Raw genomic sequence first — 71,381 nt, 5'->3', positions numbered from 1 at the left:
TGGACTGTTCCCATGCCCTTACTTCCAATGGAAAAAGGTGCTGTTATGAAGTGCCCTTTATGCTGCCCCTACATGACAGTGTCCCAAATGTTGCCCTTTCCAAAGAAGACAATTAGATTCTGTGCCCAACAGTCTACCCTAATGTTCCCAGTAGGGCATGCTTTCCCAAAGTGAGGCTGTGACAACACTTGGCACAGCCACAGTCTGTCACTGTCCAAGCCCCCTCTGGATCTGTGGAGGCAGACTATGTTAATTGAAAATACTCGTAATATAATAACGATAAGTCATGCTGAGCAATTTTAAATGACTGTTCTGCCAAACAAAGTGTGCAGTTTGGGTCACCTTCTGATCTAAAAAGTCAGTGCTGGATCTGTTCAATACTAGTCATTTCAGTGAATCCCCATTTAAGTCATGGTTATCTTTCCCTTTTGTCTTAAAGCTCAGAATTTAGCCTATCAGTTAATAAATGTGTGTGGAAAAGTTATTTTGAAGTAATTTTTGATTTTGTTCAAGATGTGAAGACAAAAACATTATTAGCCCACATCAAGTGCAATTAACCATGGCCTTCTTCAGTGTTTTGAATTGTATCCTACAATTTTCAATTGCTGCCACGTTCTTTTTTGGGCTATTATTCTCAATCTCCTGTTGAGAATATCGACCATAGGCTAGCCTGCCAGAACGGTTTCAGACAGCTCATCAAATTACGCTAATTATCAGTAGGCCTAAATGCATATATATATATATATGTTAAGTAGATTTGGTAGGTCTACAATTTACGCATTTTAACGGTCGTAATTGTTTGACAAGTTGTCTCCCTTGCCATGTTAATTGCGGCAACATTGCCCTTTTAGGGAACAAAAAAACTCAAAAAATCAATTTACGCTGCTGAAACAACACACCTCTGCTGCTTTACGTAATACTTTTTGCGACATAACTCCTCTTTTCGACGATCGCCTGATCTGGGCTGCACAGTCTAAGCTTATTGAGGTCTAGCTTGAATTAGCGTTGCCTGTTAGTGGAACGGGACGTTAGTGGAACGGCTTGAGGCTTAAGTCTAAATTGATGTTTACCCAAGTGAGACTTATTCGTGTTAGCGCGACTTGCGTTAGCGACGTTGATGGAACACCCCCCTGGTTTGCTTCAGGGAAAATGTATTTTTAAGAAGCTTCCCAATGGAAACCTCGACAAGACTAAGGTTGTTTGTACCTTGTGCTATGCGGAATTAGTTTACTGTAGGAGTTCTTCCAGTCTCAAATACCACCTAAACGCAAAGCTTCCCTTAGCTTATGCGGAAGATGCCGGGCCGATTTTCCACTAAATAAATGTCAAGCTTATTTACGTTTTTGGGGGCATATTTTCAGTTAGAAGATGGTACTGTTTGAATCGCGATTCAATCTTCTACTGCCGGTAACGTCGTAGAATAATCTTCAAAGGCGATTCTTTATTCATGAATGAATGCAATATGAGTAGGCTAAATGCCTTAAAATATCATGAGAAGGGAACAACTTAAAAGCACGTTTACGTCATAGAGATTAGGTCAATTTTTACACCGGTCTGCCAAATTTATTCGTTTTGATTCAACGATGAGGATGCCTTTTGCAGGGGAAATGAGAAGATCTATTTCATTCTACACTTCACTCGTATTTTCAGTTGTAAATGAGCAGCAAAAAAAAAATGCTTTTAAATCTATGTAATCTTTATAAATAATAAGTATGCATTTTTATATAAAATATACAGAAATATCAGTTTTAAAAATGTCATTCAAAAACGGACCCCTGTGCAAACGACGCAAGCAAGCACACCCTACAGTTAGCATTGTATTGCTCATGTTTGAGGCTATAGATAACACATCGGCACATCAGTCTTCACAGAAGATGAAACATGAGACTCAATAATACAAATGTCTTAAAGATTTTATAAATACAGCGATCCATTCTTGACGTCTTTGAGGTTTCTGGGTTCACAGGGTGACAGGGATTTCATGTGTAACCCATGCAGCTAAAGATTATTCTGACCTCAGTTTTGTTCAAGAGGCACTGGCTGACCAAATCCAACAGCAGCTCAAGCTTTCTCAAAACATTAACTTAATAAACACGTAACAGCCTTGTAATACCTGTTACAAGCGTGTAAAACCCACAAAACAGCAAAAAAGTCAACAAATACCTAACGCTATGAAACTGACAAGATTATGTTGGAAACAAAGAACACCAATACTCTCAAATTGAGTTAAGAGTGAAACAGTAAAATTATGCAGATTCCCTAAATAGTGTCCACAAGAGGACACTAGTCACAGTCACTAACTGATGATTGGACAAAGCGTGAGAACTGCCTATTGAACAGCAGTCATTCAGTTGTTAAGGAATAATTTTAAAAGATATTTAACAGCCTGTTCCAAAAATGTACTCACACACAGGCACACACATGCAATGATCATTTGAAGGACATACCAGAAAAACAATCAGTGATTCATACTGGTTTATTGACACAAGGAGTGTATGCACTCACTTGTACACACACAAAACATGCAAACAAATAAACAAACAATATCCTTGTAGTTGCATTTCAGCACAAAAAGCATAGGTTGAATTCTGCAGATTCAAATACACAATGCATATTACAAAGTTTACTATTGTATTCAGATATACAGCAACATCACAGTATTTCTGGTACATCAATACCAGAAATACCGTGCAACAGTATCATTAATAATGACAACAAATTATATGCAATACTATGATTTTTACTACCGCATATACTGTACACAATCTTCTGAAATCTCCTCACTGACTCCCCTCAGGAGACAGGATTTATTATTCTTAGCTCTTTGGTCTTTGATTAAAATATAAGTCTCTCACTGACCTTCACACCCCCAGTCACACTGCTGTCTTGGAGGATACAGGCAGTCATAAATATAGATGTCAGTACAGTGACAAGCCGCAATCAATTCGCTGTGAAATGGGCCTATGCACTGTTCTACCCTTAGAAAAAAACACCTCCAAAAAACACCTTAGCATGGCAAACACACACTTGCACAGATACACGCATGTAAGACCACAAATTAACATTTCATCCTTCTTGTAAATGTTAGTGGTCACAGCATGTGTTAATGGTCATATGATTAATTGATACTGTAAAATGCTCTGCTGTGGCACCTCATAAAAAGGTAACATTCCACCGTTATTAATGTTTGCCTTAAAACGCTTAAGTCACCCTTTAAAGACATCCTTTATACTTTTAGCATAACATCTATTATATGGGAAGACATTATAAAACATCAGTAGGCTAGCCTGATGCGGCACATGTTGATTAAAGATGGCTTGGAAAACTGTCTACTTGCTACAACAACCTTTTTTTACCCAAAGTAGAATGTGAGAAACCAGAAAGGTCAGTCAGATAGCATTGCATCACAGAAGCATTGGTAATGAGGCATATCCAACACTAAACAAACAAAAGCAACTTGGACACTTTGGTTCTTTGATTCATGATCTCTCTATTGGTTTATCCTTAAACAAGTATCAGCATTAATTTGTCTTGACTGAGCAGTAGATTTATGTGGAGGCAAAAACTGTTGTGTCGATTATTATTGGACAGAGCCCAAGTTATAACTGTAAGTGAGCCAGAGAGTTGCACGGTTATCAGATGTCAGAACAAAGCACATTCAGTGATACAAATCAGGGAGAATGTCCAATGTCCTTTTTAAGCAGATGCAGCAAGTTGCTTAAGTCAAAGCTCATCAAAAAAACTGCACATTGCAATGCATCCTTGCAAGTGCATCAGCATTTCAACTATAAAGGAGACCCAAGGGTTGAAAAATAACTCAGTTTGTACATACTGGTATTGTACTATTTATTTTTACATTTGATGACACACAAATCTAAACCATATCACCTACCATTTTTGTAAATTAAATTGAGCAAATTTGTCTCGTACATCAATCCAACAATTAGTCAATTGTTAATGTTAATGTGACCTATTTTATTGGAATAAAAACATGTATTTTTTGATTATTTTTTATAATTGGTCATATACCCAAAACGACAGTTCAGGAAGTTTGTTGATCAAAGGTCATATTGGGACATGGTGGAGCACATTCAGATCCACCTGTTTTCATTCTTTCTGAGTGTTTGTATATAAAACGTTGGTGCTCAGGGCAGTATCTGACTGGGCACGACTACCAAACAAATGATGTTAGGTACAGCTCCCGTGTCTCAGTGGTGTTGCAAAAACAAGAGGCCCCCTACTAGTAGAATTTCATAACATGTGTTATGTGATATGGTTGTGATATGGTTGTGATGGGTAATTGTGTCCATAACCTTCTTGGTCTAAAAGATTGTTTAAGTACACACTTGACTTGTTGTCCAACCAAGACGGTTCTAGTACTGTACCCTACATGGCCTTTCTGTTCAATTGAGATAATGTCAATTTCAACAGTCTGACACCTCATGGAGAAACAATAAATAAATCATAGTCTGTGTTCATCTGAAAGAAAGATTTGATCCAAAGAGTGGCAAACTTTTTTTTTAAACCCCAGGACTCACTACAAAATTAGGTTAGATTATAAAAACACATTTACTTAGAAAGAGGTGCCATCTTTCTAGAAAAAGACAACCAACCTGACCAGACAAACACGTTTTAAGCACTCTTCTTCCAATGCATGTACAATAGATTTTTTTCACCAGTCATATTTGTCTGTGTGCCATTGTTATGCTTGAAGTGCATGGCTACAGACTAGAGAATAATACAATAATATTAACGAATATATAATAATTCTCAAATACATTAAACCCAGTTTCCTGGCCTTCAGACTTCACGGCATTTCACCAATAGAGAGTTGCACTGTCCCTTTGGGTTGGCTCACTCTTCTGAACTATGCCTAGGCATGTCAATTGACCTGAGAATGCCTTAGCATTCTACATGTTTGGCATGTTGTACATTCAAAGCCATAAAAAGCACTTTGGAGGGGCCCAGGCAATGGTTTGGAGCAAACCACAATGCCCCTTATTATAGGCCTTCATTACAATATCCTGGTCCGATGCAGGCCTATAGCCTTTCTTAGAAAGTCAATTTCCCTATTAGACATAATACCATAACACCAGTATGGTTTTATTTGTGTTCTACAAATGCGTTAATTAGTCGATGGCGTGTATGGCAACTAAAATAGGGCACGTGCACGACAGGGCTTGGGCACTCGAGGCATGGGTTTCTCTGAAAGACGAGGATAAATCTCAATGACAATTCGATCCAGATTGGGTCGTCCTTCAAAATTGTAGATAACCCTGTGACGTCAGGATTAAGAGGGATTAAAGATTCGTTGACGGCGGAGAGACCTTACATAATTAAATAAAGAGGTAGCGAATTAGGATGTTACTCCTTCGACGCGCAACTACCCCTTGGCTAATGGGGACACGATCTACAAACTGGCAGCGACGCGTGTGCATGGTTAGAATCTCGGTGGAGCACTGGACTATAGGTTCAAGAACGAGCAAAAGGGAACTGTTCATGTTTGACTGATAATAAAACGGTGATTCTGAAACACTTTCGGAAAGAGTTTTGAGGGGTACCATCCGGATCTAACATGACGCACGTCTCCCAAGGTGTATTGGATTCCTTTCCTGTAATACAAACTGACTGACTTCATTTGAGTATTCATGAGCAACCGAGACGGATGGAAAGGATACTGCATAAGACTTTGAATCATTGAACAATGAAACGAAGATTTCTTCATCGTTTTTTTTTTGTCTTGCAAGCTTACCAAACAGTGATGAGCTTTCTTGCCGATAACTCTCCAAGTAGCCCTGCCATCTACCACCTAACGTTATAATATGTATCTTAACCGCGTCGACGTTGATTTAAAGCTCTATGCCATGTGAAAGTAATAAAGACCACTTTTCGGTTACAAAAATGTAACTGATATTTATTAAAATTCCATTGCAAAGACGAGCGAGACTTACCCGCGGAAATGCGTCGGTTATGCACCTTTCTCGTGCAGGTGAGTGCAGCCTTGTGCGCAGTAATTTCGTAATATGCTGAATTGTAATATTGTGAAAAGATTAATTAGATAACTATTCTAGTGTTAGACACAAAGTTGACACATTAACCAAGCAATATATTGTATGTTTCTACAGTCTATACAATAGCCTTTTTTGTTTTTAAACGTTTTTCTGACCTGGGCAGATCTAATTTAAATAGGCAGTAGTTTATCTAAAACTTTAATTTATGCTGTTGTATTCTTTGGTTGAGCGGAGGTGACAGTAAGGCTTGACAGAGGGGATATGTGATTGAGTTCTGTAAATTGGCATTAATGCAATCTCATGATGTTATGATTAAAGTACCTAAAACACGCTGTTAGACGTTATCGCCCATTCCTAAGTAAACGGCAGTAGGCCACCACATTTGTAACAGGCAAGGATCTATGGTCCAAGTAGGCAAATTCTCCTTCATGCGCTTTCTATTTACAGCATGCTCCCATTGTTTTAATTTAAGACCAGGGCACTAACAACACTCCCATAGGCACAACAAACACTACATGCCTGTCGAGGTCCATAAGCACTCTTAAAATACTTTAACCTTAAATAGAATTGCAATTTCCACTAAGAGCATTGTGTTTAACCTACAACATATCTGCTAATCTGTAATTTCCTGGAAGAGTTGCGAAGATACTCTTTACAGATACCTGGAAAATGCATGAATGAAATGTATCTAAACAACAAGGATCAACCTGGTTTGTTGAAAGAGACTTTTTGAGACACTGTACAAGGAGAGAATAACTCATGTATTTACTTTAAATTGTGCAACACCTTTATCATTTCTAAGTAAGAAAAGTCTCCTTGAATCTACATGGGATTTTATAGTATTACACTTAGTATTCCATTATTACTATGACAGATGAAAGTGTAACTAAACCCTGTTTAAATTGTATTTTTAATTTTAAAATAAACATACTGGAAAAAGGATATGTCACAACTAGCTTTTTACATTTTACATTTAGATGTTACTTATTTAGCAGATTCTTCCATCCAAAGTGAAAATACAGCAGATTATCAAGAGCCAGAGGTGCACAGTTCTTACAATATTTATGGTTAGTGCAAGGAACTGTTTGTACTTTGACCAGACACAGTTCAACAATAACATCATCTCAACTTCATTCTGATGATTGGACAGTGCAGCAATAGCAACACAGGAGTTTACAAGAAAGTGCTCGAACAAGATCTCAAATACAACATACAGAAGATGCCTGTTTCGCAAGTATCACAAGAAGACATTTACAGAGTGGTGTGTAAGAGCAGTAACTGCAGAAAACAGCAAATATGACCTACAATAGTTGACTATTCCAATTTGTAGACAGGCAGCAGCATCCATGTGAAAGGTCCTCAAATGTACTGGAACAACAATGTACATTCAATCATATTTTTCCCCCCAAAACATGACCCATTTGAGTATTTTCCTATGACAGGTCCAATTTAAAGGCTGTGTTTGATAAAAGAACACAATGATTTGATTTAAAATTCAATTTTTGTATTGCTCCACAGTTGTGTTGGCCTACTTTACTGTTTCATTACTTACAGTTGCTCTTCTCTTGTTTAAATCCACAGTAGACTACAAGAATAGTGATGTAGAGACAAGGCAGAAAAGGCGTTTAGAGGTCACCTAACAGTTTTAAAAGCATTTGCCATGTTCAATGAAGCAAGCATGCAGTCTTGCACGTTTAATATTTTTACTTCTCCGTCAAGTGAAAGTAACAGACATGGGTTGTCTGCCAAAATGGCTATGTTGTCCTGTCCCAGCCATGGTCCAAAACGATTTTAATATTGATATGAGGAAGCATGCAACCTGGCCAAAATACAAGTATCCTGTGTAACACATGGAAAAGTCTGGTTAAAACACACTTTCTCTGTTCTCAGGTTTCTACCCTGATAAGCGTTCTCCTACCATGGACTTCAGCGGAATTGACTTGTGAAGTTCTGCTCATGCCACCAGGAAACATAACATGTAAGCAAGCCTGACTAATTCTGTAGGCCAAGGCGATTTAATTGCCAGAGCGCAAAACTATACGTGTAAAATTAAATGCCAAATTTAATGAATACATTGTTTATACACGTACAGCCTCTAGCAATGTGCCCCTTCTTCACATTTGAAGAAGTGGACCTTCAGTAGATGAAGGCGTACATTGATTACTGAAACTTGATTATTCCTTAGTCAACAGGATGTCAGGTCGAATGACTAGTTAATCTTAGAACCCCAGTTCCCAGTATGTTGTGTTAAATATAATGGTCGGCTACAACCATAGCAACTTACCAATGCAGAGATGTGCCCCAGACAGAATAACAGGAGCAAAAAGAAATGTGCTGTTAATTATGACCAAGCTTATACACCAATAGACACAAACAACAACAGAAATGTATGGAAAAAGCCATGTGTTTAGTAACTATGATATAATAATAAATAAAAAAATATTTGTAATGCACTTTATATTTAGTATGTGCTACAGGTTAAAAACAAGAAAGGGCGCAAAATAAAACATGTAAAACAAAAAAATAAATAGGACAGATAAAAGAGGTTAAGAATCAGCCAAAGGCTCTGTTAAAAAGGTGGGGTTTTAGGCCACGTTTAAAAGCATACACAGTCACATTACTGTGAAGACACTGATGGGTGAGGAGGGAGACCTTGTACTCAATCCTGAATGAGACAGGAAGCCAGTGGAGTGACCTGAGGATGGGGTAGATGTGGTCATGCTTGCGCACCCTCATCAGGATCCTAGCAGCACTGTTCTGGATATACTGCAGTTTCTGGAGGCTTTTTGTATTGTAACAGTCTAATAGCTACCTATAGCTATGTAGGGATCTGTCCCAGAGAGCTTAACTGCCCAAAATACTTTTGTTTACCATTACAAAGTTCGATCCCCAAGTTATCATCCCACAAGACCTCCTTGTGCATCACTTTATAGTGATTAGTTTAGCTCCATTTAGCAAAATTCACAACCAACTCAGTCACACCAGCCCCTTAAACTTACTCCCACACACCACCGTGACTTCAGCTGGTTGAGCTGAGCGCAACCGTGTATCCAGGTCACGGCAACACTGTCACAGATGTCATTGTATTGCTACTCAGTCCACTTCCTCCATCACTTGCACGCCCCGAGGTTTGATCTTGGGTCCTCTGACTCACACCTGCAACTGGCCACCTCTTATGAAAACCACTTTAGCTATGCCACCACAAAAGCTAACAATTTAGTTGTGAGGGCAATGCCCTAAACTGCTCCCAAAAGGAATGGAGTGGTATTATGAGACTAAAGTGGCATTATCAAAGTGCCTAAGAGTGAGTTTCATAAAGTCCACTTGGTTACACATATGCATACTAGGTAACCTTGTCTACTCCACATGAACAGATGTTCAACAGATACAGTTCATCAGATACAGATAATGGCATCTGTGCAAACCCCCACTAAAGCTGCTGAAGATCATAATCCAGACACACTGCCCAGTAACCATAATACACTGAAAAGGGTGTAAGAAAACACCTGAACTAGAAACAAACAACCACAAATGGAAAACAAACATGAATGGAAATGCCCTTTTCTGTTTGTTTACAAATCAACAAAACATTTAATTAATTTATTTTAGGGAATGTTGTAATGACATAGGATTCCTTTTTTGACAGATTTTGTTTTGGTTGAACTGGAGAAAACAATGTGATAGTATAGCGATAGTGAGAGATATCTCTTTATCAGCATATATAGGATAAAGAGAATCCCATTACACAGCCCCACTCTCTCACCTCGCCCAATAGGAGAAACACTTAACAGTGTCCTCAAGCTTCACTATTATGTTCTCAATGAAGACGCTTGACTCCTTTTCCCACCGGGGCATCCCCCTTCTGACACCAATGTCCTTGGCTCTATAGCCACTCTCCTTCAAGTCAGCATTTGTATCACAAAGCAGGGGATATTGACAAACATTTTGACCAAAGACTGATTTAGGGGGACTTTTGAATGAACTGACACACAATTTCAAATTTCTATCACATATTACCCTGATGTTTATACCTACTGATACATAGGCGTACTATAATTATAATTATTTAAATAATACTCTGTATCAGTGTGTCAACACCTTAAAGTATAAACAGGGAAAATGGGGATTTAACCAGATTTATTACAATTGCAATGTAATACAAAGTCATTATTGGTGCTGCAGACGTAATTACATTTTGCTGGGCAGCTAAATCCTACCTCCGAGGATGTTCGTCTAGTTGAGTCATTATAACAATAATAACAGGGCCCACAGGCCTGTCTTGAATCATATTCTCTTTCGTTGCCTTCGTATTGCTTAAAGGGATAATCTGTCGCCACATTTAGTCTTTTACCCTTTCCTGTTTGCCCTTTATAGAAGAGAAGGATGTAATGGGATTCGTGTGCCTTTACTGAAACGTTATAGGTATTGAAGCTATTGATCCCATCGTTTTCTCTTGATTGCAGTGCATTCTCTGGCATCCTGGAATCAGAGTCAATTCTCCAACAATTTCACAGGTCAGTTGAGTATTGGTTCGAGAAGGAGAAGAGAAGAGTGAGAACGCAGTATTTGCACAAACGCATAATGGATTCCACCCCTCAGCAATCTGTTATTGATCTGTTTTCAGATTAAAAGTTGATGATGATTTTAGACAGGTCCACACAGTAGTTTATATCACTATCTTACAGCATGCAAATATGATTCAGGCCAAATGATGCTTGTGGCTGTTCCAGTCCGCCATACTGTAGCCGTCAGCAGCCCCACCAGCATTCTTTCGGACAAAAAGATGTCTGAAGGAGAAATTGAATGTCACCTAGTCTATATAAGTAGTGCTTTAAGTAGAGCGGCATGTCAACTATGTTAAGACCCAGACTCATCGTCATATCCATACCAAGGCACGGACCTGTACTGTGACACCTCCATCGACGGCATCGGCACCTGCTGGCCCAGGAGTAATGCTGGACAGATGGTGTCACGACCCTGCCCCGAGATATTCTACGGGGTCAGATACAACACCACCAGTAAGTTCCACCTTGTCCGGCTCAGTTGTAGACTGCTTTGACTACGACGTGGGGGGTGGAAGGGGGGCAAGAACATTTGTCATAACACCACAGGCCTAGGAGGGCTCCTAAATGCAGCTTTCACTTTGTCCTCAAGCTTTTGCCCTTCATGTTTGTGCTGACACACAGTTCAGACTGGTGAAATTGACAAAGAGTTTTCACAATGTCTCACAGTTTTGTATTGTCAACCCAGCCAATCAGAAATGAAAAAAATAAAATATATATATACAGTATACCATTTTAAATTATTGGTCTTGCATCAAGAGGTTGGGGAGAATCTGTAACTATCGCAATAACCCAGCTGCCTTAGACACCAATAGTTCTCCCTCTAAAGAAGTAATATATTCATGTAGTCCAAACAAGCTTCCAACCTAACCTGTACTTTCCTTCACTGACTGTGATATCGACATCATCAATGTTCATTTCAATAGACAGTCACAACAGGAAGAAAACTTCTGCATTACAAACGTCATAGTAAAAGAAGGCTTGTATCATGGTTTAGGGGACCAAACAAATTAACTTTATCCACACTGTTAATTATGTATAATCCTTGTCCTGCCAGTCCCATTTGTGTCAGTTGAGAGTGGGGGGATGATAAAGTGAATTTGAACTATTTTTGATTGAGTATTTCTGATTGACTTCAACACGCTGTCAGACAAGTGCTCTACAAAATGATAGACTTCTAGGGGGCATTCTCCTGAACATTCAATCAGCAGATGTTACGCGACAGGTGCCCCCTGGCAATGCGCACCCCTCCGTGACTCAGCCTGGCATAACTGCTTTTGTCCTCCTACCCCTCCTCCACTGTGCCCGACTCAAGCCTGTGTGTGCCAGGCTGGCCCCTTACTCTTGGTGGTTCCCAGAGGGGTGCGTGAGCAAATTTGTGTATGTGTGTGATAGAGACCTCCTTCCACTGTACTATGGAGGGATTCCTGTCCTGTCTGGCGGTGGTGGGTGGGAGCGGAGGGGAGCTCAGAGCATGCCGGGTTGTGAGCGGCTGAGCTTTCTGACCCCTCCGTGACACCTCAGCCCCCTAGGGATAACTTTTATTAAATGAGAGCTGATCAGTTTGTGGGTCACTTGCTGGTTGCATGTACTGTATGTACAAACACTTTTGTGTTCATCTCTCTTCCTTGTCTGTCATGGTGTGTCTGTGAGCATGAGGGTGAGCGAACAAAAAGGAGATAGGATTGTGAGCAAACACATGCAAGCAATTCTCCTAGGCCCTAAGTGGAAATAGAAAGTAGATTATTCTTGTTTCTCCCAACAGGCACAAATCTTGTTTTTCAAGCCTTTTAATCCATATGTTGCTAATAACGTACACAATTGTAATTGGAGTAATACGACAGAACAGTGCAGTGTCTGTAAATGTAGGATGTCATTCTGAAATCACCCTGGTTGGACTAAACGGACAGGCTACTCAAGCACAAGCAAAGAATGTTGCCAATTGTAGATGTTTACAACTGCAGGCAAGACTATCAGATAATAAAATTAAGACAATGAAAAAAAAAGATCCCGGTTAATTTCAGCTTTTATGTTCCAAATGTTTCTTTAACTGAAACATTTCCCTTTTTGTTGCCCTAACTGATATCGGAAGAGCATTTGTATTAGCAAAATGCTATATAGACAGTACCCTGGCCACTTTGGTGCTGCTTGCTAGTAGCTGGTTGGATCCTATTTTGTCTTCAGAACTGATTAACTTATTTGTGGCATAGATTCAACAAGGTGCTGGAAACATTCCTCAGAGATTTTAGTCCAAATTGACATGACAGCCTCAGGCAGGTGCTGCAGATTTGTCAGCTGCATATCCATGATGCAAATCTCCCCTTTACACAACATTCCAAAGGGGATCTATTGGATTGAGATCTGGTGACTGTGGAGGTCATTTCAGTACAGTGAACTCAATGGGAGATTGTGCCTTCTCCTCGCTGGGGCCACGACTCTGGAACAAACTCCCGGAGATCATTAGGGCCTTAGATTCCCTCGCTGCTTTTAAATCACACCTCAAAACCCACTTATTTATCGCTGCCTTCACCTAAAGTCCTGGTACTGTTTTTGTTTCTTTTCTGTGTTGTTTTTAGAATCCATTGTTTTAAATCACTCTGTCCTAAATTAAATACATAATATGTATTTACTGTTTTTAAATACATATTATTCAATCTCATTATAATTGTATTAATTATTTTAAGCCAGGCGGCTGTGGCTCAGGGGGTAGAGAGGGTTGTCTGTTAATCGCAAGGTTGGCGGTTCAATCCCCGACTCCTCCTAGGTCATGTGCTGAAGTATCCTTGAGCAAGACTCTGAACTCCCGATGGGCAGGCCGGCGGCTTGCATGGTAGCTCGCTGCTGTCGGTATGTGTGATTGAGCGTATGAATGGGTGAATGAGAGGCAAACATTGTAAAGCGCTTTGAGTGCCGCTAAGGTAGAAAAGCGCTATATAAATGCAGTCCATTTAAATTTATTATCTTTTGGTATTTTATATTATCCTATTTTCGGCACTTTATAAGCAATTCTATTACTTTGTACTATTGTTGTTGTGATTATCTATATCTTATTAAAGCACCTTGAGACCTCTTTGTATTTTAAAGTGTGCTATACAAATAAAATCCATTATTATTATTATTGCCATGTTCCAGAAACCAGTTTGAGATGATTTGACCTTTGTGATGGATCGTTAGCAGGCTGGAAGTAACCATCGAAGATGGGTTGCTGTGGTAATAAAGGGGTGGACATGGTATGAGGAGACCAACAGACTCAACAAGCTGATGAGGAAGGCCAGCTCTGTGGTTGGTCTAAAACTGGACAGTCTGGAGGCAGTGATGGATTGGAGGATGAGAGACAAACTCAAGGCGATCCTGGGCAACACCTCCCATCTCCTCTGCAGGCTGAGAGATATACTGTCAGATCACCTCTCATGCTAAAGACTGGATTTGCTTTTGCAAGAGGGTTCTCACACCTCTCACTAGGGTCGGGTATCATTTGGGTTTTAATGATACCGGTGCCAAATTGATACTTTTAAAACGGTTCTGGTGCCTAAACGGTGCCTGAACCTATACAAAATAATTAAAAAGAGCCATAAAACGAATGGTGGATAACTCTAAAGAACGGCTTTTTAATTGAAAAAATCAAAATCTCTTGTCTGCCATGTTCTTGTCCTGTCTGCCGCCTTTCCGTGTTCCGAATGTTCTCAGTCAGGAAATAATTTTTTGATTATTCTGACACCACATGAATGCAGTAAGCTATAATTTAACTAGCAATCATGTGCTGTGATGATGCTTCTTACATCCGTTTCGGAGCGACAGAGGGCAAATATTTCAATCGACAGCTCAGGCATTTAAGTGGCACCAAAATGAGGCACCGAAATCTGCGTTCTGATTTGGTCCAGTACATACCAGTCATATAGGTACCGGTGCCATACTAGCACCGGGTTTTAGTTTCCAATCCTACCTCTCACACCAGTTTGTGACTTACTGTTGCATTGGTAGTCATATTTTGATATTCAAGGGTCAAGATGTGGTCTGATTAGCTGTTCATACAGATAATAGTAGGGTCTAAAGGGTCATGTGGAGCGTTGTTTTCTAGATTCTTCTTCTGCTGAGGTTCTTCTCCTCAGCTTACTTTCTCTCAATAACAATCACAAAAAGTCATCATCATGGTAGAGAAGGTACGATTTTAAACATTCATTTTGTGACATGCTTGCCTGGTAATTCATTTAATTCATTTGCAATATTATTAAATATTCATTTAATTTAACTTTACTTTGACCATTATTGCTCTAATTTAACCCCTTGAGTCAAATAACTGCAATTCCATCATATTTGGTTAATATGAATATACTTTACAGTTTACCCCACTTTCATTGGATCAAGGGGCATAGTTTTGTTTATTTAGCCAATAAAAAGACCCTACACCTCTGTGATGAGCTGTGGCAGATGCAGAGCCTTCAGCCACAGGCTCGTACCCACATGCAAGACGGCGTGTTTCAAGAGTTCTTTAGTGCCAACAGCCATCAGGCTGTACAATAGCGCCTGAGACCCCTTCCCCACCCCCTGGCCCCCCTTTAATGCCAGCGATATTGTTGCTGTCTCGTTTAGTTTATTTTGTATATTTTAAATATGTTTATATTGTTGTGGCTTACTGTTGCTACTGTTGTTGTCGTTGTGCATATGTTTAATTTTGTTGCTATTTTTATATGTTGTTCATCTGCTTATATGATGATTTTGTTTATGTGTTTATTATTTGTCCATAGGATTTTAATTTATTTGTATTCATGACTGTATTACCTCTATCTTTCTTTCTGCTGCTAAAACACCCAACCTTCCCCACGCAAGGATTAATAAAGCCCTATCTCATTCCTCTCTCTTTCTCTCAATTCTCTGGTTGGCTGTGGGGTGTAAACAATGTTCATTTGGTAATATGGAGTCCAAAGTGTGCCAAGAAAATATACCCCACACCATTGTACCACCAGCCTGAACCATTGATACAAGACAGGATGGATTCACACTTTCTTGTTTACGCCAAATTCTGACCCTCCATCTGAATGTCTCAGAAATCGTAAACTCACCAGACCAGGCAATGTTTCTTTTCTCCAGTTTTCTATTGTACACTTTTGGTGAGCCCATGCGAATTGTAGCCCAAGTTTCCTGTTCTTAGCCGACAGGAGGGGCACCCGGTGTGGTCGTCTGCTGTAGCCCATCTTCAAGGTTCGACGTGCTGTGCATTCAGAGATGATCTTCTCCATACCTCGGTTGTTATGTTTGGTTATTTAAGTTACTGTTACCTTTCTATCAGCTTAAACCAATCTGACCATTCTCCTCTGATCAAGGCTTTTTGCTCAGAAAACTGCTAGTTGTGCATGAAAATTCCAGTAGATTAGCAGTTTCTGAAATACTAAAACTACCACCAACAACCGTGCCACATTCACAGTCACTTAAATCAGATTTCTTACCCATCCTGATGCAGATCGTCTTGACCATGTCCCCAGTTATTGCCACATGATTGGCTGAATAGATATTTGCATTGAAGAGCAGATGAAGAGGTGTACCCAATAAATTGGTCAGTGAGCTCTACAGTGTATTGTTTTTTTATTTATTGTATAAATAGTTTTAATTAACAATTTTGGGTGCTAAAATATTTTAAGTTCTTATTCAGCTCTTATTTATTTTGGTAGGTAGTTTGGAACACATCCAATTGATCTAGGACACAACTGCAAACTGCATCTAGGACACAACTGCAAATTGACCCATTAAGAGTCAATTTGCAGTTAAGATTACATGAACTGCAATCATCAATGTGAATGTTGAAGATGTGATCAACGCAAGTACGTTTGGGAGATGTATAATTCACTTGGGTATAATTAACTGATTTGTCATGCTTTAGTCCCATGTTGCCTTTGTGGGTTTTTTATAGACAAACTCTCTTGAACCAGAGACTATGCAACCTAAGATAATCCTTGTTGTCTGTATTCCATACTGTACGGACAGTCTTTGGCTTATCTACTGTACATTGTTGTGGGGAATTAGAATGGAAAAAAGGGAGATGGGAAAATCAGGGGAACCATTTAATCCCTGGAGCTATGCCAGTATTCTGTGAGCTTTTCCTTGAACCTGACAGGAACAGTTTTTCCCAGGGCCTGTGTTTCTTCTAGGAAGATTAAACACCTGGCATATGGCTGTTACTGTTTCTAACACCCATTCAGGAATAACACATGTTGCCACAAAGCAAAGATTACAGGCTTTTTGTGTCCATTCTTCTCAAACAATGAAACTCAATGCCTGCCAACAAAGATACCGACAGACAAATCTGTATGTCATCCACATAATGCCTGGTAAATAACCAGACTCATAACAGCTCCAGGACAAATTTAGGTCTGAGGCAAGAGAAGTTCTTCAACATCATAACCTGACCTGGGACACCAATGTAAGCCTTTAGCTGTAAACGAATCATCGTCATTGCATTTTCTGGCAAAATCCCCCCCACTACTTTATTCTTAATTTAGTGTTTGAGAAAAAACTAAGATACATGGTTGTTATGAAAGCTATTTAGTTAGGGTTAGGCTAATGTACTTATATTGGCCAAGTCATGCAGAACCAATTTTCCATATTACCAAGGCCATTACAAAATGGTCATCACACATTACATGACCCCTTTCTCTCGCTCCTTTTCTCTCTACAGACAATGTGTACAGAAAATGCCAAGCCAATGGGACATGGGCTTTGAAAGGGAATTATTCCATGTGCAAGGCCATACTACATGAAGAGGTAAGAGATGGCCTGACAGATTGACAGTACACTTCCCAGCTACACACAACATACTGTTCTTGTCCCCAGAAAGAGTTTGACAATCTAATCATATTATTTTGCACTTGTGCGCACTTGCATGTGTTATACAGTTTTTGCTGACAGCAAGACAATTTGAGTTCTCTTGCACACTTTGTTGTTGTTGGTGTGCATGCTGAAAGCAAGACCACTTGAGACCCCTATTAGATGTGCAAGCCTCAAAGGGGTTATTGTTATTGTTAAAATCTATTTTTAGGATTTGCATCATACACTGCATGTTCAGACTGAAACCATTAGGAACAGTTTCTTGTCTTTTCTGGAGTTGTACAGAAAAGGTTTAGTTGTAATTATGGGGATTGGCAGAGGAAATAGCCCAAATAATGTTAACTAGTATTGGTAACCTCTCTCTCTCACTCTCTTAATTTCTCAATATACTTTTATTCTCACCATTTTCTTTCTGTAGATACCCCTACTATTTCTGAAAAATACCAGTACTGTTACTTAAGAATGTACTGTTAAAGGTCTTAAAGTAATCTCTGCATTGTAACCAATCACATCTCTAGAGCGATCTTTGCTAGTGTTTTGTATCATCAGATTGAAGTTTCTATAATAATGCACTAATAATGCATTACTTTTGTCTTGGGTAGAGAAATGGTGTAGATGGTCTGTGTCTGCATTCCTCTCATTATATACATTACAAAAGCAAGGTGATTTACGGTCCTTTGAAGGGACACTCACTTTCAAGGACAACGTAGTACATAAAATATACATATTTGAAGGATGGAATTGCAGATGACAAAGCTTAGGTTGCATTTCTGTAGTAGTCCACGTTCAGCATTTGGCTAGAGTCTCGAGCTAGATTTTCGAGTCATCCTGCCCACACACTTTGTATGGCTTCAGGCTTGGGTAGGCCAGTCGTATATGTTATCCTTTATCATCAGGAAGTCTCCCCAGAGCAAAATCATGTCTAATATTAAAGCTCAGCAACCATCAAATTGCAATATGCAGCACAAGAAATGAGGACACATGGATCTTATAATGATGACGGTACTTATTGTTATGCAGTGTGCTTACTTTCAAATGAAATGTGTTACCATGGTGTAATGTTTATACTGGCTAGACATGTATAGCCTATTATATGAAAATGTTATACTGTTTTAAAGTTCCAATATACACTCTACACATGAAGATGCATGCACATGTGAAGATGCATGCACACCCAAACCCCATGAGTGTAAACAAAAGACAAATGTTGTTGTCAAGCGCCTCCAGCTTTGTACAACAGAAACCAAAATAGTTACAGTTCTGGAAAACTGGAGCACCAGTTACAACGACTGGGATAGATTAGTTCCCGGTAGTGGCTGAATTAATGGTGCCCACGTTAAATCTGAGCATAGCCACTGGGTCACATAAATCCACTTATGTGACAGATTACTGTCGGAAGCATGGGGGAAAATCCAATCACCATGAATGACTGAGTCAAAGAAATAGATCTTCGTCCCTCTCTGTTTTGGTTGTCTTAAGGATCGTTTCCACATTTTACTGCTGATGCTGCTAGCATCACCAATTAGATACTAAAAAGATGTGTATGGTTGGGGTGGTGCGTGCATGTGTGTACATGTTAGTGTGTCACTGAACAAGAATATGTTAAACCCCATCCAGATTGAATTCAAATGCTGAAAGTAGGCTTTATATTGTGTACAGGGTAAGATCTGAAATAGACTAGATAGGATTTCAATTATTTTCTTAGAGCCAATGTGTCGTTTGTGACTTGAGGCGTGACACAGATATCAATAAAACTGAAATACAATAGAAGTCTTATGTTTTATTCACTTTCTACTCTTTTTGGATTTATCTAGAAAAAAGGCAAGATGCACTACCAAATAGCTGTGATCATCAACTTCCTGGGCCACTGTATCTCGCTGGTGGCTCTTCTTGTGGCCTTTTTCCTCTTCCTGTGTTTGAGGTAAGACCGGAGTCTGTGTTCCTTCAATACCTATCTGTTACTAAAACGAAATTCACCCTTGATGGGATGAAAAGGCATCAGTATATAACCGACTCCTTCTTCAAAGTGCCTTTTCTCCTTGTTCAAAACTATTCTGTCAGTACAACATCCCGTATCTCCAAGCCACACATTTTGAGGTTTAAAAACTCGCAAACTGGGACACATTTTCCCACAAACGTGGCCATTACAATAATAGCACTGTCTATAAAGCTCTAAAAACCGAACCAGTCTTGTGGTGGGACAGCAGGGGGTGAAATGGGTTTTTCGAAAAAGCAAATACACAGCACTAAGTAGGCAAAAACTTTTTCACGCTTTTGACAACACCCGCTTCAATATGGATGCCCTGGAGTACACACAAGATCGCACTCAAACTGTGAAAAGACCTATGTCATTTTTGTGTCTATTTAGTATCTGTATTTTGTGGAAGTCAGCAGGTTTGGATGGAGGGATCAAGAGAGATGGATAGATCATTTTTGAATGATAACTGAGCAGTCAGCTTTAAGTGCTTTTGAAATACCACGTTTGTGTAAGCATTGTTACAGAAACGGATGTTCCAAGGACAAGGGACAGAATGAAGCAAAGAAAAAATGATATTCATATTATTTTTGGCGGCAATTCATTTTAATTCAATTTGCTGTTGGCAGTTCATCAAGAGAGGAACCGTGAGGGAAGTGTGAGATGAGGTAGGGGACAAAGACTGGGCTCAAGATGCGTTTAGCATCCTTAATCAACACTACTGCTGCAACACAGCTGCTGGCTCTCTGCCAGAGGGAGTGAGGTCATACCCTGTACGGTAATGAATATGGGTGTGTAAGTGCTGCTTGCTGGCCTCCTGGCGTGGAGCAGCAGGCTTTACATTGCCGACTCAGTGGAGCCCTTGTATTCTGTGGGAGCCTCTGGTTATATTGGGTACTACTGGTTTTAGGGTCCTTCTGCCTCATCTAGTTGTTCACTGAAAATGTCTGCAGGCATTTGTGTACCCTTTGTGAGGTTGTATCAGTGAATGCTCTGTTCACATGGCCCTTTATAGTTCTCATGTTTGTGCCTGGGCCGAGGCAAGTTCCACTCATAAGTAACACTAAACCTTTTTTTGTTTCTAAATAGAGACAAATATGATGCCTTTGGAAAGTCCTTGATTATGCGTGCCTATGCAGTCACCACAAAGACACTGCAAGTGATACCTATTCAATATTGATGCTCGCTGACAAATAAATCACACTCCAGTGGATCAAGGAGTCACATTCTCGGTTCAGCAGTTACCGGGTCATAATCAAATGCGGTTGCTAAGCTCCAAAAGCCAGGTTCAGGTAGCCAGTAGATATTCCCTACATGTCTCTGTCTCTGGTTTAGGTTCAATGCTTTATATGGTCAGAGTATTTGGTTGTACCTAAAGGGCAATTTGTGGGCAACATTTGAAAAACAAGTACCTGTCGCACAAATCCTGACACGGTGTGAAGTAAGTATGGAGGAAAATACAGCTATGGCTTATTCATCTACAGCAGTTTAACATAACAAAGGGAAAGTTAATATTCACCTATACAGCTGTGGAAACAATTGAGAAACCACTGCACCTTTATATATATTTTCTTTTTTAAAGAAGGACTTAAAAAAAAGAAAGATACAGGTGCAGTGGTTTCTCAATTGTTTCCAGAGCTGTAGGTGAGGGGAGGTAACTGTAGTTATTGTCCATCTTAAATAAGACATTACATTGCAGATCAAGAGGTCGCAGGTTCAAATTCACCCTGTACGTCCCTTTGGATAAAGGTGTCTGCTAAGTGAATGTATTACATTCATGCATGTACAGAATTGCACACAACTGACAAGATTCTAAATTTCTTTCATGATAGGTCCTACATCACACATGTAAATGGCACAAATATATATTACAAAACAATCTTGCCTGGCTCTCATCTGGTTCTCATGTACTTTAATAATATGGATGACCGGGCAGTTCTTGTTTTGGCAGCTTTCCCATGTTTATATCTGTATAGTGCATAAACGTATTGTTTAGTGTGGGTGAGGATTAAGTGAAAGTACAATTGAATTACTACAGGTAGTTACAGCATTATACACAACCAACGAAAGTTCAAAAAAAAAAAATATATTAGCTGCTTTCCAATAACACAAATGTGATGCATAGCAAATGTGATAAAATGCTTATTTTTTAAGACAGTATATTTTCTGTTACAATCTGTTTGACAGGAGTATCCGTTGCCTCAGAAACATCATCCATTGGAACCTAGTATCAGCCTTTATTCTGAGGAATGCCACCTGGTTTGTCGTCCAAATGACCATGAACCCTGAGGTGCACGAAAGCAACGTAGTGAGTATTTGGATCTTGAACTCAATAAAATGGTCTTATAGACAGCTCTGCTTCACTGGGAAAAATCACATTGGTTATGGCACAGGAAAGACTAACATGGAACCTAACAACTATTTAAGTAGCTGCAAAATATCGGACCCTCTTAGTATAACATTGAATGCAATACAGACTGACTATATCTTAAAAGAACAACGTGTCAGTTAATTTCTTGATTAATCAGTGTATTTGTCTGTTTTTCTAGATTTGGTGCCGCCTGGTCACAGCCTCTTTTAATTACTTCCATTCAACCAACTTCTTCTGGATGTTTGGCGAGGGCTGCTACCTCCACACGGCTATCGTGCTCACCTACTCCACGGACAAGCTACGAAAGTGGATGTTCATATGCATCGGCTGGTGTAAGCAATGAAACATTTTATATTTTCGAATAAAAAATATTGTCATTGCTAAAAACATTATTATGACCAGTAACATGTTTTCATTTTATTAATCTGTCAATACATTTATTCTGAATGTCCCACTTATGCTGACGCAATAATATTTTTTAACCATTATAGCTATACTATATACGAATACATATACAACAAGGTACATTTGATTACTACCGTAAACGTTTATCACTGGACTGAAGTGCAGAAAACATGGGGGTGAACAGATGTCAAGGATTTTTTGGTCTCTGTCAATATCATTTGGCACCTAAAAATGGCAGTTTGACTTTCTTGATTTACCCTTACAATGGAGGACAACAGAACATCACAGCTCATTATCGTCAAACAATGTTCAGCTTTTTATATGTTTGTGAAAGACGGTTTAAGGCGACAGATCTTGCCTCAATAGATCAAACCCCTCTAGTGGCAATTGGTTTGACAGATCTTGGCATAGTATAGCACATGAAAAAGGGAAAAGCAGATCATAATAACTGATATTTCAGCGTGAAAATCCCTAATGTGCTATGTTTTTGTTCAAACACTTCAAATGTAGAAGGTATTTATAATGCACTTTTCGTTGCAGGTATCCCTTTCCCAATTATTGTTGCATGGGCCATTGGGAAGCTGTATTACGACAATGAGAAGTAAGGTTTTTGATGAAGATAGTGAATTTATCAATATGCATTTTTTTCACCTCCTGTAGTTTTACAAGAGTTCCAGATTTCCCAGTATTGAAGGACATACTTTATGCTATTAAAGAGATGAATGTTCATTTATAACCTAATATACATTTACATTAAACAGGGCCATTAATTACACATCCATTCTAGGATTTAACAGTTTAATTTATATTTTGTGGTCTCTTACGACCTTGAAGCGGGTGACGTGTGTGGTATAATCAACTAAACTGAACATTTTGTCAAAGAGAACTATATTATACATTTAAGGTCAACGTGTAACATTAAGGGAATGTATTACCAATGTCCAAATGTTGACATCATATGAGTATACTTTCTATTCACTATTTTGTTACTGAGGTTCAATTAGGGCAAACATTGATTGAGCACCTAAAGCATAAAAAAATAAAACTGAAAGGCTAGTAGAAAGATGTTGAAGGACACGTTTGTGAACACTTTACTATCTGCAGAGTGACTGAGTGGTTGTTCTTTCAAATCTCAGGTGCTGGTTTGGTAAGCGATCCGGTGTATACACAGACTACATCTACCAAGGCCCGATGATCCTTGTATTAGTGGTGAGAATTCAGAAATAGTTTCTCTGACATCAGAAATAGGGTTTCATTTAGGTCAAAAATTCATGGTAGGCTACGACACCTGCCTTGTTTGGTTGAAAGAAGGTAGGTATTATGGAGACACAAATAAAACCCACCGTGTGATAAAGGATGAGGACAACACACAGTATCCCCTCATGCCATATTGGACCAAAGTAGCCTACTTCAAAACTTTTGATGGGAAAAAGACTATGACAAACAACTAAGAATAGACCAAATCCAAAAATGGCTGTCACAGTTAACACCGATACAAATGCAGTATCCATATTTGGATAGAATGCAATCCTATTTATCTTCATATCAATGGCATACCGATTTTACACCTACCCTCACAAATATAGGATGCTTGTTTATGAACATTCTAAGCAAATTGCATGAATTTGTTCGGATTGTTGCAGATTGCGTCTGCAACAATCAAAGATCAAATGTGCAAAGAACATGCCTCACAGCCCTATCAGAATCAGAATGGGTTTTATTCGCCATGAAAGTTTGCACAGACAAGGAATTTGCTATTACTGTAATAATGTCTTTACACTGTCTTATTTTCATATCATCTCACAACATTATCCATGATTCTTCTGCAGATCAATTTCATTTTCCTGTTCAACATAGTAAGGATCCTCATGACCAAACTACGAGCATCCACCACATCTGAGACCATGCAATACAGGTACAGTAATAGGTTTGACACCCACGTGTAAGAAATCTAACTATAAAGACAGGAACCAGTGTGTGTGTGTCTGTGTGTGTGTGCGCTTGTGTGTCTGTGGCTTGAGTATTTTGATAACCGGGCACTGTGTAAGCGGCTGGTGAATTGCTCAGGACCCAAGGGCGCACAGTGTCAAGTCTGACATTATGGATCGGATGAGTGGTTTGCATCAAATAAATGCCATGTTGAAGTGCGCTAAGCAATGGAGCCATGGCTCTTGTGAGAATGTGCACTGCATTTGTAACCAAAGGGCACTGCACTAGTTGTAACTTATAAAAAAGGTTGCACCTCTAACCTATACTGACTACTGAAGTAAAACATTTCAAATTGAATAATTTACTGTAGTCACAAGATGGAAAATAAAGTGGAACTTAATGTGTGAAATACAGTTCCATTCCTAGACAAAAATAATGTTTCAAATCTTCAATCTTGTTAACGCTTTCCTTTTTGCAGAAAAGCTGTGAAGGCAACTCTGGTGCTTCTACCTCTATTGGGAATAACATACATGTTATTCTTTGTCAACCCGGGAGAAGATGAAATATCCCAGATCGTGTTCATTTATTTCAACTCATTTTTAGAGTCCTTTCAGGTAGGCCCCTCGCCCAAACTTTCAGTGCACATAATCTCTGTGGTGTACTCCAACAATAGAATACCAGCAAGTCACCAAGAATGGCTGTTTTGATCTAAATATAAGCAAAAAGTGTAGCTTGTGTTTTCCACTGGGTATATATAAATGAAAAGCTAGTAGATATAATGAACAAACCACAGAAAAAGTTATTCTCAGGAAACTGTAAGATTGAAAGTAACTTGGTAAATAAGACAGGTTTGTTTTCTCAGTAGTAAATGGTGTTGAATGGCCTACATTTATGGCCCCATTGCTGTCTCCCTCTGCTTCTCTTGCAGGGCTTTTTTGTGTCTGTGTTTTACTGCTTCCTAAACAGTGAGGTAAGAAGATTCACAACATCTATTGATCCTCCATTTTATGTTCCTCAGCAATGAGACCTTATATTTATCTGTACTATACCTCAGATTAAGACATATACATTCAGAGTTACTAAGAATTTAGAAAGGGATGCTGGCAGGAATCCTAAGGCCTGTGACGTGCCCTTAAGCGTGGGTCATAAGATTATTTAATACTTTAATTTATGGGTTTCTACTTCGTTCTACTTCACAATGAACTATAGGTTTTGGATTGGTTCTGTGGCATGACGGCAAGGTTTTAGCAAATTTCTGACTCAGGAATGTTATACAGGCAATTTTAATCAACAACCTGTGTAAGCTATCTGACAATATTTCACTGAACACAGTTGCATTGATGTAGTAAATCCTTTGATGTGGCTGTAGGAGGCAAACCATATTTACTGAAAATTGTATGACAACAATGCATATTAACAATGAATAATATGAATAATTCATCAATAATGAATACAGACTGCAAAATGGGACCCCCGCCAAGCCTAGTTGGTGAGAGAGGGTTCTCTCCTCAAGAGAACAGGAGAAAAAAAGTCAGATCTAATCATTTGAATTTCAGACGGCTTTTCACACTTGTTTATTGGAGATTATTGGTGAATAGAATCGTTGGATGATTGATCCTAGGTGCGGTCAGCAGTCCGGAAGCGTTGGCACCGTTGGCAGGAGCAGCATTCTATCCGTGCCAGGATGACTCGAGCTATGTCCATTCCTACATCCCCGTCTCGGGTCAGCTTCCATAGTATGAAGCAGTCCACCTCTCTCTGAGGAGAAGACAGCCTCAGGTCATTGATCTGCTCCAGCCAACACCTGCTTTAGAACCATAGTAGTTATGCCATTAAATGACAAGCAGGTTGGCTTGAGCACATTCAGAGCATCTGGGCTAGGTAGAGACTACCCTGTATTATGAACCAAGGTACTCAGGAAGAATGTAGACTTACAAGAGGATATTAAAGGGAAGTGGACAGCAAGGTGTGGTTAAGAAGGACACAATGTAACGCCTTTGGATATAGACATCTGTGACGTATGGATGGGAAGATCTGACCAATTGGATTACTGATCATGGAGCAAGTATAGGCCCAGAACTACTGGGAACGGGTAATGTAGGTGCCTATGTAGTACATGCAATACGGTAAGGTATGGCCTTAATTTTCTTGTCTGGGAACAGTATCTGTTTGTGTTTAGCTTATCGTTCTGGTTTCACTGAGTGCATCTTGGGCTTTCGCTAGGAATTTTCTTTAATGTTGACGTGCGTTTGTGTGCTAAATAAACTTTGTGCATTTGGCCAGATTTCAGACAGGCCTGATTTCCCAGTGTGTGTGTGTCTTATAAAACAGTGTGTAGCTTATAAAATAACTAATAGTCATTTGCATTAAATTGTTGTTTTTCTGGCGCTGAGATTTGATGGCTCTGTTGGACTGTGCTCATTGTTTCACAACATGTTCTAAAAATGTTGCTGATTCTAATTATGCAAGTACCTTATGAAATCTATTAGAATATTTAATAGTCGAATAGTGTTCATCCTGTCAAGTTCTGTGTGTTAGTGGTGATTTTATACAGGCCATGTACGGAAGCTACGAATGCATTCTCTTATTTAATTTTTGTATTTAAAGTGACAGCTGCTAATGTGTATGGCTATGTACATTTTTGTACATTTGAACGGTAGTAGACCTGTTCTCCCAGTAGACTCGTTTTGTGTCGCCACCGTAGATTCAAATGCTACCCAGTTATGTCATTCTGGAGCCATGCCTGTGTCGAGTTTGTCTCGATATTGTCACTTATCCTGAGAGATTTTGACTGCTATTAAATTGAATTACCGGTATGTTTTGTCTAAACTTGCTGTATTGCCGTTAGACAACAATAAGAGTTCGAAGTTGGATTCAGCTGAACTATATTCTTTCATTGTCCTTTTAGATTTCAGACTCGGTTGTTTACAGTTGTGCAATACTTGTGTAAGATGCTTTTGCCTCTACTGCTTTTTGTCTGCAATATTCAGTAAAGTTGTTGTAAATTCCTTCATTTAACAATGAAGTTGTAGGGGGTTAAATATTGGCCAAACAACCAAAAATAATTCCCCTATGGTTTAAAGGAAGATGGAAACTGAACAGTGTATTAGCATGAACCAAATAATGCCAATACCAGTAATTACAGTTACTTGACTCTATAGGTTAAATCAGAGCAAGAATGGTAAAAGTAAGGTCAAATTAAATAAACATTTACAGTAATAACATTGCAAATGAATGAAATCAATTACAAGGCATACATGATTATTGTAAACCAGATAGAAAGCAAGATGTGAGGAAGGAGTAGGACAAGCCAGAGCTGAGGAGAAGGTCTCAGGAGATCAAGAATCCACAGAATAATGCTTCACAATTCCCTTTATATACAAGAACAACCAATCACACCACTTCTTGACCCTTACTTATCAACATGACTAGCAATGCGACAGTAAGTTACACAATGGGGTGTGAGACCCATCAAGTAGAGACCCCGTCCAGCAACTCCATATTTTAGCATATGAGAGGTGGGGCAAGATGACACCCAGCCTTACAAAGTCGATTACATTCCATCCCCCAATTGATTAAATATATTTGCAATGTCTGGCCTAACTATAATGATGTTATCATGGGGACATTTAAACATAGACGTGTATTTTAATCTTTATATGCTATGTAACTAAGTACATTTATTTAACTATTTAGAGTCTTGATAGTATCTTGATAAGCACTGCATGGTACCTTTTCAAAAGGGTACTATCTTTTTCTAAGGAATATTTCAATACTGAACCAAACCAAACACAATATTCAGTCATCCTTTAACATTCATGCTTCATTATCAATGCATTTTAGGAAACCACATTCCTGCAAAGACAAAATGTTCGGTTATTTCTGTGTTATAGCTAGAATCCTCCTTTAGAAGGGCACTCATCTTTATTTCATACAATCCGTTGTCTGAACTCTTCTTAACAATCCTTACACCAGCTAGAACACTGCAATCATCAAATGCAGGCCTATTACAGGTCACCAGAAGCAGTCATAAGAAGATTGGTGATTCGGCCTTTGTCAATTACGCCCCAAAACTATGGAACAAATTATCCATAAATATTAGGGAAGCAAACATGCTAGACATTTTTAAAAGACAGCTTAAAACCTACCTTTTTACCGAAGCATTTAAGTAATTTTATCTCAGAAGGGTTTTACTACTTTTATTAGTTATATTATTGTTTTTATAGATTTGCTATTTTAATTATTACTTTTATCACTTGTATTATTTTTTTTATTGATTTTATGTAAAGCACCTTGAGCTACAATTCTTGTATGAAATGTGCTATATAAATAAAGTCTTACTTACTTACTTAACAATGTATTTATTATCAAATGAATTGTCAACTGAAATGTAAAATAAGATGTATATTTATTCAAAGTTTTATAAAATGTCCAGACCGAGATGTTAGATTTTGTAATATAATACACATGCTACACTCACTGTACACTATCCTGTACAAAACCGATTTATTATCTCAACTATTTAAATTGACTGTGATCATTTATAGTGTTCATAATCCAATGATACTGTGCTGTACTTCCAAAATAAATGAAAACTGACTGTACTTTTGTTTCTTATTTAGTTGTTCAGCATGTGTACATCACGTCTCTGTCAAGTCATTGTACACTCGTACACCGCTGAATACTAATTTGCTCAGTAAACAAGAGGAAGTGCTGCATAATTATATTTCACCACGAAATAGTAATGGATAGGGTGAAAATTAACAAGATGGCATTCCTGCATAAGATCATTCTCTCTCAGGATGTCATATATTTTTAACACAATAAAGGATGAGATAGTTCTGTTATATTTAAATTTTTTGGAGTCAACGTGATTACTGTTGGAGCTGTGATGTATATTATTACTGCAACACATGTATGTAATATTGAGTCAGGTTATCAGAATCTGTCATTACACTTATATGTACTGAGCCTGTGGATTTCCACTTAACCCTCCAAACACCTTTAACGTTTGGGTCACTATGACCCAGGGTCCAATTTAACCCAATTAAGCCATTGAATATAAGTGAATATAAGTAATTTGGCACAATGTTACAGCCATAAGTGTAGAATATAAACAAATAGTCACAACTGTTTGGTTAACTCTCTAGCGCTCCCCCAAAAGTAAAGTTATAAACTTCCAAATGCCACTAACTACAGACATTTGTTAACAAAGTCAGGGAGTTTGTGGTTCTGTAATATTACCATAAAGACTGAACTGGAAAGAAACTTGTGAAATTGAATTTTGTATTTTGTGCTGCTTCAATCAAGATTTCAAGACTGATTACAAAATATTTGAGTCACTGCTCTTTCCAACGTCAATAAAATCCAAACATGCATTCATTCAAATGAATGACAGAAAAGAGCTGGTCTGACGCTTTTCTCTCACCTTTGGCCTTCCTTATACAGGACCTCACAGGGACTGGTACAGCCCCTAGCAGTGTTATCTCAAGTCATACTTACCAACCTACTGACCCCTGCAACTGTATTTCGTTTTGTGGTAGCTACACTGAAAATTATGTTTAAATGTTTTTCTCCAAATGTTGTCCTGTTTCTCCAAATGTTGTCCTGTTTTTTTTTAGGAAACTTCATAGCAGGCATTTACTTACTTATCATTTTCTTAGTTTTTTATGATTATTATCGTTATGGCCCAGTACAATAGGTGGGTTTTAAGATAAATGTGTGGGGATTTACGCGGTTGCAACCGCTTACAAAATTTAATGTAATAGCACCCTCTAGTGACAGTATTGTATAATGCATACATCAACCGACTAATGCGCAAAACAATCTGCACTTAGAAGAAGTACTTTGAAGAAGAATCGAAAGATTGTCTTCTAACTAATAGGTCTCACTACACTTTTAGTGTGACTAAATAGGAAAAAACTTACATTGTTCCTTCTTGCCACCGAATAATTAAATTATGAATAGTTGTTTGAGTCTCTATCAGTTTCAATATGTCCTGCAATAATATGTTTGCATAATACATGTACGATGTACATACAACCCTTACAGTGGACAGTGATGGAGCAGAGGTACAGTATTTTTCAGGACATAATAGTTCAATCGTTTTGCTCATTTCCTCAGCAATATATGTCAAGGCCACAGCCGTGCCCCCCCCCCCCCCCCCCCCCCCCCCCCCCCCCCCGGTTTCAGTTTTTTGCCCTGCCCTAGTGTTTCCCTGTCATTGTCTTCACCTGTTCTCGTTAGCGTTATTGTGTCCACCTGTGTGTCGCTCCCAGGCACCCCCTCGTCCGCGCTCCCAGGCGCCCCCTCGTCCGCGCTCCCAGGCGCCCCCTCGTCCGCGCTCCCAGGCGCCTCCTGTCCCCTGTGCCCGTCCCCTGTGCCCGTCCTGCTCCCTGGACCTGCTCCGGCCTCCGGGCCGCCGGCCCTCTGCCCTGCCTCCGGGTCGACCCCCGGACCTGCCCCGGCCCTCTGCCCAGCCTCCGGGCCGGTCCCCGGACCTGCGCCGGCCCTCTGCCCTGCCTCCGGGTCGACCCCCGGACCTGCTCCGGCCTTGTGGGACGTCCGGTAACGTCCCTTGAGAGGGGGGTACTGTCACGGCCACAGCCGTGCCCCCCCGGTTTCAGTTTTTTGCCCTGCCCTAGTGTTTCCCTGTCATTGTCTTCACCTGTTCTCGTTAGCGTTATTGTGTCCACCTGTGTGTCGTTTGGTTCTGTGTATTTAGGTTTCTGTTTTGTGTCCAGTCTTTGTCTTGTCCTTACAATACCTGTCCCTGTGAGTGCCCTATCTGTTCCCCGTTTTTGAGAATTAAAACCCTTGTTTCGACCATGCCTCGCATCTCTCGTGCATTTGGGTCCTACCCCTCCTCACACCCTGACAGAAGGACAAGACCACAAATGGACCCAGCAGAGAGTTCCCTGAACCCTTTCCTAGGGACCCGACTTGCCCTTGGTGGACCCCGAAGCCGGGGAGTCTCGGCCGCCTGCCGCCGGTACCCAGACTCGGCCCTGCCCTGTACCCCAGCCTCGTTCTTGCCCTGTGGCCCAGCCTCGGTCCTGCCCTGTACCCCAGCCTCGTTCTTGCCCTGTGCCCCAGCCTCGGTCCTGCCCTGTGCCCCAGCCTCGTTCCTGCCCTGTGCCCCAGCCTCGGTCCTGCCCTGTGCCCCAGCCTCGGTCCTGCCCTGTGCCCCAGCCTCGTTCCTGCCCTGTGCCCCGGCCACCGCCTCCTCCGCCAGAGGACATCTGGCCACCTCCTCCGCCTGAGGACTGCTGGCCACCTCCTCCGCCTGAGGACTGCTGGCCTCCTCCGCCCGAGGACTCCTGGCCTCCTCCGCCCGAGGACTCCTGGCCGCAGCCTCCTCCGCCCGAGGACTCCTGGCCGCCTCCTCCTCCGCCCGAGGACTCCTGGCCGCCTCCTCCTCCGCCCGAGGACTCCTGGCCGCCTCCTCCTCCGCCCGAGGACTCCTGGCCGCCTCCTCCTCCGCCCGAGGACTCCTGGCCGCAGCCTCCTCCGCCCGAGGACTCCTGGCCGCCTCCTCCTCCGCCCGAGGACTCCTGGCCGCCTCCTCCTCCGCCCGAGGACTCCTGGCCGCAGCCTCCTCCGCCCGAGGACTCCTGGCCGCAGCCTCCTCCGCCCGAGGACTCCTGGCCGCCTCCTCCTCCGCCCGAGGACTCCTGGCCGCCTCCTCCTCCGCCCGAGGACTCCTGGCCGCAGCCTCCTCCGCCCGAGGACTCCTGGCCGCAGCCTCCTCCGCCCGAGGACTCCTGGCCGCCTCCTCCTCCGCCCGAGGACTCCTGGCCGCAGCCTCCTCCGCCCGAGGACTCCTGGCCGCAGCCTCCTCCGCCCGAGGACTCCTGGCCGCAGCCTCCTCCGCCCGAGGACTCCTGGCCGCCTCCTCCTCCGCCCGAGTACTGCTGGCCGCCTCCACCTCCGCCCGAGGACTCCTGGCCGCAGTCTGCCGCCGTGCCCGCGCTCCCAGGCGCCCCCTCGTCCGCGCTCCCAGGCGCCCCCTCGTCCGCGCTCCCAGGCGCATCCTGTCCCCTGTGCCCGTCCCCTGTGCCCGTCCTGCTCCCTGGACCTGCTCCGGCCTCCGGGCCGCCGGCCCTCTGCCCTGCCTCCGGGTCGACCCCCGGACCTGCCCCGGCCCTCTGCCCAGCCTCCGGGCCGGTCCCCGGACCTGCGCCGGCCCTCTGCCCAGCCTCCGGGCCGGTCCCCGGACCTGCGCCGGCCCCCTGCCCTGCCTCCGGGTCGACCCCCGGACCTGCCCTGGCCCTCTGCCCTGCCTCCGGGCCGGTCCCCGGACCTGCTCCGGCCTTGTGGGACGTCCGGTAACGTCCCTTGAGAGGGGGGTACTGTCACGGCCACAGCCGTGCCCCCCCCGGTTTCAGTTTTTTGCCCTGCCTTAGTGTTTCCCTGTCATTGTCTTCACCTGTTCTCGTTAGCGTTATTGTGTCCACCTGTGTGTCATTTGGTTCTGTGTATTTAGGTTTCTGTTTTGTGTCCAGTCTTTGTCTTGTCCTTATAATACCTGTCCCTGTGAGTGCCCTATCTGTTCCCCGTTTTTGAGAATTAAAACCCTTGTTTCGACCATGCCTCGCATCTCTCGTGCATTTGGGTCCTACCCCTCCTCACACCCTGACAATATAATTCGATAGCGCATCTAGCATGTTTAGATACACTAAATCAACAGATTTGCCATTAACGGAGATTTCTACCAATGGTTACAGATTCAATAATAAGTTGAAAAAGTGGATGACTTTTTTTCATGAAAATATTTTTTAGAAGTATGCATTCTTTAACAGCATAATTTGGCCGTGTTCAGCAGCCAAAAAAACGGTTACAGGCAGCAGGTGCCTCATGGTCAAGCATGAAGCCCTGTGTGTAACATACAGTATATCATTACAACGTTACTTTTATTAGGCATTGGATTGGAAAATGTGGTCTCATGTGGTCAAATCAGTGAGACTGGAAACCAGACAAATGTCCCAGCTTCTGTTTTTTTGTCCTCTGGCAGGTGGGTCTTGCCACCCTTCTACAAATTTTCCATTCGACCAGAATCTGGTCGGGCCAACCACAACCGTTTATGGTATGGGCGGGTTTAATACTAGTGCCATTGAGGCATTTTCGTAAACAACTAAGAAGACATTTCGTTGCTCTGATTGATTATTGGTGGAACAATAATCTTCTCTGAAGTAAACACCTTAGTAATACCTGCCACTGCTTCTGGTTTTAAAGGGTAATGTTTGCCCAAACCCCTTTAAACTCTTCTACCACTGCAGTCTTTCTCACTGTCACAGCACATAATATTTAAATTACTTCGTTCCATCTCTGATCCATCTCACACTCTTTCCAGCTATCTACATCAAATTCTCAACTATTGATCTGGGCCTTGTACTCTGTAGGTCCCATGCATAATAATAATGTGGCTTTCTGTCTAATCGAACAAACACTTGTGTATGACATTGTTTCCTTTCCACTATGATACTGTCGGTGGTACAGTGTAATCTCAAATGCATAGCACATTAAATCATGGGCTAGGAGGTTAACAGGACAATGGTCTGAGCAAAGAAAGGACTGTTTCTTTATCCTTATCTCTAATAGACAGGGGAACTGTCTCTCTGTGGAGGTCAACAAACTCTTGTTGACCTCCACTATCTCCCACTGTCTTGATAGTTCTAACATCAAAGAGTGGGGCTCTGGCTTGGCCCAATCTTCTGCATTCAAGATGGCCCTGAGTCAATAAATAATGCGATTGGCTTGTTTTTTTTAAATTCTTAAATATTTTGTTGATTTAAATGCTTCTGTAATTGTCTTCCTGTCTTTCTAGGTCATCGGTCATAGGTGTTCATGTACTGGGGCAACTTCTGTTTTCCGTCTGCCTCTTCCAACTGTCATTAACCTGTATCTCCTCCTCTGTCAGTCTGAGTCCCCTTGGCTGGCTGTCACATCTGACAAATTGTGTTAATCTCCCACGTGTCCCTCTTGCTCTGGTTCAGTGCATTCTCTGACCCAGTAATAAAATGTTCCCCCATCAGTTGCAACCTCATACCTCTGAGGCTATGGTAGGTGGGCAGCTGGGCAGCTGGAAAAAAAGTGTGCTGGTCCTGGTCCACCTCTTCTGATAAGATCACTCTAGTGGTTACACTGAACGTATTACTTATTAACACTATTGTAGCCCACACAGTTCTCTACAATCCCAGCCGTCACCGAGTCTGAAATTGATCACAGAAAGACAGTCTTGTACTCTAGACTAGAGCTAGTAAAGTGTTCTCCCCAATAGTAAAAGCAGAAGCCAGTAATTTCCCAGTGACTATGTCACGTCATCTACACAATAACACTTCTACCGAGCTGTATTAGTCTGTCATCATTCATTTATATTTAATTAATCATTAATTGGTCCCAACACAAGCTCTTCTCCTGTCTGGCCCCCCAGTGGTGGAATCAACTCCCCACCTCCATCAGAGATACTGACTGTCTCTCCACCTTCAAGAAAAGGCTCAAGACGCACTTGTTCCGGGAGTACAACGGTACTTAGGAATGGTTCACTTGACCCGATGTTAGTTTCCTCAAGGATCACAATGACTCTTGCTTAGAGACTTGTTGCTCTTGTGGTTAGTGGTAACTGTTTTAAATTTTTGTTCTCGCTGTGATATATTGTTTTTATTACTGTTGCTTGCTTTTTTCCACAGGTACACTTGCACTTATAGCGGTTCATGTTGTTTAATTGTAACTTGTTTAACTACATGCTCTTATGGTTCTTCCCTTTGGCACTTACTTTGGTTGTTCACAATGTGTGCTTCATGTTTTGGCTACTCGCGATGTTTTTTGGCTATCTTGTTGTTATGATCAGTGACCTATGCACTTTGTAAAGCTCTCTCTTGGAAGTCGCTTTGGAGAAAAGCGTCTGCTAAATGAATAAATGTAAATGTAATTGCTATTAAAAACCCTCCCTTAACCCAGCCGTCCTCCAGAACTACAGACCAGTATCACTGCTACCCTTCTTTTCAAAAACAATTAAACGCGCTGTATCTAACCAACTGTCAAACTTTCTCTCTCAGAACAACCTGCTTGACCCCAACCAATCGGGCTTCAAGACTGGCCACTCCACAGAAACTTCCCTCCTGTCAGTCACCACTGCCCTCCAGTCTGCCAGATCGGCTTTGAGGTCATCCATCATCATTCTGCTGGACCTTTCTGCAGCGTTTGATACGGTTAACCATCAGATCCTGCTCGCCAGACGTTCAGAAATGGGCATCACTGGCACTGCACTTCAGTGGATCTCATCCTACCTGTCGAGAAGATCCTACCAGGTCTCCTGGAGAGGCAAAGTGTCAGGACCCCGCCAGCTCTCCACTGGTGTCCCACAGGGCTCCGTCCTTGGACCCCTCCTCTTCTCCCTCTACACCACCTCACTTGGACCAATCATCACCTCCCATGGGTTCTCCTACCACTGCTACGCTGACAACACGCAGCTGTACCTGTTGTTCCCCCCGACTGATCTCAGCTAGGATCGAGGCCTGCCTCACAGACATCTCCGCCTGGATGACGGAGCACCACCTCCAGCTGAACCTCGCCAAAACAGAACTCCTCATCATCCCGGCCAAACCCTCCATCTCCCACGATCTCTCAATCACCCTGGGATTGGCGACGGTGACTCCTTCATCCTCTGCCAGGAACCTCGGGGTGACCATGGATGACGAGCTCTCCCTCACAGCCCACATTGCTGCGGTCTCCCGGTCGTGTGGATTCACCCTCTACAACATCCGGAAGATCAGGAGATACCTGTCTGAGCATTCCACCCAGCTGCTAGTCCAAGCACTTGTCCTCTCAAAGTTGGACTACTGCAACTCGCTGCTCGCCGTTCTCCCAGCATGCGCAACCCGTCCTCTCCAGAGGATTCAGAACGCGGCGGCCCGTCTGGTCTTCAATCTACCCAGACGCTCCCATGTTACCCCGCTCCCGCACTTGTTCCGGGAGTACAACGGCACTTAGGAATGCTTGGCTGGACCTGATGTTAGTTTCCTCAAGGATCACTGACTCGTATTGAGAGACCTGTTGCTCTTGTTGGTTAGTTGTAACGGTTTCAAATTCTTGTACTCGCTGTGAAATATTTTACTTTTTTACTGTTGATTGCTTTTCTACAGGTACTGTAGCACTGTTGCACTTTTTGAGGTTCATGTTGTTTAATTGTAACTTGTTTAACTGCATGCTCTTATGGTTCTTCCCCTTTGGCACTTATTTGGTTTTCCACAATATATGCTTCATGTTTTGGCTGCTCGCAATGTTTGGGGCTATCTCATTGTTATGATCAGTGACCTATGCTCTTTTGTAAAGCTCTCTCTTGGAAGTCGCATTGGATAAAAGTGTCTGCTAAATACATAAATGTAAATGTAGGTAAGGTGGCTTGTGCATACTGTAATTGCCATTAGATGGACTTATAAGAGCACCCGGTCCCAACACAAGCTCTTCTCCTGTCTCGACCTCCCAATGGTGGAATCAGCTCCCCACCTCCATCAGAGACACTGACTCTCCCCACCTTCAAGAAAAGGCTTAAGACACACTTGTTCCAGGAGTACAACGGTACTTAGGAATAATTTGCTGGACCTGATGCTAGTTTCCTCCAGGATCACAATGACTCTTATTGAGAGACTTATTTCTCTTGTTGGTTGTAACAGATTTAGATTGTTGTACTCGCTTTGAAATATTTTACTGTTGATTGCTTTTCTACAGGTACACTCTTGCACTTTTTGAGGTTCATGTTGTTTAATTGTAACTTGTTTAACTGCATGCTCTTATGGTTTTTCCCTTTGGCACTTATTTGTTTTTTCACAATGTATGCATCATGCTTTGGCTGCCCGCAATGCACCACTATGCACTTTTGTAAAGCACTGTCCTGGAAGTTGCTTTGGATAAAAGCGTCTGCTAAATGCATACCCTAATAAATGTACACAACTTCAGGTTCCGCTTTGTACGGAAACTGTTACGTTACGGACATATCAAAGAGCCAATAGATAGTAACCATAGGCAAATCACAACGCAAGTAGGCGTGTTGTTCTCTAACCATTGACGGTTTGTGAAGTGCAAGAGCAGGTAAGCAATATTTTTGTCTTATTATTTGCACCAAGTTTTATTGAGTGTGACAGCTATCACAAAACGAAAAGCGGCTGCATACACAGAATAATAATTCTTTTTCACGTTAAATGCGTTTTAATGTGCTGGCGACCACCAGCTAAACCAGCTAGCATAACTAGCTAGCTAACGTTGCTGGATACTAGCTCCAACGTAATCATTATCATTGACAACAACAGCAGCGGTAGCACTACTATAGTAATGCTAGTTGTAGCTAGGCTAGTAGCTAACTAGCGTAGTTAACTACTGTCTGTAGAAAAATTACATAAAGATTGGGAAAAGTATAACACTGTACCACTGTACCATGTTAGAACCCCCCCTCCCCCGACTACACATCCACTGCACTGTCGCCAGGTAATCTGTTGTAATGTAGCCTGGACTTCTTAACCAGCTGCAGTAGTTAAGACTAGCAAAGCTGTGAAACAAGTTGCTTGATAAACATGATGAGTAGCTAGCTACTACAGTACTGCTGCTAGACAATATTTTCCTACAAAACTGGAGGTAGTTGCCCAATATAGACTACTATTCATTACTCAATAACTGATCTCAGTGTGTTTAAACAATACACGATCTACTGTACTAGCCAATATTGGCACTGTTAGATCGTTATGGTAGTTGTTGTTATTACTGTTGCTGCAGTAGTTTTTGGAAACGTGAGGGAAACTGTAGACACTTTCACGTGAAGTTTGACATTACACTTTCTAATTTAACATGTATTACCTTAACCTTAAGGACAAATCATTCGGAAATTGGACCCAATACTTGCCAGTGCGATCCAGTGGCAAAAAATGGATAACACCGTCCAGGTATGTGAACAGTTACAGTAGATTAATTTATTGTGGCAATGATCAGTCACCTCATTATAAATGTAAATAATATGTTATTACAGTACTTGAAGTACTGTCAAGTATGCCATTAATAGTCTATTGACTGTAATTAATTGTAGCCTAAATAATATAGTTGCAGAAAGCTTCTATTCACAGAATGATTTGCCCATTAGTGGTACAAGCAACCTTTCTTCATTTACTCATAAGTCTTTGCTTATTATTACTTAACAATATTCACTTATTGCTCATAAGATACACACTAAAAGCTAGTATTTAAACATAACAGGCTGCATGCACTGTGTTAGCACAGTAATATACATCCCTATGGTGTATGATACAAAAGCAGACACTGCAGACTACCCACAAGGTAGTCAAACAGGAACACAATTTTAACATTCCCATACAACCAATGATTGACCTTAAAATGTGTTGTTTGACATCATAGTTGGGTGGGTGCTTGGTTTGAGCAGTTGAAATATATATTACTGTCTCATAGATTATTTGCAGTTGCATTTACATGTTGATGAATGTCTGGTTTTCGATCATTATTAGCAAATTATAAATATTTCCTTTTGTATACGTTTTTTTTTACACACATTTCTTGCTTTTACACAAAGGAACACAAAATATTGGGGAATAATGCAATAACAGCTTGGAACAGGAATATATATTGCTGAAAATGGTTTGATATTGGTGTCAAGATACTTTGAACATTTATTGATAATTATGAGCACTGCATATTCATTTGTTGTAGCTAAATATAACAGACAGATTCATGACACCGTAGTTTTGAGTCCTTTATTTTTGGTATTCAGCTTTTAATCATCATTTTTTCAGTCATTTTTTGATCCCCATCGTGTAGTTTATGAGCTGTACTTCACTCTAGCGGCGAGTACGAGAAATGTCTCCCGCCTACCAGCAACACCACCACCTCAATGTTTGTCAGAGAGTCATACTCAAATCCGAGGGAGAGGAGCTAAGCCGCCATTTTCTGAGCGTCTCTCCCTAAAACGCGAAAAAGCCTCCCAGGAAACTGGCGTTTGAAAGACATTTGCAAACCAACGAACGGAGTTTTGGATAAGGAATTGTTGTAAAATAACTTACGTGAGAAGTAATTTGGATAAGGACAGACATTTTTTTGGCCTTGCCATGTATTAATAGCAGCGGCGAGGCGAGCTACCGCGTTAGCAGGCAAGCAAGGTGTAGTTAGTTGATTCGCCCATTGCTTGGTTCCGGAACGAACCAAACCGGCTCTATATATTGGGGTTTTGACCAAGTTTATATATTTTTTGATATAGTAATGGAAGATTAGTATACCGTTGCCGTGTTCTGGTCATATTACTTTACATTTGCCCTCAAAAACTGCGGGGGATTGTAGGCGAAATTCCCTCGGATAGTGCACTCGTCACGTGGTAGGTTCCTCCTTTTTCTTTGTTAGCAAGCTAGCATCGAAGAAGGGAATGACTTACTAAAGCTAGCGACGAGCGTTTGACACCCAACTATCATCAGATCAGGACAGTAAACTAGCAAGCTTCAACACAAGAAAACAAAGCGTTTCCAGAAACATATGCAATGCTCTACTTATAAAATAGGGCCATATATCATTAACAGCTCTGTGTTTTTGCAATTTTTTAACTAAATTATTCTACCTAATGTTAGCTAGACAACGTCAGCCAACTGGCTGTAGTGTGTATGTGATATTTGGCAGTAACTATCTCGCGTTAGTTGTTATTGTGCTTGATGCACATGTCGGGCGAAGTCGTTTATAATCTTGAATGCCGTACTAGCTACGATGGTTATCGAGACATTTGCCTGCTATTATCTTGCCCATGATAATGTTATTACATTTGTGTTTACATTGTCAACCAACGTCGCCAACAGGGCACTAAATAACCTTTAGCCAGTTTGCTAATTAGATTGACAATGTATCTCTATTGGGGGGAACTAGATTGTTCAACCAGTGGCCAAATATATTGCAGATCACATAGACAATACTGTCGGCTTATTAGCTAACGTGCATAATTGTACTTTGCAAACGCATTAGCGTTTCCTAGTTGGCCAATTGATTGTATTGTTGGACATTAAGGTATCAGATTGTTAGACACATTTTCCTGTTGACGTTTGTCGTCGAACATATGCTGATTACGGTGGCGGATAAAATGTTTATTTTCGTAGCAGCTCTCATAAACTTACGTTTGTCAACACTGGGGTGCATTATTTGCATGCAGTGAGGGCAACATTAGCTAGCCAATGTCGAAGGGTTTGACTCCGATTCTATCACGCATTTGACAGTAAAATATACAACTAAGCGTATGGTGGTGTGGTTTATGTTGGTCCTGAAGTGAAACGTTCTATCTCGATCTCGTTCTATTTGAAAACATAAATGCCATTTCATAAATTGGAGAAGGTTTGGCCTTATATTATTGCCCTACATACTCAGTGCTAATGGATAGTCTACTTTATGTTTAAAAAATGTGTATATAAAAAAAATAATCCGAAGAGGAACACTATATGATTTATATCGTTAATGCGAACGATAAAATAATATGCGAACACAGAGTGGATATGTCACAGCGAATGGGCGGTTTTACGTGGATGGATTGGATTGCATAATCTCCCTCAGAAATACCAACATGGCGTTGTGCGCGCTCACCAGAAACTGCGGTGAAATACTGAACCACTTATTCATCTAGCGTGACAGATGATACAAGCAGCAGAACGTATTTTTCATTTTCTGATTTCTCCTAGAATTTAAATACATGAATGAGTATTCCTCTGGAGTGACACATACATTCTACGTTGGCCTTTTTGATTGCCAGTCAAAAACGTTACATCATTACAATTAAGGCTACAAATCATTGAATCCAAGTTATGAGGTGTTCATGTATGTAACTTAAAATGACATGGGAAGTTGTGACATGTTTTGTGCCATTATGTGGACAACTTTCCTTGCTTATGAGCCTCTATGACCCTGGTGTGACTGCTCAGTAGGGCACATGCAAGGCAGTAGGTTTTGAATAATTTGCATTGTCTTGCCATCCTTTTGTCATACATCCCTTGAATTCAGTGGGCACAGAATTTGTTAAAGCGCTCCGGAAGAGGGTTAATCTGTGAAGGCCACCTTGTTGATACAGGTATGAGTGTAGTTGGATGTTCAGTTACATTTCCTGTTGGGTATGTTGGTAGGTTTGTCACCTTCACCCCAAGGTCAAGGAGTGTGCCCCTCTTCCCAATTAAATCAAATTAGGCAGCAGAAGGAGGTATATGCTTGAAAATCCTCTTTGGGAATTGTTTTTGAATAAGTATTTTGTCTGTTGCTTGTAGTGAAGTAACAATTTTTTTTCTTTCCCCATTCCACAGAATTCTTGCATGCACAAAGACAGTCAGTTACCACATAAAATGACAATCCTGTTAAGTGTCGTGGTTCAGAACTGCTCTTTACCTAGCAACATGGTCTGGCTGAGTATAGGATATTTTACTGCATTTGTTAGCTCTGTTTTTATTTTTGCTTTACTAAGACTAAATTGCTTTCCACGTGTCCTGCTCAAGGCAAGTGGATTTTGCTTACGTTTCCAAACTGTTTTAGATTTTCAGGCAGAAATCAAGCAGACAAGCTTTACTGAAAGGCCTGGTCTAAAGTGTTGTCAATACATAAATGGAGACCATGTAATTTTTATTGGTGGTTGGTCCCATAAAATGGGAGTTCGGGTCAAATGATTGGGTTAATGATGGGATCTGTTGAAAAGACAGTGGTAGCTCATCCCAATCATAACAGCATTCTCTATCAAATGTGTTATTGATGACGGACCTTGTTTCATGTATCTCCCAACCCTCTTCCTGTCTCTTTCTCAGGCTGTCTGGTGGGGCAGTAAGCGGGTGGTGTGGAGCAGGCTGCGGTGCCCGTCTCTCTGCACTGCATGGCTGCGATGGCGCCCGCTCTCACCGACGCCCCAGCCGAAGCTCACCACATCCGCTTCAAACTGGCTGCCCCGTCCTCCAGCCTCTCACCGGGCAGCGCAGAGAACAACGGCAACGCCAGCAACATCCTTATCCACAGCAACGGCACCACCGTCAAGCGCAAGACCTCTGCCGGCGAAGAACGTTCCCTGGACTTCTGTGGCGGTAACAAGAACCAGGAGCAGCAGCAGCCACAGCAGCTCCATCACCCAGACTCCGTGCCCCCAGCCTCTACCCTAGGCAAGCTCCAACCGCTGGTGGCCTCTTACTTGTGCTCTGATGTGACACCTGTTCCTTCCACTAAGGAGTCCATTAAACTGCAAGGTGTTCTCATTAAACAGTCCGTGCTGAAAAGCCACGGTATCCTGCCCAGCTCCCTGTTTAACGGCGGAGATTTCCTGTTGAGAAAGCGACAGACCTTTGAACTTTCGGGGGGCCAGTTGAAGAGCCTCATGAGCGGCAGCACTAACAGCGGGAGCCAGTCCATGGCACCTGTCAACGGGCTCGCCAAGAAATTGGCGATGTCCGGCGCTGGATGCATGGTGGCGTTGAACGGCAACAAGCCCTCTGCCTCGGCAAGCGACTCTCAGCCTCTGGCACCATCCCTGGACTCCAAGGCCCTGATGGGCACCCTTTCTGGGCATGTTCTTCTAAAGGGAAACTTAAAACAAAAGCATTCCTCAGGGGGTTCTCAGAGTGCAGAAGGAAACAACCTCCAATTGCTGTCACCTCTCTCTACTACGCCTTCCCTCTCTTCCCACTGCAAGGCTCAGTCCGATGAGCAGTTGGACTCTGAGCGCGAAGTGGCTCGTTTGGATACACTTACAAATCCAACACAGGTGTCTGTGACCAATGAGGAGAATTCCGGAAACGTCCAGCAGGGCTCACCAACACGCTTGCCAACATCCCCGTTTCATCCCCTCTCCTCCACCACCTCCTCCCTGGGCAGCCTTGATGCCCAGGTGAGGGAGCGCACGCTGCTCAGCGGCAGTCGCCAGGGCGAGATCGAGGGCCGCCTGTGGCAGCTCCGTAAACGCCTTCAGGTGGTTCAGGCCAAGCAGGTGGAACGGCACCTCCAGCACCAGCTGGGCGGCTTTTTGGACTCTGCCCTCGGCCGGGCGCCGGATGCCAGCCACAGAACGGAGGCTGGTGCCTCCTCGACGACCTCTTGGAGGACTGGCCGGCACTTCTCCAGCCCCGGGGACAGCCTAGGTCGATTCATAAAGAGCGGCTCCATGCCTTCTGAGCTGCAGAGGCTCTACCTCAGCGGCACAGCCAACCTGCGTTCATCCGAGCACGCGTTTGACTCGGACGTGACGGAGAGCAGTTCTGGGGGGGACTCTGACCTGGAGGAGGAGGAGCTGAGCAGAGTTGACATTGAGCAGCGACACATCAAAATGTAAGTGTCAGCACTGGCTGAGTGTTAGGACTTTGTTTGGATTAGGGATATGGCCAGTCGTGGTGTTATGAACCAGCCAAACAACCTGAAAGCGGTATAACACGCTTGGACATCCAGCTATGCGTAAATTAGGAAAGGCTCACAATGCCTCCCTTCTGCAGAATAACTGCATCCAAGGTTCATCCTCAGCCTCAAGCAAAACATGTAATCTTCCTAATCTGTTTATCTGTCTGAAGGGAGCAAAATAGGAGTGTAGTAGATGGAGAGGTGAGATTATAGTTTTCGCTTATGTGGCACACAAGAATTATATCATGGTTTTACAATGGATCTCTCGTTTGCCACAAAAAAAAGTCCCTGCTTTTCCAGCTCTACTGTTTATTTGCTTTCAAAGCCAGCAGGTGCTAATCGCAATTAGTGATGCCTTATTTCATTCCGTGCTTAGGTTTAACTCTAGGGTAAGGGGAAGAGATGTGCCAGTTGATAAGAGAGCCTTCATCTTTGAAAGTATCTACACTTAAAATATTCACTGTAAAAGCTCAATAACAGTACTCGTAAGGCTGAAGCAAAGCAAGCAGGTGCCCAAATAATAACTGATGTTTTGGTTTGAAATGAAACAAGGGAACGTAGGGGGTTTCATACAGAAGGTGTCAGTTTCATACATTTAGTTTTTGCTGTCTTCAGTGTTTACATTACCGGAGACTTGCAGATTTATTCCTTGTTGTACTGAAAGCCCCTCATTGCTGCATTAGAACATTTGAAAGCAAAAATAGATCGCCAGCTGGGTCAGTAGCATTAATGGACTTGCTGACCTGTGTAGGGTTTGTAGATGATTAACAAAAGCAGTTTAGAACGGTGATTTTACAGCCTTTCTCGTTGCCTTTGGACCATTGACCTAAATATCCTTGCAGTCATACAGAGAGCTACAGAGAAGGCTGGGGTACTAGCGCATCCTTAATATTAGGCTTATTCTTAGACAGGGTTAGGTGGACAAACTCTGTAACATCCTATTTTCATGTGCTCATGTATTGGTGATGGAAAACTATGTTGGGATTGTGTTCTCTGGTACAGTGAAACAGTACTAACATTTTACAATGGAAGGATATAGCATACTGTTGGACAGCTGTGTTCATTTTCAGGGTCAGTTGTTATTACTTAACCCACACAGCTTACTATCAAATTTAGTCTGTTTTTTAGACCACTGGTATTTGACTTACACCCGCTTTACATTATTGTCAATGTTGAGAAATTGAAGGTTAACTTGAAGTCCTACATTGGCGGTATTAATTTCATCAGCCTGTGTTCTAGATGCTGTTTCTTACAACTCTAATGAGTGATCTAATTATTGGTGGCTATCCAAGATTGTGTGTGTGTGTGTGTGTGTTTCAGTGCCGTGGGAACCTAAATATCAACTAAGAGACATACTTTTTAGCTGGCCTTTAGGTTTACTGTAGTCATAAACTCTTTAAAATTAGGTTGATCCTGCAATTACATCTCAAAAACCTCACTGTTATAAATGTTGTCTTTGAAATCAGGTGACCACTTAGCCGAGTCATGTCGTGTCATAGATCAGAATTACTCTGCAGTCTAGTAGCCGTGTTTCCCTTTGCGACTTTTCCTCTCTGTCTGTCTGTGTGTGTGTGTGTGTGTGTGTGTGTGTGTGTGTGTGTGTGTGTGTGTGTGTGTGTGTGTGTGTGTGTGTGTGTGTGTGTGTGTGTGTGTGTGTGTGTGTGTGTGTGTGTGTGTGTGTGTGTGTGTGTGTGTGTGTGTGTGTGTGTGTGTGTGTGTGTGTGTGTGTGTGTGTGTGTGTGTGTGTGTGTGTGTGTGTGTGTGTGTGTGTGTGTGTGTGTGTGTGTGTGTGTGTGTGTGTGTGTGTGTGTGTGTGTGTGTGTGTGTGTGTGTGTGTGTGTGTGTGTGTGTGTGTGTGTGTGTGTGTGTGTGTGTGTGTGTGTGCGCGCGCGCGCGCGTGCGTGCGTGCGTGCGTGCGTGCAAATGTTCCCGTCCTGTTGGACACATCTGGATTTGTTTAGCTCGGCCGAGTTCCCCCCGAACATGAACCCATGGCGTTACATAACCCCTCTCTTTACGTAATCAGTGCAGCTCTCTTTTGGAGCTCTCCCCCACTCACACCCCACACCAGCTTCCTCTATTCTTCATGTAGCTCCCAAGCACCAGGTCCTGTTCACACTTCCTCTAAAGATAGGAGTTTACAGGCAGTCTAAAGCCCAAAACACACGAAACCAATAGGTGAACCGCACTCTGCTGGTTTGGTGTGATGACCCATTTGGCTTACGTTATAGAAGAATAGGATCTGAGGCCAAAAAGCTTTGCTGGTTTTCAATTCGACTTGGTGACAGTCATCAATATTGTATAGTAACCCATATTCTGTTTCATTTCTTTGCATTATAAACCCGCATGCTCAAGAGGATGAAATGTTACAAAAAAAAAATCAAATGTGACTTAATCTTGAAGTAGGTCAGCAATTATTGATTAAGGCGTGCAATATTTAACTTGCCAGCTTTTTCTTCTTGTGCGCATGCCCAGAAGGTTCTGTGCAAAGAAAGTGTAATGTAAACACTGCATTTTAATGACTTATGATAATGTTTTGTCCAACTGGAGCACTGAATCATCAAACATCCTCATGGCTGGCATGCCTGCCTGCATAATTCCTGTTTATCTTTTGTGGCTCTAATTCAAATTGTCCCACTTTCTCAAGTCTGTAGTACCCAAATTACATTTCTAATGTTTTGAAAACAAAAATGAAAAGACTATCATGTCTTAATAGTTTTCAGATTGTATGCACTGATCATCAATCATACCTGTGTTTTTTGTTGTGATGGTAATTTGTTTCTGTTTTAGAAGTCTACTTTCACTGCCTTTTGTGGTGCATCGTAAATAAGTTAGCATGAATGGAAACAAAATAATTTATATTCATTTTTTTTTTTGGTTTTGCCTTGTGGAAACATTAACGAAATGTTACTTTAGTTCTCAAAAGTCATTCAGGTATAGCTTTGGGTTGCTATGATTAGAATGAGACATACCAAGATACAGATATAAATAAAGAAAGAAAGAAGCATGATGTTGATGGCGTTTAGCTAAAGAAGGGAGAGAGACAGATGTTGCAACAGTACTGAAAAGCCACAACTAGCTATTATTAGCATCCTCAAGCAAGCTGGAGCTGCTGGTCACGACTAAAAAGTATCAGTATGATAGGCTATAAGTTAACGTGAAGACATTGCTAAAAAGGAAGCCCATCGATTTAAGTTTTCAACAAAAAGAGATGTAAGAAAAGGAATTGGGCGAGGGGAATTCGCAAAGTTCAGCTGAGAAAACAACTTTGCAAGGTTCACCTGCGGTGGCTAATGTTAACATGGTGGCTAGTAATGACTGGGGCAGGTGAGAAAATGTTAGCGGAGCAACTGTGACCCCCTTTGTCACTTAAGCATCCACTGGAGCCGGCAGAGGGACAACACAGATTTAAGTGTTCAAGTGTTTGAAAATGTTCCCCTGGCAAGAGTTTGAAAACGTAATTTTCTGCAAATATTGTAAATAGAAGAAAGACGGGCAATTAATAACTTTTAAAAACCTTGGCGGAAGGGAAAAGGCCTGCATGTAAAACTATGGAATGTCATTGTTTTGACTAGTGAGCCAATATTTATGTAAATATTAGAAATGGCTTTTTGTTATCCAGGATAAGGAGGTGGGTAAACATGTGGGCCAGTGACTTGAACATTTGAGCTTTTTTTCACCCTATCACTGTTACGGTAAAAAAAAAAAAACTTGAAAAGCATTTAATCCTGGGAAAATCTGAATTTGCTGTTGTGTAGGACCTGGCTCCAGTGGTATTGTGCATCAGCCAGTCTGGATCCATGTGTGTGCATGCTCCTTTCCCCCCTCAAAGCAGTCAGCAGTGAGTGAATCCAGCAAAGGGAAGCAAATAGTGTAAAGACCTGCCTGTCTGTGCAGCTAGAACAACGACCCTATCCATGCGGGTCACTTTCTCTGGTAAACTTGCGTCCCACTTCTAGTCTTGAGCCTGTAGGCTTTGCAGGGTATTGAGCATGTAAATTTTTGGCGGTGTGCTGTCGGTATTGACACCGTTCCCCCCCCCCACCCTCTCTCTTTCTGGTATATCGGTGCGTGGTACCGTGTGGCATATGCTGTGTCTATAGAAGCGCTATGTTTGGGAATGTGCTGACGAGGAGAAAATGAGGTCGTGAGCGTTGGGTGCTTTGTGCCGGAAAGGGGGAGGACGGTGTGTGAAGACGAGGCTATCTATATCAACTTATCTGGATTTCATACACACACACACACACACACACTCGATTCCTCACACTCATTGTGCCTATGCCCTTAAACTACACACCGTAGCTACAGTTGTGTTTGCTGTACTAGCATAGACATGAGCAAGTGACCGCATAGCTTTTTTTAGTTTGCGTGTGGGCGTTCTTCATGTTTTTGAATTACTGATTAATTAAATCTTTTACCTCTTTGTGTATATAGTGTTAAAATGTTGGTATCTCATTTAAGATCAACTTTTTTAAAGGTACTGTTAACCAGTGAGCAATGTATCAACAGTGCTTGTTTAAATGTCAAATCATCCAGATATCATCACTACACAATCCAAAGTTAAGTGAAAGGCTGGGTGCAACCCAATGCAGTGGATCCTGTGAGCTACGTTTTTCCCCCTGTATTTTTTTTAGCTTCAGAAGGACACTTCGAGATGAAAAGGTGGCTTGATTAAAGGGATCAGACATCCCAGCAACATATCAGAACAGGTAGCTTGGGATCTGTCTACTGTCGCAGGACAACATTTAGTTATGGCTGCCACAGACTGAACCAATTTAGTGTCAGACTATTGGTCTGATCCTTGTGCACCATACTATTGCCCAACCCCCCACGTTAGCCCAAAATTGCTTTTTAAGTCTTGCTTGCATTTCTAGACCAGACGGGCCTCCTTACAATATCCCCTCATACCAACTTGCTGGCTTTTTAATGGGGGTAGGGCAAACCTTTTGTGGTTCAGTGTTTTCATAGTTATATTTGGGGGAAGTTTTACGTCTCCTGTTGGTACTGGGGTATATCGTATAAGAGCAGGCTTTTTCCCTCTGTGGTGTTGTATTTTTAAATGGCAGTATATTGTCAGTAAGGTTTAACTAGTTAAAGCTTACATTACACCAGCTTGGAAAGAACACACATGCAAATGTCAGGCATTGATTTTTCAAAGCAAATGTGGTTGTCTCCCGCAGGTTGCCTATTTTCTTTCGATCAATATGAAATTGTGTGTTGAGGGGTGTCATGCATGTGATGGTACATTATTGTGTGTGTGTGTTTCAGATGGAAGAGGGCAGAGAGTCGATACACGTTGGAAAGGGCCTCCATCATCAGCCACTGGAACTGGCTTCAAGCCCACATATCAGACCTGGAGTACCGCATCAGGCAGCAGACAGACATTTACCGGCAGATTCGCTCCGGCAAGGTCGGTGTCAGTTGCTTGAACACTTATTATAACAGTAATAAAAATAATACACACTAAGGTCACAATTTTTTATATTGTGCATACTTACCTTAAGGACATAAAAGGGAAAGTTCACCCCCTAAACATTTTTACATTCTCTTATCTGCAGTGCTATTTATCCTTCTAGATTGTGTAGGTGTTGCAGAGGTTTGGAAATATCGGCCGTAAAGATGGAACAAGATGGCACTCAGCTTGTGGTGCTCAAAGTGCCAAAAACTACATTTGAAAAACTCAACAGCAGTGTCTCTTCTAGAAATCCTGACCCGTTTACTCATAATAATCTTTAGACCTTGTTGTGAGCAGTTTTATGTAGGAAATTTCTTGTTCTACCAAACCCCACCCACTAGCCGTGTACTGTGTGGTCAGACAGAAGGTGGGTGCAGTTTGGGATAGATATTGCTGTTGAGTTTTTTCCCCCCAAAACCTTTTTTGGGGCGCGTTGAACACCACAAGCCGAGTATGGCCGATATCTTCAAAACTTGGCAACACACAATTTAAATAGCACTACAGGTAGTAAAAATGCTTTCTTCAGCAAAACTGGCTTGTCTTTGGAGTCAAGGTTTGATGTGATTTTCTCAGGGCTCTGTGGAGTTGGGAGGCTTGCCCCCCAGCACCCTGGTTGTAGGTGGGGTGGAAGTCAAGGCGGAGCCTGTAAGCTCGCAGGTAAGAATACACCTCTGTAGGTTTTTTGTGTTTTTTTGCCCATGTTTATTCGTATTAATTCAAACTATTTTGTTTTCAAAATCATTTAAACCATTTGATCTTTGGCACCTTTTTGAATCTCGAGGTTGTGTTGTGTGGTTTCTTCCCCTCCTGGCAGGGTGATGGTTCAGAGCGTCTGGAGCACACGGTGAACACCCACGGGCCTGGGCCATGGAGGGGTCAGAACGGAAGGCCAGTCAACGGAATCAATAGGTGGGACCTGCAGCAGTTATCAGACCTTGTGTTGATATTGGAATACTTACAATGAAACCCTTCATTGTAAGGGGGGCCCCCATATCCTAAAGAATTTATAATGGCTCTTACAACTTGTCACATGTCCTTCATTCAGGGTGGCTGAGAGCATAGACCAGAAGCCTGGCACCAAACACCAACCCGTACCTTACGACAGCTCCTGCGTGGCTGCCCGCACACGGCCCTTACTCTGCTGCAAGCGACGACGGCTTGTTCACCCCACCACTGTCCCTAACCTAAACGGACAGGTGAGTGTGCAAATGCATCTTTTAGTTTTATTACCACATACCTGGAATATCAGCCAAAAGAAGACTTGGTTTGCCATCGGCCAGGATGTCCCTGTAGTACAGTATATCATCAACATTATAAATCATATATGTTGTATTTATTTACTTACTTGATGTTTAGATATCTAACCCTTTAGTCGAGCTGAAATGAAACTTTTTTAGATCACATCCCCGATTTATAATGTTCTCTCATTTAACAATATATGCCACCCAAAAAAGACAGGAATGCATTTCTTAGTTTTCTAAAAATCCCCCCCAAAATGTATTTCTGTAAAATGAAATGACGAGTGCTTACGTATGCATGTACCATCCAATTTCAACATATCATGACATAAATCTTCAACATTTAGCTGCACAGAGCTTCTGTAGATTCTCATGAAGATTATGTAGTTGGCTAGCTAGCAACAGTATGATACATCTGTGTGTCTTTTGAGTGTTCACCACGGTCGACTCAAATTCCTCGTTATGCACCGCCTCTCCTCTTTCACTTGGAAGTATGGCACAATACGGAATATTGATTCTAGAGTTAGATTCTCCTGAAATGCAGTTTCATCTCGAATGTAAACCTTGTTCGCTTGCAATCTTGGAACAAACCAACATCTAGTCCTGTGTTTTAACCCTGAGGCTGTCCTCACCTCCTTCCAGGCCCAAAGAAGCAACAGCGTACAGTGTACCTGCAGGGTGAACATAGCCTGCGTGACGTGTGGCGGTCGGCCGACGTCCAGGGAAGACCCCCAGTATGACCTCCCCACTCTGGAGCGCCTCTCCCGTCTGGACACTGGTGTCCACCCCATCCTCTCCTTCTCTGACGGTGAGCCTCCAGCCATATTGTTTGTGCCTACGTCTCTCCTGTCCTTCTCATGAACTGAAAAGAAAGGATTGGGGAAGGTGAAGTTACAAATGTATGTTTTCTGTCCCGCTCCAGTTTCTCTACTGGGGAGGAAATTCAACGTGGAATTTGTTACTCCTCCTCACTTAAATTTGGGCTTGTAGCTTGGATAATCGCCACCACCCTCCTCCATATGACGATTCTGATAAAAATAAATAAAAAAATACAGTATTGTCCGTCAAGGTTTTGTTTTGATGTTGAATCGTTTTCCAAATTATCTGCATCATCTAAACGGCTTGTTGCTCCCTTCTTTACATGTGCTTGTCTACCTCGTCCTCAGACGTGTGTGTAGGCTTGCGTCTGCAGCAGGTGCTGAAGAGCCAGTGGCCGAGCAAGGCCCTGGAGCGGAGCAAGCCCTTGAAGAAGCTCGCCCTCAAACACAAACTCTCCTCCAAAGACAAGCACAAGTTCTCCAACTCGCTCATGGCAGTCAGTAAGTACACATGCATAGGCATGCCCATTTGCAAGCTTTCAATAGAAATAAAGGTACAATGGGTAAGATTATTTTTATTTATTTAATTTTGAGCCCCCTAAAGAGCAGTAAGCTAATTAGTTATTTAGCAACACAGACAGCTCAGTGCCAGTAGAATTGTCCATTCCAAAATTGGAGCGGCCCGCTACTTTCCTACAATCACTTTGTTCCAACAATTCTGTTCCAGCCAATTGGCGAGGCGGGCCTTTCTCCTTGGCTTATTTGATGAAAGCACTTTCAATCCAACTCAATCTGAAGGACCTGCAGGGTTCTGGCAGCTTAAGCTGTTCTTTCAGTATCGCGACACACACACAGGCACACCAGAATATCATGCCGTATCAGGATATCACATGTAATACTCGGATAACACAGATGAAGCGCCCACCCGCCTACCCATGACAGAGGCCCTCACCGTCGTCTCTCCACAGGGCTAGGTCACTACAAGGGCCGGACGGAGAAGCCGCAGAGGCAACAGCTAGACAGCGGTGTGGGCGGCGCGGCCCGCCTGGAGGGTCAGAGCCACTGTAAGGTCGATCGCCTCCAGGCCCTCTCGTCTCCCGCAACGCCTTACGACAAGAGCTACAGTCGAAAGAGGTTCCGCGAGCAATCGCTGGACAAGAGTGACTGTGAGTCACCTAAAACCTTTTTTAGACTGAGACGTGATATTATTTATTTATTTTTAACTGCAAGAACATTAGTCGTTAGTGAGTGGTGGGGGGAGTGATCTATTCAAATGTTTTGTGGTTACTTCCTCATTGGTTTGGTCATATTTGTTTATTGCTAAATCTGTATAGCGGAAATGTACTTTAGAATTAACGCAATGGACACACAATGTGAGGATACACAAGCTACAGCAATCTGGCTTAGTTTGGTTGTACGCACTGGAGACTGTGGGATTTTAATGAGTGATCTCTCTCTCGTGGGCAGCCTCTCTGAAGCTGTTCCTGGACTCTGGGAGCCCCTGCTCATCGCTAGCCAGCCTGCACTCCTCCATTCACAGCCCCCTGACCCGCCAGCTATCCACCTCCTCCGAGAGCAACACCCCCCTGGGCCCCAACAGCCAGAGTGTCCCCAACACACCTGTATGCACCTCTTCTGCAGACTTTCTGCAATATATCTTTCCCCTCAGTCATCTGATATTAGTATTTAATTACCGGGACGTGCCGTTCTTTTTCAAAAGGATTTATTGTCAAGGATGTGTAAAAAGCATCGGTGTGCCTGCTGACTGAACCGGTTTGTGTGACTGTCTTCCTCTAGCAACCCATCAAGAGGAGGCGAGGAGAGAGCTCCTTCGACATCAACAACATCGTGATCCCCATGTCCGTGGCTGCCACGACCCGCGTGGAGAAGCTGCAGTACAAAGAGATCATCACACCCAGGTGACCATCCTGACCACCATGCCTCCACTAGGCCCCGATGATCAGTAGCGGGGCGGAGAGATGTTCGAACCACTGTCATGGTGGTAGACACGGCGCTAACGCTAGCAAGCTGAGCATGATTGTATGAATGAGTGATTTGTACGACGCTGACACTTCTCAGAACGCTCACGTTTTTGTTTTTTTTACTTTCGATTTCCAGTTGGCGTGAAGCCGACGTTTTCTCCCAGCCCATGGCCGAGGAGGAAGACGACAACGAGGTAACGTCTTTACCCTGCTTCAGCTAGGCAGCTTAGCGCTGTTGCGTGTTGTGGGCCAGGTGACGCTTTTTTATTTATTTTTAACACACCTCGTTTTTGTGCCAACGTGTAGATGGAGGATCTGTCGGACGCAGCCTTCACACAGCTCCACCAGCCCTGCGAGGACCAGGAGCGCTCTCGCTGGACCTGGATGGCCCTGGCCCCGGCAAAGAGGAGGGGTAGCAGGTACGCAGCACCCTTTTTAGGGGCTCAATATCCCGTTCCACGCCCCATGTTCAATGGTATATCCGGGATCACTGGCCACTAAGACCCACACCTCTTTGATTCCCCAGGTCATACAAATCCGTCGACGGGCGGACCACCCCTCTGCTCTGTGGAACCAACCCCCCCACACCACAGCCAGCCTCCCCAGACCCGGGCCACTGCCCTCTGCTCCACGACTACAGTTACGCACCCTCGCCCATGAGCCCGCCCAGCCCCGACGCCACCTCCAACCCTCACACACCGTGCTCGCGGGACTCGCAGCGCCTGCCTTCCAGCGAGGACACTCGCTGCTCCACGCCTGACTTCACCTTTGAGGAAAGGGTATGTCCTGGACGGCTCTTGAATCTTCTTTGTGTCATTCATTGGTGTTGGTTGAAGATTTTCATTGTTAGAGAAATTCGTCATAGATGCAATTGTAAGGATGATTTAGTTGGTTGTGGCGTCTTCAAAAAAAAAATCTATGGGGGGTGGGGCACAAAGAGTCACAAGTGACCGATCTGGGTTGAAATGAACCCAATTTATCCTCACTTTATATTTCGACGTCCCACGTTTCTGATGAGATAACGTTTCTAAACTCCCATCTAGACGGTGGCACCGTGGGAGCTGAGGAACTTCCCCATGTCAGAAGACCCCGCCCCAGAGCCTGAGGTCGAGTCCGACGACGATACGAGGCAGAGGGTGCGCAGCATCTCCGGTTGCCGAGTAACTGGCTATGGCAGACTGGACTCTGAGGAGGCGGACCCCTCGCCTTGTGAGGAGGATGTCTCTAAACAGAAGGCCACCACCAACCGATGAATGACTGACGGGACGAGGTTCTCCCCCCCCCCACCTCTCCACTTTGGCATTAACAAGCAGAACCTCAAACCGGAAGAATATATTAAAAGGGTTCCTGTTGTTTGATATTCAAACATCAGTCTAATACTTTTCACAGTTTTAGTGAATATTACGGAAAATAGAAGCCTTTCCCAACACTTGTTTTTGTCACAGGAAGAAAAGAAAAAAAAGATGAAATGTTGGAAAAAAAAAAAAAACAGTATAAAACAACATGTTACAAAATTATTTCTGTAGTAGGCTAAATAATGTACATGGGGCTTAGTGGTGTTTCATATGTCGCGTGCACACTTGGTAGCACACTATGTAGCGGACAACTCAAAAGTATGGCCAAAGGGTGTTTTCTATTGACTAGTTTGCTTGTACTTCCCATGTACATTTTTAGTGGAGTGACGAATAACAAAACAAGAAGAAAAAAAAAAAGAAAAAAAAAATCCTCTCATACTTCCCCAATCAACAGGTACATTTTGGATGTAACCTCTTTTACTCAGAGGTTACTGAAATTGTAGAGCACTTCTTTTACTGCCAAGGATTTGTGTTGGTTTGCTTTGTTTTGTTTCATTCCTGACACTTTTTTTTTGTATCGTCTGTTCAAACTTTAGGCTTTGTTTGTTTTTATTTGGATGGTAATCATTCCTTTAGAATCAGGCTCCTCACACCTAGCCATCTCTCTCCAAGTCATATATGCCAGTGGGATGACTGAGTGAAAGGAGTGTGATGGAGCACTTCTCTGAATGCAGAAAAAAGAAAGAAAAATAAATGCTAATGCTTATCAGCTCAAAATAGCCCAGCAAATGGAGCTCAATAGATTAAAGGAAAAATAAAGATTATACTCTTTATCTGTCGTATCCCCCCCCCCCCCCCCACATGCCTTTATGGTCAGCAATATATTATGTTATTGTAGTCAAATTGAAACTCAAAATTCAAATCACACTGGTGGTGGATCCATTACCCACATCATCCATTCTGGGCGTACAGGTTCATGCTGGTGAATTATTGGTAGGTTTATACGTTGAAAAAAACCGTTTCTGGTTTCACTTGACAGGAATAAGAAGTGTCCTCTTGCAATTGTTTAAGATGTAGCAACTCTTTGCTAGAAGCCACCCACACCTCAGGTTTTACAGTTTTAAGGGAATATTTCTAATGCTGAGAATCATTTTGCCCCTCAGTAGGTAATTCTGATCTAAAGAGACTGCTGTTGCAAGAGGCATGTTTTTGCCATCCCACAATGTCTAAATCTCACCGCCATTTCTCCCATGAATAACTAATTGCTATGCAAAATATATGGTTGTATAATTTTACACCTGTGTTTTTATGCCACAGTCATTCAATCACTGTATTTTTTTTCTTTTGTAGTTAAGCGATATGTCGATGTACCTGTTCCATTATTGCAGCAGTAAACCTAATCAAAAGCAGACTTGTTTTTTGTAAATAGTACCATTAAAACATTTATGTTAAACTTGACATGCTAAGGTTTTCACCTCTTTATTGCAGCAAAGTGAGAGAAATGAACTGTGGTGTGATCGTGTTTATTTTCAAATTCACATACAGCAACAAGAAGGATCATAAACCAGTTATTGATAAAATGCACAATAACATCAACAATTACATTTTTCACAACTGTACAGCCGCAGAAATAACAAAAGATGATGGTGATAGTTGTTACTGCAAACCTTTCCATTAGCCTTGGCACACAGGCATTTGGAGAATACTTTTTCCAATCAAGTCCCCAGAATTTGATATTCCAGACATTTGTATACAAAACACCTGCCCTATAACTTAGTCCCAGTCTTCCTCATAGTGTGCGCGGTGCACATACCCATTTAACACATTAAATGAATTTTGTCTATTAGTTTTAGCATGCAGATTATTGTGTTGCAAGCACACCCCTTCTGTGCGCCACGCTGTTCCAATGTATCAATTCAGTAGGCTATATATTTGCAATACATAGCAAACACACAACATAGGAAAAGTATATTTGTATAATCAGTTCACATTTGGCTGTACCTAAAGGAAGGGGTTGTCCTTTGTGTTGAAGTATCCACGCACTAATACCTACATATATATCCTATTAAATACACAAGCATATATTACAGGATATACAGTGAAAGCATAGTGACGTTGAAGGGAGGCAGAAGAAAGTCAACTGTCCTACATGAAATGCATGCAAGTTCATTTACATGTCTGGAATTCAATAACAGGAATACTTGTAGGTAATGGTGAATCACTATAGGAATACAGCTTAAAACTGTTGAAACATTTTAAGGAGGGGACCATATAGTTATGTGAGATCCAGGACACAAATTCGGAACAGCTAAGAGAATAGTGTGTTTCTGGTGGTGGACATGCGAATGTTTCTTTGCCTTTTACTGTTTTCTCACGTGATCAAAATATACACAAGCCATAGCTAATTTTAAGGTTGTAGTTAAGGAGGACAGTCACACATTAGTGAGTCGCCTATCTCAGCATATTAGTCATTTGAATCGAATTGTATTATCTAGGTACATGACCTGTATTTAACACAAGCTCTATCCATGATCCCAATTATATATTTTTTAATTGAGAGGCTTTTCAAGCTAGCCAGAGACAATCTTTCGCTCAATGAATTCCACTGGCAATACTTAAGTAAAACTTGACTTACCACTTCAATAGACAAAGCTGAGACGCATTTACAACAGAGCTAGCATATACATAACCTCAATAAATTAACACCGACAGCAGGCACAATACAAATGTTTTTTCATATCAAATACATGTCATATCCACAGAATACAATTATAAAAATGTGCCGAACACAAACCAAGGTTTCTAATCTAATCATCCCATATTCGTTTTTTTTTTTGGTCTGGAGAGGTATGTCATCCCCATGCCCAACTATTCTACCTTGATATGCAGTTAGCACGCAAAGCAAGGACAGCCAGTTAGTGAAGAGGACAAACATTTTACTGTAAATGGGAGCTTTGCTACACTAGCCCACCCGTTCTCTCACCATTGATTTGACCCTGTAAATGTTGAGTTTGCTTGAGACTGCAAAAGTGGGCTGCTTTACTGGTCTTAACCCTCTGCTTCCCCAATACTTTTATTGTAAATGTATCAAAAAGCCACTCAAGGGATCCGTCGTCCATCATTTTTCACACTCAATACATCCTCATCAAACGAAATGATTTGCAGTCCTTATGACAGTCAAATGAGTTGGAAAGAAATGGATGAGTGTTAACCATGACCAAGGAAACTCATGAAGGGTCAAGAGAAGACAGGGGAAGGGGACGGGGGGGAGACGATCTACGATCACAAAAAAAGAACAAAAAACAAAACACTTAATGTAGCCTTGGCTTACATGAATCTCTAATTAAGACCTCTTTTCTCATGATATTGTCTCAATAACAGTGTTAAATGTCAGTGAGGATAAACAGTGATGGGTAGCTAAAATAAAGTCTCGTGAAAATGACAAGGAAGGTGTCTCAACTTCTATATGTGGTAGTGTGGCAGGACACTCGGCTGTGCATTCACAGGCCTTGCTTGGCCAGAGAGGCAGACACCTGGTCAGCCAGCGTGGACAGTTGTGGTGAATCCGCCATATTGATACTGCCAGAGGAGGACATGGTGCTGAGTTGGTTGGGTGAGTCTTCCAAGGAAACAATCTCTGCGCCGTGGTCAGTGCGGGCCTTGGCTGTCTCACGGAACGTCAGTTTGTGGTTCTCAATCTGTCAGTCAAGAACACAGTTTAGCTAAGTGATTAAGCAATTTGGTTTCCTATCTAGCTATCTGCTTCTGAGAAATCAGTAATTAGTCATTAACATGACTGACAAATATGTAGCTAATGAATTCACTAGGAAACAGTAACACTGGTTGCTTGGTACTTAGTGATAAAATGCGTATGCATTGGCAATAGGTGTACTATCTTTAGATACAAGCAGAATTATTCAACCATACAGCAGAAATGTCAAAGCTATACATTTATGACACTGTTAGGACACCCTCTAGTGGTATAATGTCAATAATAAAGTTGATATGAAGTCTAAAATTGTAAGCTGATATCTGATGCTCCGATACCTTTTTCCTTATACCCTTGCCATGCTACCAATCCTAATACATCATATGCACATGTCTCAATGGTGTAGATAACCTCCTGGCACTGTGGATGTCGAGTACTTACAGGAGTCCTCAATCTTTATGAGAGGGTTCATCAGGACAGGTGTGATGGGTGCAGAGGGAAGGGGCTGAGGTGACTGAGGGGGGGTGTCTGCAGGGGAGAGGCCGAACATGTCCCCATTTGTGGGGCTGTCGTTGGAACCCCCTTCTGCTTCCTTCCCTTTCTCTCTCTACAGAGGAGCCCCGGAGAGGGCGGCAGGGGTAAACCACGCAACAAAACAAACAGGTGATCGGGGTGAACAGAAAGTCAAAATGCAAGACAAAACAAGTCAAAACAATGATTCAATGAATAATGGTAATAATAAATGAATAAATAATGAAGTGTAAAATGAGATTGATGATGATAACACACAATTGGATATGTGGAAATAAAATTGGGTTAGGTGGAATGTCGTTCTAACTGGGAGGGATTGCATACGACATGAATGCCCGACAAGCCTGTGGGAGTGGCACTGTAATTAATGAGCAGATGAGGAGGGAATATGCCCAGCTATCTGGAAAGAGAGAGCAGGAATCTAGCATTTAGGAGTGGTGAGAGAGAGTGCAGGATCAGCAAACACAGGAAGATGAGGGGATGAGAGGAGGGGAATTAAAGCAGGAGTTGGACAGCCTCAGTCACCTAGTCACCCAATTACAGCCTTCAACTAATGTTGTGGGTTGTAGCTTTGTACTGAAAATACATGATGATTCTTAAAGTAGTTGATGTGTTGCGTGTCCTACTTGTTATACAAGTAGTTGTCTGTGGGCTGTATTACAATACATATGTGCTCTGCGTGCACTTAATTGATTAACCCGAACTGAAGTAAGCTGACTGTCGCTTAACCTTTTATTGAAAATATGACACCCATCTACTTTTTAAATGTAGCTATTCATTGTGTATTCACAGTATGCATGACTTATTTTGGGGAAAAGGGGGAAGGGGATGTGCAAGCAAAGCTTGAAGCGTAAATAGAAAAGTAAGCTTCTAAAATGCATCTCCCCAATGTATGATGAGCACCACCAGGACATGTATCTGTGTTCTTACCCTCCTCTGTCCGCCCCCAGCCACATGCCCAATGTTGTCAAGAGAGCCGATCTTTGATTGGACCTTGAAGTCCAATTTCTCAGACTTGATCTCAATATTTCCGCCACCTTGTAAACCAGAGTAGAAATTGATCCATTTGTAAATGTGTATCAAATGCAAACTGAAATCATTATGATATTAATATTTTCTTTTGACAGTGACACCTTTTTACTGAGAATGGAAAGGAAGGTTTTTTCTTCTTACCTGGCTTGTGGCGGATGTTGTCTTTAGAACCACATTTAGATTGAATAGTGCCCAAATCGATTTTCTTGTGAACAATTTGAACCTGATATGAAAAAGGAGAAAAGACAAACAGAATTTTTTTTACACACTTGGCAAAAAGTAATGATTGTGAACTTGCCATGCATGTAAAACCACGACCAGAGCTTTGCCTGTGCACTGACACATTCGTTATCAGAGGGTTATCTGAGAAAACAAAACACTGTTAACACACAATTCACACAGAGGCACTGAACTGCAAACTCATTAATTGTGTATTATGAACAAATATATTTTCAATTAATATTTTATTATTATTTATTTAGTTTGCCATTTTGGTACATTCTAAATGATCAGAGATGTAGATAAAAGTGATCCCGTCATGTAGTACCGCTTTACAAGACAGTGATAGATATTATACATTTCCAAGATCATGGGCAGAAACCAAACAAAGTGGCTTTCAGATATGCACCCTGTTTATCAGCCACACACCACAACTCTTGCTTAGATCTGATGATCTCATCACAAGCGCCCCTGTGTGAGGGGTAGGCTGGTGTCTCTTCACACTAAGCCCTCTGTCTAGTGAGTGAGGTCACTGTTCTGCTTTCTATTACAATGGGCTGGTGCCTCAAAGAAGAGGCCTAACCGACACAAACACATCGTGCTGATCAGAGACGGCCTGTGTCATTTTCGAAACCTTTGTTTCGAAAATGTTTATTGTTGTTGTTATTGTAGACTTGAACTATTTTTTCTATGAAACTGTCATTTGTATTTAATTTGTAATATGTCAAAAGTTATTTAGAATTGTATTTAATCCTATATAGTACACTGGTTTCTGATGCCTATCCAACTATTGTCAGTTACTTACAAAAAAGGTTTGGATGTTGGATATTAACTGATATTAACTGACAATAACTACACCATGTGTGTTATTGTATAGTATTATCAAATTGGATTAATCTCACCACCACAAGTACATTGACATATACAGGTTTCAGGATGTGTCATCAAGCCTATTTTACACTGTCATGAGCATGGAACAAGATTAAATTAGATCTGATGTCATGAGACAAAGGGATCCTGTTACATGAAGTAATTTAAGCAACCTGAATACATTTAGCACATGGTAATGCCAAATATAACATGACCATGTGCAAAGTCACATCCTTTAGTATACTGGATATTTCACAAATGCATATAGACTGCAATGCTCATGAATATTTGAATAGGCTTCATGACAAGGTTTAGTGTTAACTGGGAGTGCTGTGGTCATAAACTGGTACGGATCAAACAGAGTGGAGAGAGGGGTTTTCGTGCAGTAGTGTCTGCATCAAGTTCCTTGGCGAAGATGCGTTATTTAGTTGAAGGAGGCAGTGCTTTGGTGAGAGCTGCATGGAGTCATGGGAAGATCCCTTAGTTACTCACATTGCCACCTCCGGGTACATGTTTCATATTATCTTTGGAGCCACACCGAGACTGGACATTGCTTAAGTCCAACTTCTTTTCAAGTATTTGTACCTGAAACAGCGCAGATGTAGGGGAACAGAACATTATCCTTGGGCAACCAAGAGCAGCAAGGCTGCAAATGAGGACCAGAAAAAATAAGGAAAATATTGTTTTGATGGAAGACGAACGTGTTTCAAAACGCCTGTATATCATACATAAAGGTTTAACCAGGCAGTCTGGCTTGACGTAACCAAAGTCATAACATAGAACCGATAGAGAAGGGCACTTCGTATTTTACCAAAGGTTGAGTTGTTGATCATAACTTTAGAGATACTCAAGATTCAGGTGTTGAGTCCCTTAGTTACTCACATTGCCACCTCCGGGTTCATGTTTGATATTGTCTTTGGAGCCACACTTAAGACTGGAAATGACTAAACTCCAGCTTCTGATTAAGTATTTGAACCTGGAGTGCAGAAGTAAGGGAATAAACTGTTATCCAGGAGTACTAGGATGCAGCAGGGCTGCAAGTGAGGAAGACAGAGGCCGCCTGATGTTGTGAAATTAAATCTTGTGACCTTGAAGTCTACATTTTCTGCTACATTTAATGGTGCTTTGCTGCTACATTTAATGGTGCTTATTAGGTAACTCAGATGGTGTAAAAAATTAAACAAATCACAAATTAAAGCAAGAAGCTTAGGAAGTTCTCATCAAAGGCCACCTGTAGACACTTTGGAACCTATTGCCTGGTAAGGTCGTTTCTGCAATTACCCTTTTTGTTGTGTTTTGTGAAAAGCAGCTTTTGCACCACCAGAACAGAGCAGTTATGGAGCAATAAGTCTAAAGATACGCCTTTAGCACGTAAACTAAGTTACCCTAGTAACTCACCCTGCCCCCTCCAGGAGTGTGCCTCATGTTGTCTTTGGAGCCACAACGAGCCTGAACGTTGCTCACGTCCACCTTCCTATCGAGTATTTGAACCTAAAATAATCAGAAGTTAGGTGTTAGTTTTTAGAAAACCAAAGCAGCAAGGCTGCAGATGAGGACCATGTTGAATATAGATGGATCGAGATAAGTGCTGTACACCCATCTGTACACACACACAAGATTAAAAGATAAAAAAATATTTGAAAAGTGCAAAACTTAGAACCGGTAGACGAGTAGGACATCTCCAATTTCCACAAGAGTTCGATGATCATAACTTTAGAGATACTCAAGACTCAGGTGTTGAGTTCATCCCTTAGTTACTCACATTGCCACCTCCGGGTACATGTTTCATATTGTCTTTGGAGCCGCACTTAGACTGGACATTACTTAAGTCGATCTTCTGCTCAAGTATTTGTACCTAGAAAGAGTAAGGGGTAAGGGAGGAGACCGTTATCCTTTAAGGTTTCAAATCAGAGGACTCTCGACCGATTCAAGTTAACTTCCTAAGTAAGACTTGAAGTAGTTCTTACTTAAGCAGTGCAATTATGTGTATGACATATAATTAGTCATAGCACAGTTCTTCATGAAGTTATCCAAGCATTCACTGTCAAAGCATTTTAAATGTTTTAATGCTAAACTAATTTCAATGAATTTGTGCTAACACCACCTTAGTTCCTATGACCACTGTCCACACCATTATTGTTTTAAGTACCCTGGAAACACAACAGGTCAAACAACATAAACCTAGGTGCAATCTCCTGTGTAAGCTTCCAGAGCAAAACAGAGAACAGTGAAGGGAGTGACTTGTTATGGAGAAATGTGAGGAATGTAGTTTTTCAAAAGCCAAGCTTACTCTGCCGCCACCAGGCTGGTGTTTCATGTTGTCCGTGGAGCCAATCTTTGACCTGATGTTCTTCAGGTCTGGCATGGGGGCTGCAGCCGCCAGGGGAGCGGGAGGGCGGTTCTTGAGAGAGCCAGGGGACTTAGGTGTCGAACGCACCACAGCCACTTTCTTCACTTGATTGGCTGGCACAGCCAACGGCTTTCCAGGAAGAGCTTGGCTGTTGGGGGACTTTGTAGTACCAGGGCTGCTGTGTCCACTGGTGTCTTTTAGAAAATCAAAGGGTGCAATAAACAACCAGGTGTTGTATGTACTTCAAAAGGTTTAGTAGAACCTGCAGTAATGCTAGATTGCTCATGGATCTGAGAGTACTATTTATTGCAACATCATTGATATTGATCATTCTATATTACGTCCAGACTATTTTTAACGTTTATGTGTTTTTGCTTTACCTTTATCATTTTTGGACGCTGGCTTCTTAGCGCTTGGTGCTGAATCAAAAAGTAATATGACACATAAAATGATATAATCTGCATTTAGCCATTGTTCTTTTAAGTAACACTGCAAATGAAGAATCTACACACCTGGCTGAGCTGGGGTTTTGGCAGGAATTTTTGTTCCAGGGGCCTGAGGCCTAGTACCCCCTGGAGTCTATGCCCCCGAAAGAGAGAGAGAGAGAGGGTGAGAGGGTTAGGTGGGTGGGGGACAGAAAAGACAGAAAGCAAGAAATAGAAAATGTAAAAGTAACAAGTGCTTCATACAAAAACAATATTACCAAAAACCTGAGCATATTTAATGCAATCAGGCACAATCCAATTCAACAAACATGAAATCGAACAAATGCAAATGCTCCCTTTCATACAGATGATCAAGTCATTATCCATAGGCAAAGAAGTCCAATCATAACATGCACAAAGTTGCACAGAGGAAATGACAAGCCGTTTTTTTGCGGTTAGATGTTTGACTGGAAAGCAATGCAGGTTTTAGAAGGGGTAGGGGTGTAGTTTAAGCCAGACTTACACACTTTCCATTAAGAACATTAAGCCTTACTTACTCGGGACTTCCTGGTTCCCGTACTGATGGCTTTAGTGGGTAATGAGCTAGGCCCATTTGTGGTGGAGGCCTGTGTTTTGGGGGTTCTGTTGATTGGGGAAGGTCTTTTAAGGGCAGAGGTGGGTCTAGCTTTGGTAGGAGTTTTGCATGGCTTGATATGAGGGGGGAATGAGCATAAAAAAATGAAACCTAGGCTTTAAAAGTAGGAATGATTTAACACAAAGATAAAACATTTATAAATATAAATCCCAAATCACTTACCTTCTTTTCGGCACTGTCATTATCAATCTTTGCTTGTGCTGTAAAAATAGGTAAACAGCCCTTTTCAAGAAACTTTTTTGAAACTCAAAACTGTCTTTTAAGTAAAAAAAACAGTAATCCGTGTTTTAATTTCATCATTAACCAAGTAAAATAAGTTCAAAAAGCTACCACATGAATGTGTGTGCATGGGAAGGTGGAGACAATATGGAAAACAAACACCAAAATGAGTGATGTGAAAAACTCCACATGCAAAATGACGTATGACACACAGGATATGAGGTAACACTCAAGGGGATTCTGGCAATATATAAATAAGAGCGGATGCGGGAGCTGCAACGTGAGCAAAAAAAAGTGTGTAGGGAGAACGTCAAGCTTCCTGTCAGCCAAAAGATTATTTCCAACACATTGGGTCAAGAGAGTGCTGTATAGCATTCAGAACTGTTTTATAAAATGAAAAGTGTAAGGAATTAACTTAATGGAAGTCGTTCAGAATTGTGCATTTGAATTGCAAACAGACCTTTGAATATAGCAACCGGAACCAATGATTTCCTTGCAGGAGAACTTTGGGAAGTTCTCTGGAATTCAGAAGCCTCTGAGTGTGGTATGATTTTACTGATCTTAGTACAATCATCCACATCAGCCAGGGAAATATGGCTAGCTCTTTTGGTGTCAGATGTTACTAATGCCAAATATTTGTCCTTCAACATGTTCTCAGTGAAGGGCACTTCAAGCACCTCAAGCACCGTGCTAATGCCAATTATATTGTTGTCTTTCAAAAAAAGTGAACTGGGTTCTTGTCGATCTGAAAGATGTGCACTGTTTCCTGCTAATGGTAGAGATGTCCCAGGATCCAAGCTGGAACATAACAGACTATGAGCACTGAAGGAATCTGGACTTTCTGGAATGATCTGCTGTGTAACCCTGTTGCAGGCACCAAGAGACCCAGGATCCACAGGCTCATTTGAGATCCTTTCTCCATCCGTCCATGAGGTGCTTGTTCCTATGGCCGTGAGGTCTTCCAAGGCCATGCTGCGCATTAAAGATGTTCCTGGCAGGTCACTTGTTACAGATATACACTCGGATGTATCGAGACTGACCGCTCTTTGAGAGTCTACTGCATGGGCCCACTCTGGACTCCTTGAGGCTGGGGCGTCACGTAACCTTGCTGATCCATAGCTCATGTCCTCTGAGGCCCACAAAGTGTGACTCCTTTCAGACTCCCAGGCATGTACCCCAACTGAATTTATAGCTTCTTCCTTCCCAGTGTCCAGGGAACAGGAAGCTGCCAAGCTCATGAAGCCCATTCTCTCCTCAGTTGTACTGTTGTCAGCAGCCTCTGCTCCAACCAAGGTCAATGCCGACCCACTATGGAATTCTGCACCAGTCTCAACTAATTTGTTTGAAAAGCAGATTAATGGTGACATGGCGGATTTCATAGTGTGCCTCATAAACATTATAATAAACATTTTAAATAAAGAACTTCTCTTGATTATATTTACAAAGTCAATTTGTAAATATGAATTGTGCAATGAAACGAATATGATGCTTTGAAAACGTGTACATAAAATATAAACGGGGTGGATGGTAATTAGTGGCTTTACTTTCAAATGTCGCTTATGGCTAAAACAAATGATGTGACAAAATACATCACAACTGGATGAACATGTAATACAGACGACAGACAACAATAGCCAAAATTGACTGGACAATGAAAATTGCCATGATTATATGCTGTCATGGCACTGAATGATGCATTGTAAAATATTCTAAAGAGATGGCTGCAGCCTTGTTTATTTACATTAATGGTTATGTAAGAATGTTGTTGTAGCTATGCATTATTATTGTTTTTTGTATTTTTGTTAAAGACCTACTTAATTTTTCTCTTAATCAGTGATTACTGTCCTGTATAGCCTACAAATAAATAATAATAATAACAATAATAATAATATAAATACAATGATAATACATGATATACTTATCAACGTAAAGAAATTTATTCAAAATACATGTTGTGCTCAATAAAGTCAAGTCTTCATGTTCAAATCTTAACCAAACAAACCATATAAGGTTGAGAAAGATCAAGTGACATACCTGTTGTGCTTGATCCTCCAACTGCTGTTGAAACAGGGTGATGCAGTGAAAAGAAACAAAAGAAAGTATGTTATAAAGTAGCCCATCAACCAAATACACCTGTCACTCATACTCCAGAGCCACACCACTGCAAAGAAAACCAAAACAGCCAGGGATAGCATGTAAAATCCATAAGGTCTGAGGTTAATGCACAAAGCCACATTAATTCAACATGATCAATGCATTTGTACTTGTTTATTTTACGTAACAAACATGTCAGGCTAAGTCATTGTCTCTATGGGTTCCATATATGCAGACATATGAACAGATTTTTAGATGGAGGTAGAGGCTGAGACTGTCACTGAGACACATCACTCTCATTATAGTCTTACATGGTCCAACACCACACCTAACCTGGTATTCCATCTGGTAGTTCAGCTGTGTATTCCATTACTGTGGCATTCACCATATCTGAAGGCTCTGGTTCTGTTAAACAGATCACACGCCTCTTAGTTTCCCCATCATTCAGTCTTTTATAGATACTTATTAAATTGATAATTGGAAGGGGTCTGTCTCAGTTTTAGTTCCGTCATATTGCCCAAAGCACAAATGAAGACAGGCACAGCAATGCCTTATTAAAATGCACCAACAGAGAAGCACAAAGAAATAAATCAAAAGAACATTAATCCATTAAAGCAAATATAAATGCTGAACATAACTTCATTCTTATGTTTGCAAACCCCAAAACAGGTCGTCCATGTTGACTCTGAAGCATAACAAAAAGTCAAGCAAAATATAGCTTTGGCGGTTAGACCAGAAGTTGTTAGGTAAAGTACACAAAGGAGGAGCCGGATCTGTTGGTTATAAAAGCATACATTATTTGAATAGGAGGATGGTTCTGTATTTAAGCTGAATGCAGAGGGTGGCAGGGGCAGCGGAGGCATACCAGATTGCACCTCCTCCTGACCCGAGGCACCAGGTGCCACCTCCTGCTCACAGGAGGTGGTCTCTACTTCACAGAACATAGACACTGGTTCATCAGATTTGTCTTCTGGTGACGGTTCCTCTCGCTCAACTGTGAGATGAAGGCAGGCTTTAAGAAAGGAGAAAGGCTAGACATTGACGTGTCATGCAAGATGCTGCTACATCTAACAGCAAATGGCATGTTGCAGTTTTGTTTTGGAATTAATTGATTCCCAAAGGTAAATGTACAATATGTAGTGAGGACAACTACTGAGTTTGAAACCATATCAATCTGCTGATCCAAATCTCATAGGAAGGTCAGATACCTTCCTATGAGATACATACCTTGTAGTAGCATGGTTTTCTTCAGAACATCAAACAGTGCATAAGAGTGTCTAGACATGCATTTTCACATGCATTCAGATATTTTGGTCACGCAACCACCTAAAGCTTTGGAAACACCAAAGGTTTCCCATAACTTAGTCCAATTGTTACAGACATTTGTTAACGACAACCTCATTATTGGATATATTTTGTTTTCTTGCAGTTGGCAGTATATTAGTAGAATATATATAGTATGGGACATGTTTAGCACCCTGTTAAAAGCTAGCTTGTTGAAACACTACAGCTCAGCTTGTGTTGTCTGTGATGGGTCAGCAGTCTCTTCTATTCCAGGGACAATTCCTAAGTCCAGGGTCTTAATCTAGGGGTTTAGGATCTTTTAAACAGATCAGACCTTTCAACCTTTCACTTTCCCTTACAACAACTTCAGGATAGGGCGTCATGCTTACTGTTCATGATCAAAGCATGTTTGGCTCAGACTGGAGTGCAGCTAAAACAACGAAATATTTCTAGCATACCGCATCCCCTTTGCAATTAGCCAGTGAGCCTTGGCTTTTCACGTGAACAAATGTTGTTTTTCTCAGTTTAGGTTATTCTAGATTGTCAGTGAATAACTTATTAGATTGAATTTATCTGACCTTGTTATAGATATTGTTGATAATTATAGCCTCTCATATATGTTATGATTTACAGTAATTCTTTGTAGGTATAGATTATTATTGTTCGTTTTAGATAGCTAGGGATTGTCAAAATGAGCAGGACCAAAGAATTCCATTGTACCTGCACTTGTTACAACTGGCAGATAAATGTTAAACTTGAAACGTATTTGTTCTAAGAAATCTTTCTTTCTCATTTATCCTATGAGGTGGGCAGTTTAATATGATCCGTAGCTGCAAAGCCGACAAATTCCAAAGTACAGTGCAGTTGACAATAATACAACTAAACATGACTAAATAAAATGTAACAGCCATTTCAAGTAATTCCAACAGAAGAAAAGCATGAGCTGTCAAACTCCGCAAAGAAAGTGTCTTTACTCCCTGAAGTGGGAAAGAAGCAAGCATAGCAACATAGCACACATGTTAGTATTCCAACTTCATGCCAAGGGCAGCGATAGTGATGTGGGCATACCGGCTTGTACACCGTCCTCAACAGTGGTGCTATGTGGCACGCCCTCATCACAACGGGTGCTCTCTTGTTCAGAGAGGTCTGTCACCGGTCTGTCAGCATTATCCTCTGGTGACAGTTCCTTACATTCTGCTGTGTGATGAAGGTGAATTCTTTTTTTATGTTACGGTTACATATGTGAGGATCCAATTTGCAAGATTGCAACTTGAGAATTTGCGGAGCATTTTTTTTTTTTTACATCTTAACATAAGGTGTATATAATCACTGAAGGGTGGAATGTAAAAAAATACCCTGTGAAATTGAAAAGTTAAATTAGTCTTGGCGCAGGACATCATTTCTTTGTCCTTAATTCCAGGTTTAATGGCTCTGCTTCGTAGGGTCCCACACTGAGGGAAAAAAGCCTAAAACGTTCCCATAGTGCATCAAGACACATGACAAATAGATTACGGTATTGAAAAGGATGAAAATGGTGATTCAAGTTGAATTCTAACACTATACTGTGCTACACTCCAAATACATACCTACACAAGTACCTTTACACTACAAAACTACTTGAAAATCACGTCTACCTGCACAAAGAGGTGGAGTGAGGTACTCACTATCTGAAGTGCCCTTCATGCACAAGCCATTAAGTTCTGCAGAGGAACATGACTCTGAATTGTTCTTCCTGTGAATCCGGGGCGTAATTGGGAGGGCAAAGGGGGAGAACGAGTGCACTAGTGAGGGCTGTAAACTGGGGAAAGCTAGGCTACGTACTACACAGACAAATAGGGAAGGGACACAAATGACCTTGTTATTGTTGCAAAAAAAGAGCGCATTGTATGTTAGTGATGGCCTAGTGGGCTTGTGGGCTAGTGGGCTTGTCTGTCAGTACAGCTATTGTGAGTGCCTATACAGTGCATGACCACAGCATGGGGACAAATACTACTGTAGGCAAGATTTCCCTCTGTCTTTTTCCTTCCACCATCTTAGTATCGTATTGAGATCCCATTTGATAATTCACTGTACCCTTTTCTTGTAAAGTTAACAAGCAATGTATGTCCTGAAAGCTTGATTGTTTGTGGGCTGAATTAGTAACAGTGGCAGTGGACGACTGGGTGGGTTGTGTTCTGGGAGACTGACCCAGATGCTTGGATTACACAGCACAGAGCGCAGCTGCAAACAAGGGAGCGAGGACTCGTGAAGCATGCCTTGTTTCCTTTATGTAAAAAAGGATTAAAACAAAGCACAAACGAAAGACTAGGCCTCGCCACCTCCCAATTTAAACGGCAAGACTATAAACGTGAGGCTGTGTCATGTGAATATTGAAATTCTGCTTAATGTATTTATGGCTTTGTCACTGCTTTGTAACTGAATATTGCTGCTTGGCTACAATGCACTGTACACCTACACATATGACACATTCTCTTTTGCTATAAAAAGCTGTGCAGATGAAGTCATTTGTTTTTGTCCTGAATCAAGATCCACTTTGTCGCTCTGTAGCTTGTACAATTTTAATGAACACAACCACTTGCTTTTACCCTTCAAGCTTCTTAGCTCACCAATCTGCTATTTTTGACTTTCCAGTAGCACTAGCCTAAATGCAACATCCTGGTTTCAGTTTGGAGGTTAATTGAAAAAGGATTGCCTGTATAGCTATTACAAGATTAACTCAAATTCATCAGGCAGACAGATAGATAAAATAGTCTAACCTTTCATGGAGCCATCCCCAGGGCTCTTTTGTCCCAACTGGATCCCATTCTCCTGGTGGTGCAGGTTATTAATGGTCAAGCCAGCTAGAGACGCACTCATGGAGTCCCCAGAGTTGTAGCTGTAGCTGTTTGGGGCATTGTTCATGTAGTCTTGGTGTTGATCCATAGCGAGTCCGAGTCAGGCTGCAAAAAAAGCAGAACAAACCGTTCAGCGTGGGTTCACAATACTCTTAAGAAGCTGGTTTCCGTCAAGGTGGTTGGTGTCAAATTAGCCAGACTGTGAGCCCTCTTTTGACTTCATGTAACTCAACCTAACTTTGATTATCATCGGTTGCATATTTCATTGCCAAGAAAATTCCTCAAGACAATACCTTGTTTTCAGAAATGCAAATGAATAAGCTTTGTTTTCTGCCTTACACAGGCCAGTCAGTCACTAGCTAAATGTAAACAGACACTGCATCAGTAAAAAGCTGGTTATTTATATTCCTTAACATGGGGTCCCAGAGTCAAGTTGCAGGCCCAGGGTCTAAAATTGTCTGTGCCCACATGTCCTTAGTGCTTAGTGATAAGTTGCACTTCCTAAACAACCAGACCATCTAAGTTTTCCCAATTTAGCTTTTGCTACATGGAGCTTTTATGACTTCACAATCAGAAAGGAAAGTGACTCATGTATTTCAGTTTTATTGAATGTGAATGCACATTTAAAAGTCCTTTTAGCAAATAAAGAAAAGTTCCACTCAGCCAAATAGATGAGAATAGCTTCAAACCTTATGAAAAGAGGATTACATATCCGATTAAATCAAAGCCAATGGTTACGTCAGCATATATTCTTTTACACTTGTATCACATTCTCTCAGTTCTTTCACACGCAAGCTCACACACTCTGATACACACATACACACACACACACGACACACAGCCAGGGCAGAGGGATTATCAGCTCCAGACAGCAAATTTTCTCGTTCTGACATTATTTTTGCTTTGTGATCAAGATTTACCA

The 71,381-nt window shown here is 41.8% G+C and overlaps 3 protein-coding genes across 9 annotated transcripts; 2 read left to right on the top strand and 1 right to left on the bottom strand.

Moving 5' to 3' along the window:
- The first annotated feature begins 5,959 nt into the window (after window positions 1-5,959).
- On the top strand, window positions 5,960-25,834 carry LOC136950303 (corticotropin-releasing factor receptor 1-like). Of its 2 annotated transcripts, none has more exons than XM_067244560.1 (14): window positions 5,960-5,989; window positions 7,902-7,989; window positions 10,475-10,525; window positions 10,904-11,029; window positions 17,244-17,329; window positions 19,207-19,313; window positions 21,555-21,675; window positions 21,917-22,070; window positions 22,684-22,744; window positions 23,280-23,352; window positions 23,973-24,058; window positions 24,551-24,686; window positions 25,001-25,042; window positions 25,694-25,834. In XM_067244560.1, exons 1-14 carry the CDS (start codon window positions 5,960-5,962, stop codon window positions 25,832-25,834), a joined length of 1,302 nt encoding a protein of 433 aa, XP_067100661.1. The 2 variants fall into 2 exon arrangements, with proteins under 2 accessions (XP_067100661.1, XP_067100660.1); XM_067244559.1 differs by having other exon boundaries at window positions 5,960-6,018; window positions 7,919-7,989; window positions 10,475-10,540.
- Window positions 25,835-38,999: 13,165 nt separating this feature from the next.
- kansl1a (KAT8 regulatory NSL complex subunit 1a) lies at window positions 39,000-55,695 on the top strand. The gene is made up of 15 exons (XM_067245529.1): window positions 39,000-39,439; window positions 41,880-43,383; window positions 48,718-48,859; window positions 49,478-49,561; window positions 49,719-49,813; window positions 49,950-50,100; window positions 50,785-50,950; window positions 51,309-51,461; window positions 51,929-52,126; window positions 52,428-52,582; window positions 52,758-52,879; window positions 53,079-53,136; window positions 53,249-53,361; window positions 53,469-53,721; window positions 53,986-55,695. The coding sequence occupies exons 2-15, from the start codon at window positions 41,945-41,947 to the stop codon at window positions 54,193-54,195; spliced, it is 3,339 nt and encodes a 1,112-aa protein (XP_067101630.1). The 5' UTR covers window positions 39,000-39,439; window positions 41,880-41,944; the 3' UTR covers window positions 54,196-55,695.
- Window positions 55,696-55,744: 49 nt separating this feature from the next.
- Window positions 55,745-70,805, bottom strand: mapta (microtubule-associated protein tau a). Of its 6 annotated transcripts, XM_067245523.1 has the most exons (19): window positions 70,753-70,805; window positions 70,382-70,564; window positions 68,694-68,822; window positions 67,207-67,335; window positions 66,675-66,746; window positions 66,282-66,305; window positions 64,708-65,580; window positions 64,191-64,228; window positions 63,931-64,080; window positions 63,461-63,527; window positions 63,329-63,367; window positions 62,889-63,142; window positions 62,361-62,453; window positions 61,997-62,089; window positions 61,091-61,183; window positions 59,651-59,732; window positions 59,408-59,514; window positions 57,771-57,935; window positions 55,745-57,513 (listed from the first exon to the last, which is right to left on the bottom strand). In XM_067245523.1, the coding sequence occupies exons 2-19, from the start codon at window positions 70,545-70,547 to the stop codon at window positions 57,475-57,477; spliced, it is 2,613 nt and encodes an 870-aa protein (XP_067101624.1). In that variant the 5' UTR covers window positions 70,548-70,564; window positions 70,753-70,805; the 3' UTR covers window positions 55,745-57,474. The 6 variants fall into 6 exon arrangements, with proteins under 6 accessions (XP_067101624.1, XP_067101625.1, XP_067101626.1 ...); XM_067245524.1 differs by lacking the exon at window positions 64,708-65,580 and having other exon boundaries at window positions 67,207-67,353; XM_067245525.1 differs by lacking the exon at window positions 64,708-65,580 and having other exon boundaries at window positions 66,282-66,302; window positions 67,207-67,353.
- Between the last annotated feature and the right edge of the window lie 576 nt (window positions 70,806-71,381).

The sequence above is a fragment of the Osmerus mordax genome, chromosome 10, assembly GCF_038355195.1.
Source record: "Osmerus mordax isolate fOsmMor3 chromosome 10, fOsmMor3.pri, whole genome shotgun sequence".
Classification (NCBI taxonomy): domain Eukaryota; kingdom Metazoa; phylum Chordata; class Actinopteri; order Osmeriformes; family Osmeridae; genus Osmerus; species Osmerus mordax.
The sequence above is the reverse complement of the archived record's forward strand: the minus strand, read 5'-3'. Positions and strand labels throughout refer to the sequence as shown.

Coding starts and splice junctions, on each gene's coding strand:
- mapta (XM_067245523.1), bottom strand. CDS start 70,547: ATGGATCAACACCAAGACTACATGAACAATGCCCCAAACAGCTACAGC. Junction 65,581..66,281: donor TGGAGGATCAAGCACAACAG/GTATGTCACTTG, acceptor CAAACAAATTAG/TTGAGACTGGTGCAGAATTC. Junction 62,090..62,360: donor ATGTACCCGGAGGTGGCAAT/GTGAGTAACTAA, acceptor TGATTATTTTAG/GTTCAAATACTCGATAGGAA.
- kansl1a (XM_067245529.1), top strand. CDS start 41,945: ATGGCTGCGATGGCGCCCGCTCTCACCGACGCCCCAGCCGAAGCTCAC. Junction 43,384..48,717: donor GAGCAGCGACACATCAAAAT/GTAAGTGTCAGC, acceptor TGTGTGTTTCAG/ATGGAAGAGGGCAGAGAGTC. Junction 51,462..51,928: donor CAACTCGCTCATGGCAGTCA/GTAAGTACACAT, acceptor GTCTCTCCACAG/GGCTAGGTCACTACAAGGGC.
- LOC136950303 (XM_067244559.1), top strand. CDS start 5,960: ATGCGTCGGTTATGCACCTTTCTCGTGCAGGTGAGTGCAGCCTTGTGC. Junction 7,990..10,474: donor GCCACCAGGAAACATAACAT/GTAAGCAAGCCT, acceptor TCTTGATTGCAG/TGCATTCTCTGGCATCCTGG. Junction 21,676..21,916: donor AGGTGCACGAAAGCAACGTA/GTGAGTATTTGG, acceptor CTGTTTTTCTAG/ATTTGGTGCCGCCTGGTCAC.